We start from the raw sequence: 72,089 nt of genomic DNA, 5'->3' as shown, positions 1-72,089 counted from the left end.
TTGGACGGCTGAGTTGAGGCTCAGTGGTAGAACACTTGTCTAGCAGGTGCAAGACCCTGAGTTCGGTCCCCATCACTATCAACAATCAAATCAAAAATGAGAGGATAGTGGCTAGAAACTGCTGACTGGCCTCGAGGCTCCTGAAATGCAACTTGGGCAAGCATCTCTAGGAGCTGACACTCTTTCCACCCAGGCTGCAGGACAAGTGAGTTCCTCTGCTGCTGTATTCTCACACCCGACCCTCTTGAAAACTAATCAAATCTGCATTAATAAGTCTCCAGGTGTCTGGTGAGACACTGACTTATTCTAATGTCCAGAAGCTAACACAGTGCATTTTACCTGGTCCAGGCTTGAGGCAGTCAATGCTGGAGAACTCTGAAGATATTCACAAAGCCTCCAGGTGGCACAGAGAGTTCCTTATTTTTAGACTGCACTGTCTCGATGTCTCAGAGAAATTGCACATTAATTTTAACCCTCAAAACATGTCTTGAAAAGGAATCAACTGCCTCGTGACTTTGCTTGCCAGAACAAAGGCAAGTAAGGAAATCCAAGGACATTTAAACAAGGTATGGATATTGAGTTAGACCCGTCACTTCCATCTCCCTTATGACTCTCAAATAGATACCAGATCCAACCACCTGGGAGGGGGGCCCTGCTGAGGCGCCCCCACAATAATGAGGCAATAAGGAGACAAAGTAGGTGTAAATCACATCTGTGGGGTTTGCTCCCTGCTTCTGTTGATTTGTCAAAACACTTTATCATGGAAAAAGCACCAATGAAAACAACTTTTTTTTTTTTTTCCCTCTGTGTAACCGAGAGACAGCATGCTTCGGGGACCGTGCTGGCCTACACAGCCGGTGATCCTCCCACCGAAAAGCCCCGTTAGCATTTCTCCCGGAGCTTTGGGAGTCTGGTTCTTGCCCCCTTTTTATCATGTTTTACCCTGTTCCTGTGTGAGGCTCTCTTCCAGTTAAGGATTTAAAGCTTGCTCTCATGTACACAGGAAATCAGATTTATATCTTTGTACCGCAAAACGAAGCAATTATTTTGTCTGCCGATAGATTCCACTCTTCCTGTGCACTGGGCCCCCGCACTGCCCACTGTTGTCGGCGAGGCAGAGACACTATGGTAAGCTTCATTAAGGAGAGCCCTGCTGATACTGACCATTGATCCAGCAGCCAGCTCAGGTGCATTTGGACGCAGCATTTTCTCCCTCTTCTCTACTTCTCTCCAGGGATAGCCAATCAGTAGAAACGACCCTTACGCCTAACATTTTGAGAGAGAGGGAGCAGTTTGATTTCAATTGTCAACCTGTCCACTAGCTGGGTAAATCAAATTCCAACCTCCTACGGGGAAAACTAGCAGGCAACCTTCCTGGGTACCCTGTGCATGTTTGGATATGTGGAAGTGTCTGAGATCTGGTCTTTCCATACATTTGATGGCACAGATCATTATGGGGACTTAAAAAAATATGCAATTCAAATGCATTCACTCTCTAGAAGAAGGAAAATTGTGAACTTTAAACATACCATTGTTTCCAGGAACGTATTATACAGCCATCAGATACGTAAAATGAGCAGGCTTAAATGTGGTCCACATTAAGAGAAACCATGCCCTCTTTCTATTTGTTGGCAAATATGGAAAAGTATATTTTAGAAAGGTTGAGCTCCCCTAGTCATAAACCTATGATATTGATTTCTTTAAAATATGAAAGTTTCCCATAAAAGAGCATTTTCTTCAGCTAATGCTAACAGCAAAGCAGTACAAATGGTCACAGACCTGAACGCTAACCCTATTGCCAACCCCCGTGGTCATGCAGGTGTGAAATGGGCATGCTTTGCCAGCTTTCTCATACCCGCCATTCTCTAAGTGTGTCCACCTGCTCAAAGAGCCGTTCCAGGGACACAACACAGTTTAACTCCAGAGATCCAACATCTCTGCCTTCTCTGTTTGTTCACTTATGCTACATGGCTTTGGAGATTTAAACCAGTTTTGAATTTCATATGTTGGTATTTTCATTTTTTTAAAAAATTTTATATGATGGAATTTTCTTTTTTTTTAATGTATTTTTTTTTAAATTTACAATACTATTCAGTTCCACATAACAGCCACAGATTTCCCGGTTCTCCCCTCTCCCGCCCCCCTCCCCTTCCCCCTAGCACACCCCCCCCTCCCACCACCTCCAGATCAAGGCCAACCCCGAGGACTGAGATCGACCTGATAGACTCAGTCCAGGCAGGTCCAGTCCCTTCCTCCCAGATTGAGCCAAGCATCCCTGTATAAGTCCCAGGTTTCAAATAGCTATCTCATGCAGCGAGCCCAGGACCTGGTACCACTGCCTAGATGCCTCCCAAACAGATCAAGCCAATCCACTGTCTCACCTATTCAGAGGGCCTGATCCAGTTGGGGGCCCCTCAGCCTTTGGTTCATAGTTCATGTGTTTCCATTCGTTTGGCTATTTGTCCCTGTGCCTTATCCAACCTTGGTTTCAATAATTCTCGCTCATATAAACCCTCCTCTTTCTTGCCAATTAGACTCCCAGTGCTCCACCCAGCGGGGCCTAGCCATGGATGTCTGCATCCAGATTCCTCAGTACTTGGATGGGGTTTCTGGCACAAATATTAGGGTGTTTGGCCATCCCATCACCAGAGTAGGTCAGTTCCAGCTGTCTCTCGGCCATTGCCAGCAGTCTTTTGTGGGGGTATCTTTGTGGATTTCTGTGGGCCTCTTTAGCACTTTGTTTCTTCCTTTTCTCATGTGGTCTTCATTTACCATGGTCTCGCATTCCTTGTTCTCCCTCTCTTTTCTTGATCCAGCTAGGATCTCCCGCTCTCTTTCCCTCGACCCTCGCCGTTCATTGCTCCCACTCATGTCCAGGCTGTTCATGTAGATCTCATCCATTTCTCTGTCACTGGGCGATCCCCGTGTCTTTCCTGGGGTCCTGCCTTCCAGGTAGCCTCACTGGTGATGTGAGTAGCAGTCCAGCCATCCCTGTTCCACATCTAGTATCCTCCTATGAGTGAGTACATTTTCAGGTATGTTACTCGATGTAAAATAACCCCAGAGATTTAAAAGATTTCTTTTAAAACATCTAACAGAAGTCATTGTTCAAAACCACTACCATTATGTGTTACATGTAAAAGCTACTTTGGTTCCAGAAATAAAAGTGATCTGTAACTCAGCAGGCTGTCTTTAATTACCCCTATCCCCGCTTCCTCTCCTCGAATAGTTCCCTCTATTGGAATTAAGCGTTTTCCAAGAAAACTTATTAATGTCGAGTGTTATTTATTTTCAAAATCTTACCCCCCAGGAATTTATCCATCATCAGTTCTTCGTGTTCAGGAGTTAAGTTTGTTGTCTTTCTAAGTTGCTCTGCACCTACTGTAATGTGAATTTTTCAACTCTCACTCCTGATGATGTACTAAAATAATTTCAGAGTTTCTATTAGATTTGCCTGCTTTTACTCACACATGGCTGTTCTTTGATTTAATTAGATCACAGTCTATGGGATTATTTGGGGGGAGTGATTGATAAAATTATATATATATATATATATATTATAGAAGTGACAAGCACTTTTTAAGTTTTTGACTTTAATTCTAGCTATGAAATTGGAAGCGTTGGTTATTGCAGTGAGAGTTTCGTGTTTATCACATTGCAGTCAGTACTGGGAGCAGATTCCCTGTGCTCTGAAAAAGTTCATGTGTACAGAGCTAGATATATTTTTATGATTTTAATTTACATGAATCACGAGTCACTTAAGCAGCAATTTTCCATCAGTAAAGGTCCACAACCCTCCTTCCACCATTGGCAATATTTGGAAGCGTGTCTATTTGGCAAAATTAGAGGCAGGGATGGGTATTAGGAGGCAAAAGGGGCCTCCAAGAAAGAATAGCCGCCCCCCCAAAAAAAAGATGTAGAAATTAAGAAGTCTTGGACAATAGAGAGGCATAATATTGAGAACTAAGTTGACTTCAAACATGAAAATGGTGTCTATGGAGATGATCAGAGAAGGCTATACATTCCATACCAAAGGATGTTTCTATAGCTGTCCTTGAGAGTAAAGTCCCCTTTCCTAGAGTCAGGTAGAAGGGTGATACTTTAAGTCAGCTATCTATAATGACATGTGCTCACTTCCTAACTTATTTTTAACATTAGGATACATTTCTACAAAGAGACAGATTATGGTTGGGGAACGCTTCACCCAAAAGTCAGCTCAATTATTAAAAACAATCATTTCAGCTATATCACCATGGTCCCACTAGTGACAACTTACAGACATGGAATTTTATGTCTTATGAAATGACAACCATCTTAGTGTTTTGTAAAAATTTCAAATATAAATTACACCTTTTAAGTTAGCTCATGAAATTACATGCTCCATTTCTTGATTTTTGTGACCTAAGGTCAGCTAACATATTTTCTAAGTCTATGTACCTATTTATATTTCTGTGTAGTAGTTCACAAACAACCAATTTTCCAAAACTGTCAGCCTTCAGAATTTAATCCCTTGTGCTGGGGATGTCTTTCTGTATGCTGTAAATGTGTCATTTTGATTGATTGATTGATTGATAAATAAAACACTGATTGGCCAGTAGCCAGACAGGAAGTATAGTATAGGCAGGATAAGGAGAGAGGAGAATTCTGGGAAGTGCAAGGCTGAGTCAGGAGATGCTGCCAGCTGCCGCTGCCGCTGCCATGAGAAGTAAGATGTAAAGATACCGGTAAGCCATGAGCCACTTGGCAAGGTGTGGATTTATAGAAATGGGTTAATTTAAGATATAAGAACTAGATAGCAAGAAGCCTGCCACGGCCATATAGTTTATAAGTAATATAAGTCTCTGTGTGTTTAATTGGGTCTGAGCAGCTGCAGGAGCTGGGTGGACACAGGAAAACTCTAGCTGCTAGCTACACCCTTGTGTCACTTACTTCTATTATCTTCACATAGTGTTTTTTTTTTTTTTTTTTTTTTGTCTCAGTCATTCCCTTTGGAAGTTTTCCTGAAGCAATGCTACCGGAACTCAACCTTTCAAAACTAAGTCTTGAGTGCTATTTTATTTCAGTAGTAAAAGGTTCTGCAGTTACACAAAACACATGCTACTTTTGTGCAAGGTATGTTTTGTAGCTACAGAACTTGTCTACCTTGATGATACAGAAGGTAAGTGCCTTGGCAAGAGGCTCAGTTTAGATCTTGAGCTTTCACCAGCTTAGGAACCTCTGATTCCTAGACTGTTCACCTCAAGACGATAAGAACTAGGTCTACAGAATGTACTGTTGTAACTGTAGTATTAGCTCAGTGCTGGCCCTGGATGACACAGTAGTCCCCTTTATTTTCCCTTGCTGCCGGAGTAAATGAAATATATAAAGGTATTACCTTGATGGTTTAAGATCAGAATTTTCACAAGAATCTTGCAGGGTAAGCCTGCTTTCAAAATGGAGCTGCTTCAGGAAACTGCAGGAAGAAATGTTTCCTTGTTCTTGGAGGCTTTCTATGGCTGCTGGCCCCTTCCTCCATTTTGAAAGCCAGAGAAAATAGGAGGAGTCCAACTCACCCCAAAGTTTCTCGTACTCTTTCCAGCTTCACAAGAATTATGCTTTTAAAGGCTCCTGTGTTTAGACAGGGCACACGTGGATAATCCAGGCCACTTCTCCCCAGCCCAATGTCCTCAATCTTCATTCTATTGGCAAGTAAGGTAATATTGATAGGATAAAAGGATTTGGAAATGGGCATCTTGGGGGATTTACCAAATATTAACTAAGTAGAAAAGATTTTAGGAAATGTCTCATTAATTTTTTTTTACAAAGAATTTATTTGTATTTTATTTATTTATTTATTTTTTTTTTTGGTTTTTCGAGACAGGGTTTCTCTGTGTAGCTTTGCATCTTTCCTGGAACTCACTTGGTAGCCCAGGCTGGCCTTGAACTCACAGAGATCTGCCTGCCTCTGCCTCCCGAGTGCTGGGATTAAAGGTGTGCTATATTGTTTTAAATTATGTGTGTTTGTGTGTATTTTGGAGTATGCATGTGAGTGCAGGTGCCCTTGGATGACAAAGGCATTGAATCCCCTGGAACTAGAGTTACAGGGAGGGTTGTGAGCCTCCTAATGTGGGTTCTGGGAACTGAATTCTGAATGAGCAGTCCTCTGAAAGAGCAGCAAGCACACTAAACTACGGAACTATCTCTCTAGTCCCACATCTCATTAATTTTCTTCACCAAAACTAGTCAGCTACTCCTAAATACATGTTGGGCTCCACTGCCATCTCCAAAGGAGTGAGAGCCATTTTCCTCAGAATCCCTTGCTTTGTTGGATGCATTTCTATTTCTGTTCATTGTCACTCCACCATGTCTTTGGCTTGCAGGTAGGAACCACTGTCACTATGAATGAGAAGAGATAGCTTTGTAAATCGTCCTCAGCCCCCGAAACAACAGCACTTCAAAGGTTAATGCCTTCTGAACCATTAACAAAGTTGACTGGCTTCCCAGGTATAACCTAGAGTTCCTCTTTCTCCTAGCTTCTACCTTATTAATTCACCATGCTAGCATATAATCCTGAGAAATATGAATTTGCTGTGTGATCTGTGGGTAGACCTAAGAGCAGTGATTTCTCATTTACAGTCATCAGAACAGTGTCTACATTTGGCTTGCACTAGAGTAATGAATTTGAGAATTGTCTGGTGGAGCTATTAAAAGCCACACAACACTTTGCTCTGTGATAATTAAAACTCCTTTATAAACATTTACGCTAATTTTACATTTTAGTACCCATAATTCACTAATAACCAAACTCTTAAGAATTTCAATGAGAAGGAAATGGTCGCAAAAGAAGAAGAAGGAGGAGAAGGAAAAGGAAGAGAAGAAGAGGAAGAAGAAGAAGAAGAAGAAGAAGAAGAAGAAGAAGAAGAAGAAGAAGAAGAAGAAGAAGAAGAAGAAGAAGAACAAGAAGAAGAACAAGAAGAACAAGAACAAGAACAAGAACAAGAACAAGAACAAGAACAAGAACAAGAACAAGAACAAGAAACAAGTCAGGAGGGCCCATTGCTGACAAAATTGACCAAGAAAAAATGACACTGGTTTTGGGAAAACTTGCATGGGGCTGTTTTCTATCTTTGTCATCAAGCTACTCTCTAACCTTTGGAAATCTAGTGCAATTAATGGAGTTATGGAACTGATATGATCCAGACTGCCTGCACATTGAACTGAAGCTAGGTACCTCTGCCTTGTCATATGAGAAGGGAGAGCTCCAGATTAACTCTCCCTAGATTCAGGGGCTTCCACTGATATGTAGCATCCCAAGAGCTCTGAGTTCTAGACTTGGTGGGAAGATAAGCAGCTGAAACATCTCTAGACTGCTGGGAACCACTAATAAGGCACATCCTTGGACTTACCTTATGAAAGGAAGTTCATTAAGGATGAGGGTACCATCTCATCACAGGAAGAGAGACCTTCACCGACAGAGTGAGGGATGATGATGAAACATGTGCCTCCTTTTGCTGACTTTAGTTTTAGAGTCTTTCTTCTCCTATCAGTCCTCTTCCTCACCCATACAAGTATGGATTTTATTCTAAATTCTGGTGTGCAATATTTGGTGACTAATCTGGCACCGCCTCACATGGATGTAAATTAGTTAAGTCTCTAAGTTTCTACTGCTGGGCTCCTTAATATCTTGAGGCTACCCAGTCTCTTGAGGCTCAACTTCCCCATCCATAAAGTTGTCAAGATTCTAATCTTTCATGGGATGTATTGGATTGGGGATTTAGATATGAGTAAAGTACCTGCCAGAAAGCTTTTGCACAGAAGCACTCCATAAAAGGACATCATATGGCTATTGAGACGATGGCAAGGGAGAAGAGAAGGGGAACATAAAACCCTGCTTAGGGTAAGTCAACATGTATTGTAGATGATGTCTGTTTCTAATGTAGGTCCCAGAGGTCCTTGGGAAGAAGACAGAGAAGCAGAAGCAGAAACTGGGGACAGACAGAGGCAGCACACATTTCTGTCCCTGGATGTAAAGACTGAAGGGTGGAGACATGGTTTTAGAGCATGCTTTCCATGTTTCATGATTGTCGTCACTAATACTCATGTTATTTGCATTTCATAAAGTTATGCACATTCACTGTCCCATTTGACCCTTCCCTAACCATGTGAGGTAGTTCACATTGTCTTCTTTAAAAAAAAAAGAAAAGAAAGAAAAAAAAGTGGCAGACAGCCGCTGAAAGGAAGTTAATCTTTTCCCAGGTTAGTCATTGCTGAATAGTAGAATAGAATGGGAGTGCGGGTCCTTATCTATACATAACAGAAGTTCTGACATGGACACACTTAGCTAGAAGAAGAGGTACCTTTTGATGGAGCCATGAGTTAGAGCAAGAAACATTCGCTTTCCACTTGGGCAAGTGAGTGAAAGAAAAGTGTGATTTTTTTTGTATCATTAGTTATGGTTATGGGTTGACATTGTTGCACATACCTGTGACCCCAGTGCTCAAGAGATAAAGGCAGGAGACTCACAAGTTTAAGACCAATCTTAGTCATGAAGTAAGTTTTGGGTCAGCCAGGGCTACATGAAAACCTGTCTAAAGCAAAACAAAACAAAGTCATGGCTCAAGTGAATAATGGTTTTCATATTCCTATGATAGTTTCATTAGTACTAGGTGTGTTTAGTGTGCTCCCTCATATCCTTCATAGCCCTTAGTCTTAGCCATGAAAATATTAATGTAGAACTGGTGAAATAGCTACAGTTCTATCACACTGTACAAGATTATAATGAACATATTTTACATTATCAGAACAAACAATCTCAAAATTAATTAAACATTTCTTGGGCTGTAGAGATAACTTAGTTTGTTGCTTACAACACTGGCGTGAGGACCTGAGCTTGATCCCCAGTACCAATGTAAAAGCTGGGCACAGAGGTGTGTGCCTGTAATCCCAGCACAAGGGAAGAAGACTCGGGACTATCCCTGAGGCTGACTGTCTATACGTTGTAGCCAAATCCATGAGCTCCAGGTTCAGTCAGAGAATTTGTTTCAAAAAATACAGTGGAGAGAGATAGAGAAAGACACTTAGTGTTGCTCTCTGGCCTCTCCACACACACACACACACACACACACACACACACACACACACACGCACACGCACACGCACACGCACACGGACACACACACACATGTTTGTGGATATACATGGATACATGCACAAAGTATTTCTATATCTGCTTCACAGTGGAATTTTTTTAAATTTAATTTATTTATTATGTATACAGTGTTCTGTCTGCGTGTATGCCTGCAGACCAGAAGAGGGTGCTGGATCTCATTACAGATGGTTGTGAGCCACAATGTGGTTGCTGGGAATTGAACTCAGGACCTCTGGAAGAACAGCCAGATGCTCTTAACTGCTGAGCCATCTCTCCAGCCCCGTGGAAGATATTTGTAATATTTATTTACTTTTAGAACTATAACTCTTTGAAATACATGACTTACAGAAAAAGAAACTTTGTGTGGATTATGGAGTGCAGGGCAAAGTGAGCGTGCTACCACTGTGTGGTGCCAGGGCTTCCTGCAGAGATGGCTGCAGTGCAAGGCTCAAGAACAGTCTGGCCTTACAGAGGCCATGAAAAATGCTGGAGGATTTGGCCTGGCCCAGAAACCTGCTAACATAGCAGTCCTCAAGCAAGTATTGCTATAATGAGCACATATTTGTAAAAGTCAATATGTATGATGCAAGAACTTTCCCAATAGATAATTATAAACACTGACTTAAAGTCACTAATCAATGTTTTCTCAGAACACCACAGAAAATCCTGGTGTAGCATGAATCTTAAAAGTTCTTATTAATAAAATCAAACCTGAGCCCAGTTATTGGGGTGAACACTGGAAGATCAGAGAGCCAGAACAAGCCACAGCTACCTCACCTCGCCGGATTCTCAGCTGATCTTGTTTCCTCAGACTGGAGCCTTCTGAGTTCTCATCCAGAATGGCTCTCAGCTGAACTGTGCTGCTCAAAAGCCTGAATGCTTAACCAGTTTAAATGCTTCTAGTTTATGGTCCTCATGCCTTATATACCTTTCTGCTTTCTACCACCACTCCCTGGGATTAAAGGCTCGCTTCCTGGGATTAAAGGTGTGAGTCAGCATGCTTGGCTGTATCCTTGAACACATGGATTTCTGCCTCTGGAATGCTAGGACTAAAGGCGTGTGCTACCACTGCCTATCCTCTATGTTTAATATTGTGGCTGCTCTGTCTCTGACCCCAGATAAGTTTATTAGGGTGCACAATATTTCAGGGAACACAATACCACCACAATCCTGGTCTCTCTGTTCTCTCAGACCCAATACCGCAGTGTCGTCCCTAGTGCAACAGAACACCAGCTGCAGCCTTCCCTCACCCCTCCACACATCTCCTGGGGATCTGACAGCCCATCCCTTCCTAACCTTCTTCCTCTCACTTTTTGCTTTGTCCCAGACCACAACTCTGGCAGATACCCCCTGATAACCCAGGGGAAGATTTTCCCAGGGCAACAAGTAGGCTAAAGAAAGACCCACGCTTCCACTGCTCTTGAGATCCAGTCCCTCCAGGCTCACCCCCGGCTGGCTCTGTGGCTGCAAACATGCTGTGGTCTTTCTTTCCTCTCTGGCCCCATTTAATCTTTGTTCTCCCGACTCATCCCAGTTACTCAGTCTCCAATACCAGCAGACATTACCTGTGAAGACACCAGCTTAAAAAGCCAGGAGAATAGGTGACACAGAGCCATCAGACTCTGTGAAGACCCAGAGAGGAAACAAAGACCATGGAACAACACACCCATCCAACAAAGAAGTTCAGAAATCAACACCTAGACCATCCATCATCCAAAGCCCAGATGCGAAGAAAGCAGCTTAAAAATGCAATCAACACCAGTCAGGGCAGTGTGTCTCCACTAGAGCCCACCTATCCTACCACAGCAGGCTCTGAACATTGCTACATAGCTGAAGCAGAAGAAGACCTTAAAACCAACTATATGACGGTGATTGAGGTCCGTAAAAAGGAAATGAATAAATCTCTTAAAGAAATCCAGGAAAACACAAACAAACAATTGGAGGAAATGAATCAGTCCCTTTAAAAAAGTCAAGGACACACACACACACACACACACACACACACACACACACACACACTAAATAAATAAATAAATAAATAAATAAATAAATAAATAAATAAATAAAATAAAAAACAGCTGAAGGAAACAAGTAAAAGTGTTCAAGAACAGAAAATGGAAATAGATGCAATAGAGAAAACATAAACGGAGGGAATTCTGGAAGTGAAAAATGTAGGAAAATGAACAAGAACTACTGAAGCAAGCTTCAACAACAGAATACAAGAGATGGAAGGCAGAATCAAAGACGTTGATGATATGATAGAAGAAATGGATACATAAGTCAAAGAAAATGTTAAATCTAAAAAATTCCTAACACAAAACAACCAGAATATACAGGACACTATAAAAAGACCAAGCCCAAGAATAATAGGTATAGGATGGCCAAACACCCTAATTGTCGAGCTAGAAATCTCATCCAATGACCGAGGGAACCGGATGCAGAGATCCACAGCCAGGCCCCAGGTGTTGCTCCAGGAGTCCAATTGGTGAGAAACAGGAGGGTTTGTATGAGTGAGAATTGTTGAGACCAAGATTGGAAAAAGTACAGGGACAAATAGCCAAACAAATGGAAACACATGAACTACGAACCAATAGCTGAGAAGCCCCCAACTGGATCAGGCCCTCTGGATAAGTGAGACAGTTGATTAGTTTGATCTGTTTGGGAGGCATCCAGGCAGTGGGACCGGGACCTGTCCTCAGTGCATGAGCTGGCTGTTTGGAACCTGGGGCTTATACAGAGACACTTGGCTCAGCCTGGGAGGAGGGGACTGGACCAGCCTGAACTGACACTACCATGTTGAACTCAATCCCCAGGGGAGTCTTTGCCCTGGAGGAGATGGGAATGGGGGGTGGGCTCGGGGGGAAGGTAGGGAGGGGAATCCGTGGCTGACATGTAAAATTAAATTATAAAATAAATTTTTAAAAAAGAATAATAGGTATAGAGGAAGGAGAAGAAACACAGCTAACGGGCCCAGAAAATGTTTTCAACAAAACATAGAAGAAAAATTTCCTAACCTAAAGAAGGAGATGCCTATAAAGGTACAAGAAGCTTACAGAACATCAAGTAGATTGGATTAGAAAATAAAACCCCTTCACCACACAATAATCAAAAGACTAAACTTACAGAACAAAGAAAAAATATTAAAAACTTCAAGGGAAAAAGAGCAAGTAGCATATAAAAGCAGACCTATTAGAACTACACCTGACTTTTCAATGAAGACTCGAAAAGCCAGAAGGTCGTGGGCAAATGTACTGCAGACTTTAAGAGACCACAGATGCCAGATCAGACTACTATACCCAGTAAAACTTTCAATCACCATAGACGGAGAAAATAAGGAACTTCATGATAAAGCCAAGTTTAAACAATATCTATCTACAAATGCAGCCCCACAGAAGGTGCTAGAAGGAAAACTCCAATCTAAGGAGTTTATAGCCAAGCAAGGTTTCCAAATGGTGGTACTAGGGTGCATTCAATTGAGTTGTTGGCTAAGGGAGTCCCATGGAAATTCCCAAACAACACCGACTGTTGCTAAGACAAAAGAATACCCTCTGAAACCTGACATTGGGGGGCATTGCCAAGGACAACACCCACACAACTCGTTGTACATGAAGTAGTCAAAATGGTGTCCTGATCCCTAAGTTCTAGTCTCTTTGGTACAGGAAGGTACTCTGCAGGCTATGGAAAGAGAAACATAAACACCAACGCAGCCACAAAAATTTTGGCCTACAACCTGTCCTGCCTGCAAAACATGCATGTGGGAGCAGCCAATGTCTGGACCCACTCCATGAAAAGAATTCACACCTAACACTTTGGGTAACCAAGAACCAGAGACTAGATAGCCCAGAGATCTAGGATAAAACCAAATACTACTCATTTAAAAAAAATAACTCCTATTGATATTCTGCTCTACTCATATATCAGTTCCTTATCCACTTATCATTAGAGGGGCATCCTCTGGCAGCAGATGGGAATGGATGCAGAGACCCACAGCCAGACATTACATGGAGATGTTACATCCTTCAAATGCCTCCCTGCCGAACATAAGGAATCCTATGGAAGAGGAGGTGGAAAGATTGTAAGAGCCAGATGGGATGGAGCACACCAGGAGAACAAGGCCCTCTGAATCAACTAAGCAGGGTGCATATGAGCTCACAGAGACTGGAGCAGCAAGCACAGGGCCCGCATGGGTCTAGACCAGATCCTCTATGTATATATTTATTATGGCTATTAGCTTAGTGTTTTTATGGGGCCCCTGACTGTGAGAATGAGTGGGTCTCAGATTCTTGTGCCTACTCTTGGGACTCTTTTCCTCATTTTGTGTTGCTGTGTCCAACTTTGATATAATAGTTTTTACTTCATCCTATCATATTTTATCTTGTCATGCTTGGTTGTTAATCTCTTAGAAACCTGTTCTTTTCTAATGAGAGACAGAAAGGGAGTGGATCCAGAGAGGAAAGGAGGAGCAGAGAGGAGTAGAGAGAGTGGAAACTATAATCAGAATATATTGTATGAGAAAAGAATCTATTTTCAATAAATGAAAAAATGAAAGAAAAAACAAAAGAAAGAAAGGAAGAGAGAGAGAGAGAGAGAGAGAGAGAGAGAGAGAGAGAGAGAGAGAGAGAGAGAGAGAGAAATTTTTTTTTAACTCTGCCTACAACCCCATGATGGTCTGGGAAGTAGATGTACTAATTTCTCTCCCTCTTATTTTCTCACCAGATTACTGCAGATTGTCTGTTTGACCAATTTACATCTCTGTGATCATTGTCATGGCTCTCTGCTAAATCCACCTTGGCTGTTACATAATTTTTGCTGTATGGAATTAAAAATTTTCAACACTGCAGTAAGAATTATGATAATGAGCTCTGTATTGGATATCTTCATGCTTGGTTAGTTGATGATGGATGTATAATATTTGTATCTTCAGGCTGCCTACCTACCAGTTAATTCTGGCTTTTCTTTTCCCTTCTCTAACCCTGATAGTTTTTGTCTTATGTTGGCACTGAGAGCTATTTTCTCCTCTCTTCCTTCCTCTTTGGATTTACTCCTTGAGCAGGCAACATGTAGACACTCCTTGCCCCTTTGACCCACTGAGTTTGTTATCATGAGCCTTAGGAAAGAGCACAAAGAACAGTGCTCTGTCTCCCCACCCCATCCTTGGGCAGTGTTAAACTTCATATCTGCTTTGCTGTTGCCTCCCAGTCTGAGCAAAAGCAACTACAATTTTCCCCCAAAGAGCCATGTGTTCTAGAACAGTATGGTTCTCAGTTTAAAATAGGACAAGAATAATAACTAAGTCTTCGTTAAGAGCTGTATACTAGCTACCAACCTTGAATATACCAGCAGATGTTTTATGTGCTATGCCTGCACCCCAAAAAGAAAATCTTCTTTGTGAAGATTTTCTAGGGCAGAGATATCGGTGCTTCACTTTTATGTATGTTTATTTTTGTATATGAAGCTGTGTTCAGGTTAGTCAATTATTCAGAGGTCCACCTTTAATATTTCTTGTTAAAATCCCAAATAGGACTTAAGCTAAGGCATAATCCACTAGAGAAAGTCGGTCAGTTTTGTAAGCACACTGCCTTGGTGGGTGGCTTTATTCACAGAAACACTTCTGATACCCATAGGCTCGGAGACACTTCAGCAATAGTCAAAACTGATGGTTTATTTGTTTGACTAACCTGACAACACATAAACATCACTTCTAGAATTGTTATCTCTAAATTTAAAGAGCCAAAGATTTGCTGGCAAACAAGTCCTGTTGTTGAGACGCCTGTCTGCCTTCTCTCCGGCATGATCAGCGATCACGGTGATTCTGGCCCTTGCTTCATCCCAGGCAGGCGATGTCAGAGCCCATCATGACATCCCTCTCACTGTGCTGTGTTGCTAAATCATCCTGTACGCAGCCACAGGGAATAGGGAAGACATAATGAAGCTCCCAGAGAAAGAAATGCTTTTCTACCTGTCTGCCCTCCCTCTGCTGTTACTGCCCACATGGAGAGGATTTGAAGGGACTATATGCCAAGTGGCAGTAAGCAAACAGAAGAAACGTTATTGATTTCCTCATTCTTTGAAGGGCTAAGAAGTCATATAGGAAATTGTGCAACAGCAATATTGCAGAGCTCAATAGGATGCTCTCAGAACAGATCCAGACAGACAGGGAATTTAGGGATCACCTGCTGCCCAGAGACCACTGAGCTCTGTCTATGTATTTCTGAACACAGAGAAGTTGAGCAAGCATTGCTAGGCAGGAAGCTGGACTGGCCCTGATTTCTTCTTTGATTCTTTCACCTATTTACATCTGAAGTACCACGCTGGCTGCTGACATTCTAAAAACTACCCATGAGCCAAAGTCAACCTCACTTTATTGATAATTACATTATTTTCAGCATTGGTATCTCTAAAGAGTCCTTTTATTTCAAGACGAGATCAAGCAGTTTGCAAAATGGTCCACTAAAGATTATACTCCTTTCCACAGCACAGAGTATTTCACACTCAGGAAGCTTATTGCTATAAATTCTTTGGTTCACAGACACAATCTGATTGCTTGGGACATCATCAGAAGGTGACAGGATATGGTATATAATCCACTGCAGGAAGCCAAGTTATGCATTTAAAAATTGTTAATAAAAATTAATGGAGCCTTAGAACTGAAGGATCATAAATTTCACTTCACAGATCTCTCAATTATTGTCCCCATTTTTTTCTCCAAAGCTTATGAAGTTGAGATGCAATATTTCATTTCTGACACGTAATCAATAAGGGTGTCTTTGGAGATCTATTATGCCTTTAAAGTAATTTACTTGCATTCTATAATGACTGTGAGAGGCTGAAGGTACTATCAAAACACTTTGAACTTTATATACTGGTTCAATTGGAAAGTTAGAGAAAAACTTTGGTATTTCAGAGTCACTGTAGGACTCTGAATAATTAACGACAAGCAGTTAATTTATGATGATACATTTTTCTGAAAACACCTCTTGACTCCAAAGAGACTGAATTTTTTTTTCAGGATTTCACAGCCAAGTGAAAACATGCCTTCAGATCATCTAAGACTATGTACTTAACCTATTACCCTACTGAGAACTCTTAAGTTTAATCTCCATTAAGAGAATGATAGAACCAATCTTACTATCCCTTGGTTTTCCTGTGTTATCAGATTTTACAACCTGAACTTAATACCTCATGCACTCTTCCATGCCTTTAACCCAGAATAATGTATGTGTGTGTTGTGGTAACCATGTCTGCTTAAAGCAGACAACATGTTGAAATCAGCCTTGAACAAAACAAATGCCCACCATAAATGTTGGATGCAACATATTAATATAGGCTGATAACATCTATTTGTGGGTTTGAGTATTATTCTGGGTCAGTAAAGTAACTTCTTCCATTGTAGAACTATATTACAGATTTCTGTAAAGAACCCTTTCCTGCACATATTTTCTGTGCTGTTCAAGAAATACAGCAAAAAGCCCTTTGTTAGGAAGAGCAACAGAAGAGACCCAGGCATAACAGGCAGCAGGGGCAGGCAGGTCAGAAACCTACAACAGACAGTAGACGTCCCAGGAACCACAGACCCAGACAAAAAATACGCAGGGAGAAAAGGAGAATTCGAATTTGGGATAGTCCTTGGTCAAACTAATCCAAGAGGAAGTTGCTCTTATTCTTTTCTTAATGTGGCATTGACACATTTTTGTGCCTTCTCTGAGGTTATCTTTAATGTATTAACTGACACACTAATTCAAGTAGTTAATAGCACTTCTAAAATATTATTGGATGTTACTCTGTAATCATCAGCTACACATTTCTGATGTGATGTCAGGAAAAGTATGGGTTTTATAGTCAGAAAAAAAAAAGGTTCCTATTTTAGTCTTTGCTGTCTAGAAGTTACTTGTCTTGTGTCAGTTCTTTAAGCCTTTGGTCATTTCTTAGAGGGGAATAAAAATATTTCAGTTTGGTTTTGAGGGCAAAATACAGCCCAATAATTGTACTAGCTATGTGACTGACAAAGTTAGAAACCTGCTACCTTTTAAAATAGGTCACATAAGCTGGGCAGTGGTGGCACACACCTTAATCTCTGCACTTGGGAGGCAGGAGCACTCAGATCTCTGAGTTTGAGGCCGGCCTGGTCTGCAAAGTAAGTTCCAGGACAGCCAGGGCTACACAGAAAAACCTTGCCTCAAAAAACACACAAAAAAGGTCATATAAATAAGAGCCACCTTTTTACTCTCTTAGACTCTTTACTATGTAACATTAGATTTATGAAAGATCTAAGTTAACAATATAACCATATGTAACTCTTGGGAGTCAGTGTGGACATGATTCTTGCTATACAGAAAGACTCTTACCTGGAGTTACACCATGGTAATCTTATCCCTCAAGGTGTTCTTATCTGCCTCTTGGTAGTAATCTCAGAAGATGTACACAAGAATATCTAGAATAAGTGGGACCCACAACAAACAAGAGGATGAATAATGGTTGCATCAAGGAGAAGATAATATTGCCATGTGGATATTTTGGGATCCCAATACCCTTAACAAACTGGCAAAATGTCTCTTTTGTGAAGTGGAGACTCATTTTAGAACATAATAATGGTATATTTTATTTTATTTTTTAGGAAGTCCAGTGTATTAGTCACAGTTCTCTAGAGGAATAGGAAAGATAGAATGAATATATATATTATATAATATATATTTATAAAATATAATGTAATAAAATACATAATATATACAAGGATATAATTTAAAAAGACTTACCTGACTGGCTTATGCAATGTGAGCTGGGTAGTTCTACAGTGGATGTATGCACACTGGAGAGGCTGAGAAACTGAGAGCTGCTAAACCTCCAGGTCTTGATGCCTCTCAGTCCTGACACTGAAGACCTGGGGGATCTCTAGAGAGCCACTGGCCTCCAGTCCATGGTGGAATGCTGAAGAAACCGAGTTGTAATTGGTGAAGGATGGCAGAAGTAACACCCAAGCAGATGCTCTCTCCAGCAAGAAGCTAAGGTACTCCAGGGCAAGGCATTCCCTCCTGAACTGGTCCTTTCAAGAAGTACCTTCTCAGACTCACCCAGAGGCATGTCTCTGGGTTGATCCAATCAAGTTGGCAAACAGGGTTAGCCATCTAGACTCCCAGTCCCACTACTCCAGTCAACACTACCCAGAAAATTAATTGCAAATGATATCAGGTTTAATTGAATTATATGATGCCAACTAAAAATAGCTGATTCTTATTTGCTTGAACAATTAGAATTTGAGATATATTTGAACTTAAAGTTTGAAATGATATCAACAATGAGTCTGCAATGAATAATCTTTTAATTAATCCTTATTGATTTGTGTAATGAGCATCTCTGTCTTTATATATATCGTGCTTTGCCTTAATCCATGTTCCCTAACAATGACCTGTATCATATTAGAGCAAGGGTATTGTCATGGTTAATTTTAATGTGTCAGTTTAACTGAATTTTAAGCCATTTCCAGATTGCTGATGAGACATTACTTCTGGACATGTTTGTGGAAATGTTTCTGCAAGAAACTGGCACTTAAACTAAGGTAATCTATCTTCACTAATGAAGACAGCATCATTCAGATCAACAAAGGCCTGACTAGAATGAAGAGGAAGGAGAAGATGGCGTTCTCTTTCCTGGTTTGAGCTGTAGCAATGTTCTCTCTTGTCCTCGGACATCAGAATCTCAATAATAAAGCTGATGTCTTTTCTGTGTGAGATTCCCCTCCCATCCTGTGTGTGTGTGTGTGTGTGTGTGTGTGTGTGTGTGTGTGTGCATGTCCCTCCAGTTCTCTTTCATTGGAGAATGTTGATCAATACAGTTAAAATACAAAGTCTTTGTAGAGCCCTTAAGTCAATGTCCCTTGACTTAATTTTTAGGGAGAAAGCATCTTGGCTATAAGAAATTTCTCAAGCTGCAGAGATATTAGAGTTCCATTCTGAGAAAAATGAGAGAAGAGCAGACACTGAACAGAACACCAGGATAAAACCTTGGTGGGGCTGGTATGAATTTCCAGATGAATAGAAAAAAAACGGCCTTTTAGGTTATGCCAAGGCATCACACCCTACTTTAGGAGGTTGGCTAAATACTATTCATCATAGAATCTTTTCCTGCCCTTTGCATCTATGAATGTGGCTAAATTTCCAATTACTTACTGGAACAGAGTAGTCCCTTTGTCAGCCCCTGCCAATGTGCTGTAGAATTTGAGTGGTACAAAGGATGCAGTTGTGGATTTGAGGTTTAACAACTGCCCAAATGATTGTACTCTTCCCTTCTAGGAGGGCATGGACACAGGTGTCCTCAAACCATGGAACTAACTACTTGGGAGAATCCTCAAGTACTCCCATAGAACTTCCCTGCCTCAGCAAGTCTATCTGGTGTCTATGAGTCCTACAGCTCCATATGGCCATTTCATTATTAGTTTGTAGGTGTGAATTACTGAGGTTTATGCTTAATAAACAAAGATTAATCATGGGAGGTGATAAAGAACTAATAATACAGACAAGCTTGCAAAACTCATCAATGAAAGTGAGTTGAGATGAAAGGGAGTCCCAGGTATAACCTACTTCCCATGCACATTCTTTGTCTGCACAGCACTTGAAAATGCTAACATTCTTACTGTCTTCATAGCTAGAAATGTCATGGCCTCAACTAGCCTCTCTTCTGAACCCTTATCCCTATCTCATTCATATAATTTTAATTTTCCTTCAGAAATCTCATCCATATCTTTCTAATCCAGCTGTTCCATTATTGCGGGTTATAGCCTAATTAATTGCAAAGACAAGCTGTATAATTTGCTAGACTCCACCAAGGGTCAGTCTGGAGACAGCAAAGACATAAAGGAGGGAAGATAAGCAGATTCTCTCTGTTCTGTCCCCACACCTATTCCTAATAGAAGTAAGGGAAGGTCAGGCTGGTTTAAGGATGTATCCTTCTTAGATAGCCTGACCTTCAGGATGTGTGATTCTGGGAAATAGAACAGGGTGGAGAAGCAGCGTCAATGTATCCAGTGACTCATGGTGCTGACCTTCCTGGGTGATGCTTATGTCTCCTCGACAATAATTGGTCACCACCAAGGCTTTTAGAAGACATGCAAGTGGCATTCACATTTAATGAAGCAACAAGCTGAAATAATTTGGGAGAACTTCTCTAAGGAAATGAAGAAAACAGGTAAGAAAGTAAATACTCATTCAAAATAGAAAAGATCACAAATTATAATATAAAAAGAAGGTAAAAACTGGGTATGGAATCACCAGCCTGAAACTTCAATGCTTGGGAGGCTGAAGTAGGAGAATGTCCAGTTTAAGACCATCTTGGGTTCCAGTGTGTTAAACAGTCTGACTTCCCAGTGAAATCCTTTCTAGGAAACACGCATGCACGCGCGCGCGCACACACACACACACACACATGCACACACATGCACGAAAGCAAATGAACAAAACTCACCATTCCAACAAATAGCCAATGTAAAGTAGGGTTAGAAGACATTAGAAAGACAGTTACATTGACACACATTTAGATGTGTCATATGGAGATGTTTTCCCTAAATTTTTGGCTTCCTATTCGTTTTCATTCTCTACAGAAAACAAGTTCTCTTTTTATTTTTGACAGTACAGAAAAACTTTCTTTAGAGTTATAAGTTACTTTTAGTAATACTGAGTAAAACTTAGGCTAGTTATTTATTTCCTTCAAATATAGGCTGTATTTGTTTCTCTCATGTTGCTTAGGTGTGTCCAAGAGGAGGGTGTTGAACTCATTTATCCTGTAATACACTCTTCAGCCTGAGCCTTCATGCCACAGCACTGGCTGAATCCATGCACTGCGTGTTATGAACATCCAGAAAATTATCCCCTCTGTTCTAACTGGATAGGACGGAGACCCACATAACTACATTCCATTCACCCCAAACTTAATATTATCACCAGGTCCGTGTTCTACTAACCAGATCCTAGTGTACCTCTAATTGGAGGAAATGTGACAGAGAAAAATTAAAGTGGGCAGACTGGAGACAGAGAGCTGGCTCAGCTGGTAAAGGTGCTTGCCACCAAGGTGCAGGACATGAGTTTGATCCCCAGAGCTGACACAGTGGGAAGAGGAAACTCAATTCCTCAAGTTTTCTTCTGACTTCTGCTGGCATGTGCACATGCACTGATGTGTGTGTGTGAAATAAATAAACAAGACATAGTGTGATCTTTAGGGATTATGTTTGCAATAGCAGAGCTGTCAGTTTGGGCTGCTATAACGAATATATCATATGTGGGTAGAAAAACATGCATTCATTTATTTCTCATACTCTGGGGACTGCAATATCTAAGAGCAGCACTGGCAGATGAAGGGTGTAGAAGAAGCTCACTTCTGATCACACCTTCAAATGGTTGAAAGAAAGGAGCTAAGGTACATGACCTAGTCACTTTCTCTTCTTACAGACACTAAGTCTCCTCCTGAGAGTGCCTCGGGGCCTCATTACCCCCAAAGGCTCCATCTTCTAATCACAACTGTATTCAGAATAAGGCTGCCACTTATGAACTCTGCAGGGACACAAACTTTTACCTTAGAGCAATATTCCACCTTACACAATTCAAAAACAAAAACAAACAAAACGGTGTAAGCCAAAGTATTGTTTAGTCTCCTTCTCAGACCTTGAAGGTTTAAGTTTCAGTGGCTTTATGGAAAAATATACCTCTGGGACAAGCATTCAAATACAGACTTTCTTTAAGGTCCCTAGGGAAGCAAGCTGACTGCATGTTTCACCGTGTTGGAGATTTGACTCCGGCTTCATCTCTGCCATTCCCTACTCTCTACTCATAGTCTTTGCTGCAGAGATCTCTTTGCAGTTTTCTCTGGTAGACTTCCTGCAAGACCATGAAGCCTTTTCTACTGTCCACCTGGCTCACCTAACGGAACAGCAGAAGTGTTCCGCCGCCGTATTCCATGTGACTGACCTCTTCCTTGCCTCCAACGACCTCTCTCTTTCTCTCACCACACTTTTTCTTTCTTCTTTGACCAAATAGAACAAACAAAAAAATGGAAACAGAGTAATGAGATAATTACAAAGGAGATGTCTAGCCAGCAAAGTGGATATTAAGCTCTTTTTGTAGTCTCTCAGGCTCCATCAGTCAATTTTTTGGTCTTCTGTGTTTTGAGGGGAAGAGAAACACCTACCTGAATCACATACTGCTAGGTGGAGATCCCACAGCTTGGGGGCTTCTCTTCTTTCTTCAAGCCTCTACTTAGGAGCCCAAGAGTCTTAGGTAGAGTGGCAGACAGGATTGACATGGTGACCTTGCACTCAGCATATCCTCAAAATACTTCCTGTTTCCAGTTGCTGATACATACTTTAGAATATGTCCTTTAGTTGGGGGTCTTAGTTGCCACTGTAGTATAATAAAAGAAGACAGGGCAGGTGATATGGACCAGCAGTAAAGGCACTTGCTTCCCGGCTTGATGACCTGAGTTCCATCTTCAGATCACACATAGTTGAGAGAGAGAAGCAACTCTCCAGAGTTGTCCATGGATCTAAACATGCATACCATGGCACAGCACATGGAAAGGCACTCTTCATCTCCCCAAATATAATGTTTAAAAAATGTGAAGTTTTTCTTTAAGAAGATAATTGATAAGTTTGTTCTGTTTATACATCCAATGCAGCAGATGGTTCAGTAATTTCTAGGCCTCTTACTTTTGGGGTCTTCTCTTAGCTTCATTATTTGTTCCATTTCAGCCCAAGTTACAGATCTCCTCCCTTTTCTCCCCTCTGCTCTCCTCTCCTTGTATGTTTCTCTTGCGTTCTAGTTCCTTCCTTTAGGTTAGGTCATGCTGCATTGCAAGTAGTCCCCTGGGAGAAAAGGAACTTTAAATGTCCCCTGGTCCTGAAGAATGAATACCTTAGAAAGAACCGTTTCCGGACCTGTGCTCTGTGGAGTAACCCCTTGTTTTTAATCCTTTCCTATCTGCTTTTAACAAGAAGCCTCTCATTAAATCACTTTCCCTTTATTCCAAAGGTTTTTTTTCTTAATATTTTCATTTTCTTCTTTTATCTTTGACACTTCCCTGTCCACTGGCTTACAACGATGGCCCTAGCATTTATGTTTTGAAAGGTACTGTCCCTTTGGTTGTTGAATGTTCATGAACTAAGAGTTTCTAAGGCACAGGTACATTGAATAACCTTTTATTTGTGAGTAAATGTGGCAAACACTTTAATGGGAAAGTGTGTTTAATCACAACCATAAAACCGGCCAGATTTGCTCAAGTCTCACTTGCTTCAGATCAAAGCCTGAGACAAATCAGCCCTCTCTAAAACAAGGCTGTAGTTTACTCACTGAGGAAATAAACAAAACATGTTTTATATTTAGCCTGTGTGGAACAGAATCACAAAACAAGAAGGAGAGAAGGAAGAAAGGAAGGAAGGAAGGAAGGAAGGAAGGAAGGAAGGAAGGAAGGAAGGAAGGAAGGAAGGAAGAGTCTACTTTATTTACTGGCGGCTTGGAACAATGATAGATATGTTGTTTTGCTTATATTACAAATACTCCATAAATAAGAACAGTTGTCAATTAATAACTATATTTAAAAAAGAGGGTGCAAACAGACAAAAATTGTTTAAACATTGGAAGTTTTCCAGCCAAAAATGAAAATTAATTACAAGTGACTCAATTATACTCCTTTTATAATTTAAGACTTAAGAAAATGGCTTAAGGAGGCTTCCCCTGCCTCACATCTTAAAGTACATTATAGTGATTTTTAGTACAGAATGAGACTTTTTAATTAGATCCATCACATATTACATGCCAACAGAAGGTTTATCAGCAATGTGGGCATTTTACACAGTTAAAATGGTGGAACAACTTCATCATTCCTCAATTAAAATAATGACTGACCTGGCTCATCCTCTCAAGGTGCTTTGGCTAAGTTTGAAGTCTAAGCCACATAGCTTTGTCGGTTGTCAGACTCATAGTGTTACACATTTTCTATCAAGTTTTAATTTTAAGTTTTTATATAACCAAAGCATTCCAGCAGGATGAGAATCTCACATAGAGCCTTTATACACAACAGAAAAAAAAGCCCCTATCTTCAAAACATTTTATTTTTCTTCTGTCAGAAAACATATGATTACCAACTGATTTAGAACATGATACTTTATGCCAGCTTTTGGGAAAAATTTTATAATTGATATGCAAATCTTTTATTGAAGATTGTAAAAAATTGCCGGTGGGCTTTGAGGTCAGCCTTGAGTAAGCAAAAGTTGTAGACTTTTTGCTTCAATTTTAATAAAGTTTAAAACAACTTACAGAAACTTACCACTATACGAATTTTAACAAAAGCTAAGACCTTTGCTTAATGTATTTGTATATATGCTTGTACCTGTGTGTGTGTGTGTGTGTGTGTGTGTGTGTGTGTGTGTGTAGTGAAGGACATTTGCTATTGGAAAATTTCCATTATAGCTAGGAATCTTAGATTTGCTTTTATTGCCTCAGGATAAAAAAACAGCCTAAGTCCAAGATTGATATGTAAGTATGGATATGAATAATGTTTGATATTAAATGTGACTCTGTATTTAAACAAATTTATTTTGTAAGTTATAAAGCCAGTCTCTGTGTGTTTTATCTAGATAGGTTAGATTCTAGTTGATGAAGCTAATTTTGGAAACTTCTTAAAGAAAATATGGAAAATGGTTAGCATTAAATATGTATTGAAAGAAAATTATAAAAACATAAGCTCTGAAATTTTTTTAAATGTGTGACAAATACCACACATATCTCAAAATACAAAAAAAAACCATCATTTTGCACATTCTTGGTTTGCTTCAAATGAAACAAAGTTATAGTTTTAACAAAGAAAATGGATAATTGTCTCTTTTTACATGACTGATATGTTTTTAAATTATTGTAAGATGGACACATGAATCATCATAGATGGTGTTGCTATTTGTAGGACTTCCATGGCAGGTTTGCTGCCTAGAAACACAATAATTCTTGTTGAATGTTTTCTGTGTATTTTTCACAAAATAAAAACACTTATGAGGCTTTCTCAATTATGTGTGTGGTTTTTTTTTTTTATCCAATAGGAGATTCACTTGGCTAAGTGACTTTTGAGCTGAGTTCACCACTTGCACATGTGTATGTACTTAACAACTATAAGAAATTTCCCAAGGCTGGCCTTCACTTTTGCATGTTTTATGATGTTCTTTGTTCACCAAGTAGACAGTGAGACTTGGAAGTTATTCCTGCATAAGAATGACTGGTTCTATGTCCAATATACATAGAAGTCACTGAAAAACCACACAGACTTATCTCAATATTCCACAAAACACCACCCAGGTGGCTACACTGACATTATGTAGGCTGACTTTTTGTCTTGTTTTGTTTTTCGAGACAGGGTTTCTCTGTGTAGCTTTGCGCCTTTCCTGGAACTCACTTGGTAGCTCAGGCTGGCCCCAAACTCACAGAGATCTGCCTGACTCTACCTCCCGAGTGCTGGGATTAAAGGTGTGCACCACCACTGCCTGGCAATAGGCTGACTTTTATGAGTAGCAAGTAGCAAGGGTGTAGTATGTCATGGTAGGACTCCTGGGGAAGATGGGATGGAGTCCCACAAATCGTTGGGAGCCTGATGCCTTAGCAGGATTTCTCAGAGTTGAATAGTCTGAAACTACTGAGATGTCCTTTTCAGAGTGGAATAAAGTTTTCTGTCTTTTGCATCTACAGAGTGTTGGTTTGGATTTTTTTTTTTTAAAGATTTATTTATTATGTATACAATATTCTGTTTGTATGTATCCCTGCAGGCCAGAAGAGGGAGCCAGATCTCATTACAGATGGTTTTCAGCCACCATGTGGGTGCTGGGAATTGAACTCAGGACCTCTGGAGGAACAGCCAGTGTTCTTAACCTCTGAGCCATCTCTCCAGCCCCGGTTTGGATTTTTAAGATGTGTTGATTATCATCATCGTGTGTGTGTGTGTGTGTGTGTGTGTGTGTGTGTGTGTGTGTGTGTGTGTGTGTAAAAGTCTGCACCCATGTAGAAGTCAGGACAAGTTGTGGAAATTAGTTCTCTCCTTCTACAGTGAGTTCTGAGGATAAAACTCAGGTTGTCAGGGTTGAAGAACAAGAGCTTTTACCTGCTGAACCAAGTTACTGGGCCCCTTTTGTGAGCTCTGAAGATAGCAAACACTACACTGAATGAACTATTCCAAACTATGTAAAAAGTTTCTCATAAAGCTTCCATTAGTTGCCTGGAAGATGAAAGTATGTTCTAGTTGTGCTGATAGAGTTCATAGCCTTCAAGCTTTAATGTTTCTACTAGGAGATACATCAGTTATTCCATGGAGTTGGAAAATGATCACCTGGACATTTGGAGATCTTAGCACTCTAAACCACTAAGCAAACAAAGGCAAGTCCAGGAGATTCCACATCACCAGCAAGGACAGGCTGAGCTGCCTTACAGAATGAACTCCAAGAGGATCATGTTTTGAGCTCATGAGACTCTTTAGGGATCTCTCAGTAACTCCATTCTTCATAATGAGTGCTAATGGAAAACCACAGTAATCACCACACGGCTGGAAAAGGAAGGAATGGCACTTTGTAATGGTCTGACTCACTCCATCAGGCAAAGACTCTACTGACTTTTACTTGAGAACAAGGAAAGAGCGGAACAGACTTCAAAGAAAGAAGCTATAGACAGCAACCAAAAACTCAGGGCCAACTGCAAGAACACACTAACTTGTAGACTTTCTTTTTCTGACACATCTGTCACTCACATTTGTTTGTATGTTTTTCTCCTCTTTCCTACATATTTTCATTTTATGTAAAAAAAATGGCGAATGTGGGTTCCATAATTTAGTCTATATGCATTATAATTTTCAGTGTGATTGTAAGTGAATACAGGGAACAATTACTAAAAGTAGTGATGATACAATGACTGGGTTGTGGTTCTCATTTTGGGGAAAGGTGAAGTGCTGTAAAAAAAAAAAGACAGATATCTTCTTTAAGACAGAAACAGGAAGCCATTTAGTTGACAAACTGTTAAGTTGGATGTGCATGCAATTACAGATGTGTGGAGAATCTGAACAAAGGAGTTAACTATGCCAGTTCTGAAGTTACTACTTCTCAGCTGTAAAGTCATTGCTTGCTTGAAAGGATATTGGTCCATTATGCTATTATTTTGCCACCTGTCACAACATCAGACTTTGAGGACAGAGGGGCACTGGGGAGACACAGCAGGAAGAAGGGGATTTGCTTCCTGATTCTCATGTTGATAAAACACATAGCTATCTCTGTGTAGACATATTATGATCCCAAGTGCTGCGGCTCTGCCAACTCTTCCAACACCAACCCAACTTGCAATTGGGGGGCCTCATAAGGGAGTGTATTTCTAAGGTGTATTCTTGGGACAACCATCCTTGGCACCCTAGAGGGTTGATTGTTTGCATATTTCCACCAACAGAACACCATGGTGACTTCTCTGTCATTTAGAAAACCATGACCACACCTCCTCCAGCTGAGTCTGGATCATAATCTTAGGGGATTCTTCCTTAGGCACACTATCTGTGCCTAATGTTCACAGTTCTTCTATATATCGTCCATTTCTGTATTTTTCCAGAGTCATAGGTCCTCCAGTCTTGGCTTGAGACAAGATCCTATGCTGTGGCTTAAGCTTGTCTGCACCTCACTGTATTCCAGATTGGCCTTGAAGCAATGGCCGTACTCCTGTGTCAGCTTCCCCTGTGCTGGGTGACATAAGCCACCACTCCTCGCTGCCTTGCTCTGATGGCTCAGAGTCCTTTTTTTTTTTTTTTTTTAATTATCCAATTTCTTATTACTCCAATCCATTTGTGGAGGAATTATTATTTTTAAAAAATTTCCCTCCATATGTGACAGTATGATTTGTTCCAGATTGCTGGCACTCCAAGTTAAATGAAACTCTAGCTCAGTTCTCCTCAATTATAGCATATATATGTACACACACACACACACAGGCTCACACAGACCCACAGACACACACACAGAGCTACCTCATAATACCCAGAATGCAGGCAAAAGGCCAAAGAAGCAAAACCCAAGTGGAAGAAGACCTTAATCACGATGGGATCCAGTTATAATAGTTAATTTTGCAAACTTCAAAAAGTTGCAGCACCATAGGAGTGCTTTTTTTTTTTTTTTGGTTACTTGTGTTACGATTTGGATCTGAAATGTCCCTGAAAGAACATATATTGAAGGCTTGGTTGCCAAACTGTGTCACAATTGAGAGGTGCTGTAATTCTGAGGAAATGGGACTGAGTTGGAAGCAGGGCATTGTGGGTATTCCTTTGAAGGGCACTTTTGTCACTGCTCCCTTCCTCCCTTTCCGTCTGTGTCTCTGTCTTCCTGTCTCTCTTTTCTCCCTCTTTGCTTCCTAGAGTTCCACAAGGTGAGCTGCTTTCCTTTGCCATTCCCAGCTACCTACCACACCGCCTTGCGTTAGCAGAGTCCCAGAAGCAGAGTCCCAGAAACCACGGAGCCAAATGACCATGGATAAAACCCCTGAAACTGGACCAAATTAAACCTTTCCTCCTGCTGAGCTGTTTACACGTCAGATGTTTTCTCTCAGAATATGAAAGCTGACTAAATACACTAGCCAAAATTCAAAGGGGCCCCACAAGTTAAGGGGCCTTCAGCTAAACCTTCCTGGTAAATGCAATACTGTGATGATGTATTTTTACTCTTTAATAGCTAATCATCTCCTTGGAAAACATATATTCCTAGTTTTCCACATTAAAAACCATGCCTATCTCATTCCATCTCTCTGATGTCCTCTCTTTTTATTATTTGAATGATGTTTGAGTTTTTTTGTTTTTTTTTTTCATCCTTTCCATCATCTCATGAAACTGGCAGCTTGGTGTAGGATACTGTTTCATATCCTGTTAATAGCAACTGGACTTGTCGTTGGAGAACATCCTGGGAACTGATGTCATCTCACCAAATCTCATCAAAAAGTAAGGACTGTCTTGCACCCCCTACTCCATCCTCGATGTCATCTATTTATTTCTTACTAAAAAAAAAAATTCCCATGTAAAAACAGTATTTTTTTAACTTTCATATTAAATATCCCAGTTTTTATTTGTCCCAACCCCCACCAATCAAAACCTCTGTTTGATTCTTCAGGTTTATATGCCTTAGGGATAATCTTGATAGGAATGTATTTCACCCTCGTCTGTTTGTGAGGAAATAGAACGCAAGGAGCCTCCCTTGAATGGAAAGCATACCAGTTGCTTAATTAAACCTGGATTGCCATTAATGGCTTGCCTGTTTTCTCAGGTAAATGAGGAAGACAATTATCATCCACTCTATTTGGATGTGACTCTGTTGTCAGAGCTCTCCTCATGTTGGACAGTAGAGAATTTGTTAGTAAAATCCAGAGCTCAGTGGGAGTTGCTAGAAGCTCTGGCTCCTCTTTGTGTTTCCCATTTCTTTTTTTTTCTTCCAACTGACACTGTTACCTTAACACTTTCTCATCAGTAACCGCCCCAAACACATACTCCACCTTTCATCAGGTCAGCCTAAATTCAATTTTTTTTTTCTTTCCATCCACTGTAGCCAGGTCACCTGACAGAAAGAGAAAACAAAACAACAACAACAAAATAAGTTTCTTTGGTGTCACTGATCAGCTAGTAATAATAGAGGGGAACTAATGCTGGTGTAGGAAAACCACCCTTACCCCCAGTTACAACCACTTGATTGGACGCCGTGGATGTTGGAGTCCAGTAAAACACTTTGCTCGTGCAAAGTATCTTTAAACATTTTGTGTGCTTTCTTTAAAGGCAGTGCAGGCTCTCTGGTTTCTGTTCTTGTGCTTTGTACTACAAGCCATATATCTTTAAGTGATAACCCCCGGAATGAGCAGTTTGGAAAATGGATGTGTGCTTAGTTTGGCTACATAAATATTTTCCCACCCTTTACCCTCCATCTAATTTCAAAGGACTTGACTGTCAAAAATTCAGAAATTCAGGGCAGATCAGAATAGAAAACAAGAAATGCCACCCCTTTAAATGGTGATGTCATGAAACAGAAGAGGGAAAAATACTTAGTTGATTACATAATGCTTAGGGTCTGGCTTTTGTTACCTTGCAGTTTGGAAAAAAACTACATCTATTTGACTAATGTAAATTTATCAGTGGCAACTTAAGAGAGTGCTGAGGTGGATGTACACTGAGTGAGTAGTCCAACCATGTATAATTCCAGGCCATAGTACCAGCTGCTTGAAATGAATAGTGCTACTTGTATGCGTAGAAATGACCATAAGGTTGTTCATCCGGGAAAATTCCACCTTTTTTTGGTAATGTTTTTACAAACTTTAATAAATCTCACTCCACCCTCACCTTTGAGTTAAACAAACCCAAATAATCCTAGATTGGAGTAAAGAAGATAAAGATTAGTTATTTCACCATTATGTTTAATCCTGGACGAATTTATCCAGAAGTGTTAGGACACTTCTTTTCTTTACAACCCTAGCAGAGCTATTTCTGGGTTTGGGGGAGGCATAGATTATCTGACAGTGCAAGCTCAACAAATGTGTGTGGTTACAATGTCAGACAAGATGAAAGCTGTAGAAATGAGAAAGGTTTGGACAATCCTATAGCAAAGAAAATATTACATGACTTTTATATCAGTATGAAATAGTCCATTTATGAACAAAATAGAAAAGATAAGCTTAAACGTAATATTAAATGCTGGATCCAGAGAGACAATATTCATGGAACGTTTGTTTCCTGATCTTTGATAGAACATCATGACCAAAATAACTTGTTTGTTTCAGCCTACAGCATTAAGGTCACGGTCCATCACTGAGGGAAGTCGGCACAGAAACTCAAGCAGGAACCTGGAGACAGGAACTGGAGCAGAGGCCATGGAGGAATCTGCTCAATTGGCTTTCTCTTTATCGCTTGCTCAGTTTGCTTTCTCATACTTAACAGGTGCCTTGGGGCAGCACCGCCCACAGTAAGCTGGGTCCTCCTACACTGATCATTAATCAAGAAAATGCTCCAGAGGTTCACCTACAGGCAATCTGATGGAGGCAATCATCAATTAAGTTTTCCTTTTCCCAGACGACACTATCTTGTGTCAAACTGACCAAATAAAAACAAACAAACAAACAAACAAAAACCCCCAACCCCCCAAACAACAACAATGAAACCCAGCACAACTGGGGTTCATCACTCAAAGGAAACTGGATTGCATTATGTATCACTGAGGCTTCGATAGGCATGGGAAGGTTCGGACAGTGGATCAGTTAGGTCAAGGGACCCTCATTTTCTGCAGGAAACTTGTGTGTGTGCGTGGATGTTTCTGGGAAGTACTGCGGTATTTGAAAGGGATTTTGGTATGCATTAGCCCGTGGACTCAACTTTTCTTTTTCTGGAATCCTTCATCTCTGAGTCAGTTGTCAAATTGGTGGGATAATTTTACCTGGTAAGTGGGGCAGGAGGCAGAAGTGGAAAGAATATCAAGGCCATAACTCAGTGATTGCTTTCTTTTTTGTATCCAAATGTGGGGCTGTGTGCTGGGAATAAGGAGCACTGGGGAGCAGAGGGCTGAAAGTCTTCAGACAGCCCACCTTTTATTTTTGAAACAGGGTCTCTCCATACAGCTCTGACTGGCCTGCAACCCACTATGTAGAGCAGGCTGGTCTTGAACTCACAGAGATCTGCTTGCCACCACCTCCAGGAGTGCTGGGATTAAAGGTAGGAGCCATCACACTGGGCTAGAAAGTACACTTTTACTAGAGGTTGCTACTTTTCTTTGTGAAGCAAGCATGTGTGATGGGATGAGCAGATCAATTTGCATGGAGTTGGACCTGAGTTCAAATCCACAGCCACATCATAGTTGCAATCTCAGTAAAACTTATCGGTATTTCTAGCATTAATTTCAGTGGCATAATAAAGATGGCAGTATTTACCTTTGAAAAGTGTTAAGTGTAAAAAGCAGATGCATAAAATTCCCATGTACTAAAGTATATCCTAGAAATTGCTTACCTCCAGGAGACATAAATATATGCTCTAGCAATTGAAGTCTCCATGGCCAAATAAAAGCGGGAAAGCCACTTTGCTAAATCCCTTCTTGGAGAGGCACGACATACACACTGGCAGCAATATTAATAGCTCTGAGAAATTCTGCAGTAAAAAAAATGGAAACCTGGTCAACAGCTAAATGTACCAACTTACTCATTTGTTGAGGTCTTTCTTCTGGGCATATCCAGTTGCAGCACTCGGAACATTTTTATATCATCACAACTTGAGAAGCCTTGGACTTGTGTGCAGTGTGGGATGTGATAGATTTCAATGCATGATAGCTATTATCCATGGACTTCCAAATATGTTTCATAAGGATAAATAAGCATAGACAGGGTTGTCTATAGCCCAATGAGAAGCTAATAATTAAGATGGAAAATTTCTGCAGGGAACAAAGTAACGTAATTAGGTTATGTTTAATCCATGTGGTTATTTTCTTTGCTTCTGTTTATAGTGATATAAATCAATATTGAAAATGCAGGAGTTTGAATATGTATTTTGGACTCAAATTAATGGTCTCTGAAAAATTAAACTCACGCGCAAACATTCCTTTTGAGTTAAAGACACTATAAGATGTTGTCTCCGTGTTGATTAATTTAAAAATCCACTTCGTTCGGAACTCATTTGATGTTTATCATTAGCCAGTTCCCACAGTGCTGTAATGATGAGATTTCCTTCCTGTGTTCAGGGGAGCTGTCGGAAGGGTTCTAATTAAGAAGAGGCCTTCTGGAGCCAGATGGCCCAGGTCACGTCTCAGTTCCACAGTGTATCAGCAACGTGACCTTGGGGGAGTGATTTAATTTCTCTAACCTTAGTTTTCTCACCTGGTATGCAGCACCAAAATTTATTGAAAGTATTAAATAAACTCATTCAGGCAAAGGAATTTATTTCATCACTTGGCATATGGTAGCCAGCCAAATATGTTTCAATTATCATCTGTAATACAAACATTTTCACTTAAATATGTAACTAAAAAGACTTATTTAACAAAAAGCTAATCTGAGCTGAGTAATGCTCTGAGTTCCAAGTCGTGGAATCTTTGCCGGGTTAGACAGCTCACTCAGAGTAGTACATCCGCTGAAGAAGGCCGGGCTGCGGCTGGGTGACTTCCTTTCTTGCGTAAGACAGAATTACTGAGATAATACAGGTGGGCTGGGGAAATAGCTCAGTGGGTAGCGCCTGCCTGGCAAATAGGAGGGCTTGAGGTTAATTTCCAGAAACCACAGGCAGACCCCTGAGGCTCGAATAACTATATAAAACAGACACATAAATGTCCCACATACTAAAGTGTACTAGAAACTGCTTACCTCCAGAGACATAGATGTGTGCTCTAACAATTGAAGATGTTAGATGCTAGCCAGCCTGGCAAATTTGGCAAGCTATGGGACAGCGAGAAACTGTCTTTAAGACAAAAAGCTGCGGGGCGGGGGGAGGGGGGTGATGGGGGGGGCGGGGGATGGGGACTATGATTGAAGAATAATACCTAAGGTTGTCCTCTGGGCTCCATGTGTGCATGCATCTTCACACACACACACACACACACACACACACCAAAAATAAAAAAAAAAATTTTATCCTTTTCTCCCTGCTCAAGACTTGAAAGACAAATACTTTCTATCTTATATTGTGGAATCAGTAAGTGAAATTTTATTCCTGTTAATGTGACATGGAAGGGATTTGTCATCATAGATTTCTGGGTTTGATAAAGCTTTAGGCTCCATATTAGTTTCATTATGGCATCCCAAAGGAAAATAAAACTTTATTCTCAGTTTTCGCCTTAGTGATGTGTTCCTGAAGTGACTGTTTCATCCTTGTTACTATGGTCTTCTGTATTTCCAGACATAAGTGCATCTTCAGGCTTTTTGTTTTATTTAGAATGCATCTTTGACCATGGTGCATAACCTTGTGGCAATGCACATGTGCTGTTGACGGGGAAATTCAGATAAATTTTCATTAAAATAAACCTAGTATTTTTGTAGATGTCTTAGTTGCTTAGTTTTATAGAGCCTTACAGAAAAGATTTTGGAAGTACACCTTTGACTCAGAAGGTATCTTCTTACTACTCAGTCAAGCCTGCCAGAGGCTCATAGCGTAGGGTGAATTGGGGTACGTTTCTCCTCCTGTCTTAGCTTCTGGAATTGTGAAGCTTGAATAGCACGACACACAAAGCACACCGTGAATATGCCAGACACACAGGAGGTTCAAACAATTTGAGAAACTGTGTTGTTTTAACAGCAATGGAATGAAAAGCTTTCTCTGATGGTCCTCAGGCTCATGTGAGTCTCCTGCTCTCTTTTCATGCGTGACCTACAGGAAGCACGCCGATGGTAAGGGATGCCGCTTGCTTTCCGTATTCAAGACTTTAATAGTTTCCTTTCTGTTGAGTTTCCTTTGGAAAGGATGCCAGTTCTCTTGTTTGTTTGTTTTAACCTGTAAGTCATTTCTAGAACACAGCTGATGAGTCAGGTCTAGCTGCAGCTCTTTACTCACATCACTGAGCGGGCCTGACCTCCTTGGCCTCAGAGAAGTAACCTGTGCTTCTATGTCTCTGATAAATAATTTATTTGTACTCAGAGGCTTCTGAAAGCCAAGGAGACTCATTTGTTTTTGCTTTTATATTATATACCCATGGTCAAATATTAACTTATTTTACGTGTGTATATCTACCATCTTTTTGCTCAAAATCTATAAGAAGGCTGAACTTGTACATGTGTGTGCATGTGTGTGTGTGTGTGTGTGTGTGTGTGTGTGTGTGTGTGTGTGTGTTGTGGATGGCTTATATATTTTTATTATGTGTGTACATATGTGTGTGGGGGTATACATGCATGTGTATGTGTGTTTGTGTGTGTGTGTGTGTGTGTGTGTGTGTGTCTACAACTTCACATCAGGTGTCTTTCTTCTATCCTTCTCCACCCTTATTTTTTGAGACAGGGTTTATTAATGGTCCTGAAGCATCAATTGGCCGATGCTGGCTGACCAATGAATTTCAGTAGCGACTGTCTTAAATTCCTCACTGCTAGAGTTACAGACAGGTTTTTGTCACTGTGCCCAGCTCCCCTACCCCCACCCCAATGTGGGTTCTGGGGATTTGAACCTGGATCCTAATGCTTTCATAGCAGGCACTTTAACTACTGAACCTTCTTCCTATCCCAGGAGGTTGGTATTTTCAATATCCTACCACTTGAAACTTTATACAGTGCCACCTACAGGAACAACTATTGATTGAACCTCAGTGTGCTAATTGCTTTCCATAGTTATCTAGTCTTCACATCTCTATTGCCCAGTTTTACCAATGAAAACACAAAGAGATGTGCGTTCAGAGGACCTGAGTAGATCCACGACTTGTAAGTGCCAGAAAGAGAAGATAAATCAAGGTTGCCACACCCAGAACTGGACTTCCTGTGCCACACTGCTTGGTGCCTGGCTCTGCTTCTTTTAAAGCATTTCTGCTCCTCAGAATAATGCTGACTGAGCCCCGGGAGTGAGCTTGACTCGATGGTCCTAGGAGAGTTTCATTTTCCATATTAAAAGCTTACTGATAGTATTTACTGTGATTGTCCTTGACTCTCACATAGTAATAAAAATTAGCATTGCTTGAAAATTAAGTCAATGAATGATAAATGTGGTCCATTAAAAGACTGATGTAATTGAATAAGAGTGCAAAGCTATTCCAGAAAAGTAGCAGCGCCCATAAAGTCTTTCAATAACCAAAACATTAAAACAGCAGATTTCATTCTCTGCATTAACACAGTGGATGGGAATAGTTATACTCCATTCTTTGCCATTAACTTCTCCCTAAATTAATTCCTGGAGAAATTACAAGCAAATAGCACCTTCCCTGCGGTGACTTTTTTATGCTGTAAGATAAGGATTAAGAAACCCCGTGGCCCAGTAAGAAACCTATTTTGTAGTCTCTTTGTACTGATAAAATTTCTCCTGGCACTGAACCTCCCACTGTCAAAAATACTATAACATTTTACTAGTTTGCAAAAGATGAAAATGTTACCAGATGTTAAATCCAAGGAGCAGGCTAACAACTTCTGTTTTCAGATGAGTAGTTTATACCTTAAAAAAAAAAAAATTTTTTTTAAAAGGAAACAGACTCTTTACCGATTCTGATACAAAAAATAAAATTAAAATAAAATAAAATAAAATAAAACAAATTGTTGAGACATTTTGGACGTGAATTTTATAATTATTTAGTCTCACGGAATTGAGCTTTAGAATAACGGGCTATGTGCTAATTACCTTAATTCCCACTAGGCTTTATAAATGTCTTCTTTTGAACCAAAATGGCTTGGGTTTCCAGAACAAAGTAATTAAATAACTTTCACCCAGTGACATTGTGGCTGCAGATAGCACACGCCGTAATCTGGGAAACCTCATCATTATTTGTGTGTAATGTACCTTTAGCTCTTCTGTGAGGATGCCTTTCACACACTGGCCTGGCTCCTTAGCATAAAAGGCTTATTGAAATGAAAGCATTTCGGGGGTCATTTTCTCACCTGACTCATTAATCAGGCCTTGGCAGTTTTCCTTAGTCCAGCTATACTCGGAGTGAGTAAGACCAGCGACCACACAGAAAATGCAGGAAAATAATCGGAGAAATGAATACGCCTAGCAAGTGAGTGCGGGCCTGTGTTTTCATTAGTCTTTTGATGGATGGCACCGGGAACGTGGGGGAAACACACTCGGCATTTTCCATCTGCCTCCCAGAAGGATTTTTCCATGTTTCACCTTAGGTTCTTCAAAGAATAGTTCTTTGATTCGGTAATAGCTATAGAAACCTTTGCCTTTGATATCCAAAGGTGGTGCAGAACTCGTCTTTTGATTAAGAAATGCTCAGGCAATTGAAGAATATAACAATAGATGAAATAGGGAGAGACTATGTCAATCATCTTGCATTAAGTCAGGCCCCTGTTAAAGACAAATTGTGTTAAGTGTTAAATGACATTTGACATTGCATATTAAAGCATACAGTGACTTTTAAAAAAACTCATCTTTTTTTCTTCTTTCTCCATTTCTTCCTGTAATATTCTAGATGCCAGTAATTTTATTGTTTTTTTTAATCAGCTCATAATGTTAGTATCAAAATGATGAGGGATAAATCATTTTGATAGTATTCATCGGTGAGTTGACAAATGAACAGTTACTGCTTGAATGTAGTGTGCATGCTTTTGTTGTAAGTTCTAAAATTTCAGTTCTGGGGAATCATTTCTCCATCTGTCATCCTGTCTGCAGTCTTCTGAATGCTTGTGTCTTACCCCCACGAAATGGCACACTACAAATGTGCTATTTAAGATGTTATAGTGCTCTCTATAGGAATCCAAGTAAGGAACTATTAGTTTGCTATTAAGCTTTGAGATGTTCCAAAACGAACATAGAATAATACTTCAATTACAGATATAACCTTAGACATCAATAATGCAGATGTATAATCACTGGAAACAGATATAAGTTTATGCTAAAATCTACCCTTTAATCAAGAAGCAATTTATTGATAGAAAAACCCTCTATGTTGGCATGGAAGGGTTAAAGCTGTAGTTACAAAACACTGCTGATTATGTAATTTGCAAATCAAATTCGTGGGCCATGCTAATGATTCTATTTGCAGACCTATAGACATCTCTGCCAAACTGGATACCCTTTAGTTTTCCTTCCTTCCTTCCTTCCTTCCTTCCTTCCTTCCTTCCTTCCTTCCTTCCTTCCTTCCTTCCTTCCTTCCTTCACCCTCCCTCTGTCTCTTATTTCCTTTCTACCCCGTCTTTTCCTCTTTGTGTCTTTAAATACAAATGTAGTCTATGCCAATAATTATGCCATAGACTCTAACACGATACACACAGACCCATAGAATCAAAAATAAAAGTGATACATAATTTCATAAGTGTATTTGTAGGTAAGGGGTAAGCAATACATGTAGTTTTCTAATAGAAATTCAGCCTTCTCTCATCTTCCTTGTGCCTGTGATCCATTCCACCATCAGTCAAGTCACACACAGTCATCAAAGGTAGGAATTCTAGACTCTTCTTTTTTCCTGCGCAGCCAACTTCTAAACTAGTTAATTACACTGGTCAATGTATGTTGGGACAACTATATCTCACTAATTGTGAATCTGCTTTCCTTTTTATTCTCAAGTCTTTCCTCCAATGCAAATATCACTTTCGTGTCCCATTGTCAAGTAGACACTGAACACTCACTCATAGTGACAGGGATTGTGCAAGAGTCCCTTTTGACACACGTGTGAGATCTGCTCTGTTTTCCAGGCTAACAATTTTCTCTCTCTCTTTTTTTTCTTTCTACCTCTTTGCTCATTCATTGGCCTTCAGCACAATTTTTCACATCATTAGCCCAGGCTAGCCTGGAATTCCCTATATAACCCAGGTTACCCTCAAGCTAATGGCAACCTTTCTGCCCTAGCTTTCCAGACATTGCAGGCATAGCCACTAGGCCTGGCTTCAAGTATCAGGCTCTGTGATCCTTGTTTGTTGTCCTTCTGACAGCTCTGCTTATCCTTATTGAGCTGCCTCATTCTTCCACCTGCATGGAAACTTATCCTGATGGTGACTGTTTCATTTTATGCCTCTGTTTTCCTCCATCCTCTTCTCCTTACACATACTCTGCTTATATTCGACGTCAGACTCAAGGAGAGACCACAGCCTGTGTCTTCTCTGTTCTTGGGTTCCAGTATCCATCTTATTACTAGAACTCACTCTTGGCCCAATAACAACCAAGCATGTGGCTGAGTGACTTAATGAACAGTTTTATCAGTCAGCTGCCAAGTGTTTTATTCTCACAGTCAACATATACGTGGGCAAAATAAATTATTTTATTATTTTTTAAAATAACTATGTTCTGAAAATGGACACAGAGAATAAAATGTGTCACACGTAAGTAAACCTTGGATTATGAAGTTTGATCTGGAAAGAGTCTTTGTTTGTTCCTGTCTTGGGAGAGCAGGTTAAATAACCTTGCTGTATAGTTTGTGCCCGGGGTTTTTCTTTACTAAGACATCTTATTTCCACTGTATCATTCGAGCCTGGCAGCTGTGCTTCCTTCTTGTAGTGTGTGTGTGTGTGTGTGTGTGTGTGTGTGTGTGTGTGTGTGTGTGTGTGTAAATTAGCTACTGCGCATGTGTGTATGACCAGATGTCAGTCTTGAGGGGTTTTTCTTGAGCCACTCACCTTGACTTTCCCCGCCTTGAATTGTATTTCATTCATGCCAACAAAGCAGTTACTATTTTACACACATACACACAAATGTTAGCTATACCTTAACGAGACGGGCAGGTATACAGTTTTTCACTGGGATTTTGGGTTCACCAACTAGGCTACTCTGGCTGACCAGTGGACTCCAGGATTCCTCCTGCCCTACTTTCCCCAGCCTTGGGACTATAAGAGGATGTCTCCACACCTAGACTTGTACATAGGTGTTGGGGATCCAGCTAGGTCCTCACGATTGCAGGACAAACACTTGCTTTCCTGGCTGGGCTGTCTCCCCAGCCCTAACGATGTTTTCCATTGCTCTGGCTTCACTGCATTGTCATTTGTCAGCGAAAATTACAATTACTTAACGTTTTCTAGAATGAAAAACGTAATTCGGTTTCACTTAAAAAAAAAAAAAGTAAGTGTGGAGACTGCAGGATTATATTGTTATGGCGCAGACCTATCCTGCAGAGTTTGGTTGGGGCATTGCACACATCTTTTTCTCTCAAGGCTAGGTGATTGGCAAGAGTCAGGATAAATAATGTGGCTGAAGCACAAATACTCAGAGCCAGAACAATCTGTCTATCCTAGAGGATTGCTCTCTAAGGTCAATACTGCATTTGAAAGCAGCTTTGCTTTGAATATGACAGATAGGTTACACAGAGGACCACAGGGAATCAGTTGGTTCCTGGAATAAGTAATAGGAAGGGAAGCAGTAATCTTTTCCTCAAGTGCAAATTTGACAACTGAGCTATGTCTGACTAATATCGAACATCCATATCGAGCTGTTGAGGTCAATAGTTGGTCTTAGTTATGTTCTGTATTGACCGCTTACATTTTCTAAATGAGAAAGAAATGGCCAAATGGGAAAATTCTGTTGCATCTGGAGATAACAGTTACTTTCTCTTTTTTTAAAGTTGAATTTAATTTCATATGGTAAGCGAAGAGTGTATTTTGAAAATTTGGTCTTTGTTATATCTGGATCACATGAGTTAATCGTACAGAGATTAACGTGGCATTAGAGGAATTAGGGATGAAACACTTATTTTCATGCAACTGGAAAACTTGGCCCAAGTGATTTTTCTAAACCGAGAGACAGAACTTCACAGTGGCGACAAGCCTAGAGCATCAGCAAGCCTGGAGCATGGCGAATGGTAGCCAGGCCCTGGCTCTATTTGCTGGAGACGACATGTTTGAAAGTGTTCTAGGCTATTTGATTCTCATTTTCTCGGCTAACAGTGAAATGCCCACTCTATGCGGCTGGGCTGGAGGGATGGCTCAGTGGTGAAGAGCTCTTCCTTCTCTTGCAATGGACCTTAGTTCAGTGTCCAGCACCCACACTGGGCAGCTTACGACCACCTATAACTCCACCTCCAGAGGATCCAACGCCTTCTGGTCTCCAGAGGCACCTGCAATCTCATCTGCACCTGGGTGCACATGCATGTGTATACACACACACACATACACACTATATATATATATATATATATATATATATATATATATATATATATATACATAAACACATATATACACACAGACACACATATAAATACACACATACAGACACAAATGTACACACAAGTAATATGAAATTTATCTTTTGTTTGGAAAAATAACACTAATTCACTACAATTGAGACAATTGAGGCTAATTGTTCAAGAGACAATAATTTAAGTAAGAGGGAAGCTATACTAATTTCCTACAATGTCTAATAGCGTATCAGCCAATAATCTTCCAATGCAAGGCCCATACCAATTCCCCGTGTAGGATTTGCTGATTAGCATGAAATGAGTCCTGTAAGTCAAAACTGTAGTATAGTTCATAGACGTCTAGTTTTTATCTGTGCAAATGGAAATAATAAAGACTTTAGCAAAAGAAACTCAATATAATGGCCTTTAAGATTTTTTAAGGTCGGGCGGTGGTGGTGCACACCTTTAATCCCAGCACTCAGAGGCAGGGCCAGGCGGATCTCGGTGAGTTTGAGGCCAGCCTGGGCTACAGAGTGAGTTCCAGGACAGGCGCCAAAGCTACACAGAGAAACCCTGTCTCAAAAAAAAAGTGTTTTTTTTTTAACAAATGATGTCATTTTTATATTTGTGACATCTACATCTACGCCTAATTTAATACTGATTTAGCAACTAGTTTTTAAAAAAGCTTTTCTAGAGAGGATAGATCCATTTTTATCTCATATTTTATTATTTAAGCAAGCTATGTAATGCTAACAACAAGTACGGACCAATAAGGACCCTGTGGAGAACAGTGGCCTATCATCACTGAGCATGTCCACAGCTGCTGGGCACAGGTGCCTCTCCAAAACAGTGCTGCGTTTAGCTGACAATGTGAGCAAAAAAAGGAATTTCACTTTTCTAGAAACTGCATTAAAACAAAAGTAGAAAGGCATGACTAATTTTTAACATACTCAACTCACATATTATTTAAACAGGTAATATAAAAAATGGAAACATTTACATCCGTTCTAGAGATGAGGATTCAAACCCTGACTTGTGTTTTACACTTGCGATCCATTTCCCTCTGACCTACGCAGGACAAGTGCTTGATGGTCACACATGCCCAGCGTCTTCCACACTGGGGAGGGTAGCCTCCTTCATCCTCACGGCAACAATTAGAAATGGTGATTGGGCCGGGCGGTGGTGGCGCACGCCTTTAATCCCAGCACTCGGGAGGCAGAGCCAGGTGGATCTCTGTGAGTTCGAGGCCAGCCTGGGCTACCAAGTGAGTTCCAGGAAAGGCGCAAAGCTACACAGAGAAACCCTGTCTCGAAAAACCAAAAAAAAAAAAAAAAAAAAGAAATGGTGATTGGTCTTATCCAGGGTCATAGCAGGCTGGGAGAGGGCGAGTGGATACCAGGACCATTTGAGACTAAGATTTCTTCTCGCTCTACAAGCAGGCTGGTGATACTCAATGGCTGTAATGATGCAGTGTGCCTGGCCTGTCATCCTTGAATTCTCCAACTGGCCTACGTTGTCTTCAATGGCCTAAGCCAACTGCTCTTAGCACTCTACAGGCACAGAGCTGAGGGAACTCTAGGTGTTTGATGGGTGGAACTTGCCTCTCCTCTTAGCATCTCTGCTAATTGTCCCCCAGCCCAGAAGGCCTGGTGGTGTCCCCTCAAGGCTTTCCTGAATTGATGGTTTCCTGATCGCAGCCTCCCCAAATTATCACAATCTTGCTGACTTCTACCAATATGGATCTATATTCTTAGACTGCCGTAGATCTGCCGAGTCAAATGTAGCTAAATCAAGGTGTCAGCAAGGCTGCTTTCCGAGAAGAGGCATCAGAGGAGAATCTGTGTCCGTCAGCATCTGGTAACCACTGCAGTTCCTTGACTTATGACCATGAAGCTCTATTCTCCGGTCCCTTTGTTATAGCCTTTCTTCTCCTTGGTCTGTAAGCAAATGTCTGTCTTTCTTCTTTTATTAAGATTTTAAGTCCCAGATTACAGTTAGTACCCTTCCAGTTAATTGGGGACCATGGTCCCGTCTCAAAACCTGTAACTTAACTGAGAGTTCACTCATCACAGTCATGATGAGAAAGGTGCTTTCTAGGCATGCACAACAGGAAAATGAATGTGATTTGCCACATACTAACACTCAGTATTCATTTTGTGAGATATTTAAAGTGAGGTTCTTCTGAAAATTATTTTGCAACTAAAACTTGTTTCTTGCATGCTAGCTCCTTCTCACAAAGCTCTGATTTTGGGTATGCTTTGAAAGAAAATATTGCTATGATGAATAAGACCTACCTAAATGTGGAAATTTGTACAAATTTGGGGTTTAGGATCGATTTCAGGAGACATTTATAGTTAGAGTGTTGGTGACTGTGATGCTGAACTCCTCACATGAATTAAATTCAAAGACTTCCCCACTCTCTTTCCTTCAGGTCACTAATGAATCCCCAGACCTCCCTGGTCCCCCTTCACATGAAGAACACTTCTGCTATGGCATGTTTATATCGATCCATTGTAAACTACTGGGTTTTTGATCCATTCATGTTCATTTCCTAATCACAGTGTTTTTCAGCATCTTGAGCTGGTCACTGTGGATGATCTGAGTAGTGAAGTTGGTGTCACTAACTTTAAGACTACAATCTAATAAAATCAGTTTCTATCTGGGGCATGGTGTTCTAAACACCACCTCATTGACCCTCCTCCTCTCCACACGCACACGAAGCAGGTACTTTTCAAGTCCTTGTTTCACAGTGATGAAACTGGGGTATGGAGAGATTAAATGACTCCCAGAAAAATCTCATAGCCGGGAACTGAACCGAGGTGCTCATGCTGCTATTGTCTTTATGACAATAGTTTTTCTTTAGTGGTTGTGATAAATCTTATGACACAGGCCTGAGCACTGATCTGGAAAAAAAAGGGTGGGAGTTGGGAAAAGGCTAAGCATTTTGTAAATGCGGAGTCCAACATGTCACTTTTGTTGTTATGAGTTTTAAAACTTAGTTCTTTCTTTTTCTTTTTTTTTCAGGGTGGTAGTATCCAAGAGATATACATATCCTAGGCAAGCACTCTTTCATTGAGCTACATTATAGCCCAAATATCATTTTTTATATGTCTGTGTATAGTAGAGAGAGGACATCCATTGGATCCAATACGGTTCTGAGAAGGCTAAAATAGTGTGTGTGTGTGTGTGTGTGTGTGTGTGTGTGTACTTCCAATGAAAACACAAATATCAAGGGGATGATAACAGCTAGTCAAAGGAGAGAGAGAGAGAGAGAGAGAGAGAGAGAGAGAGAGAGAGAGAGAGAGAGAGAGAGAGAGAGAGAGAGAACCAAGCAGCTGACATAGTGATACACCGAGTCTGAAGTATCTGCTGCTAGGGTTAGGAGAAGAGAGGAAGCCATCATTAGAGGAGAGAGTTGACGAAGATGAACTAAAGGTGATCATCAGATTTGATGCTTTTTGACCCAAGAGCACAGAATAACCACAAATAACCACTTTATTCACCAGAAAGCCAATCTACATTAAAAATAATAAACAAGCCATAATATTTTTTTGTTATTGACGTGTTTGGATTTTTATTCAAGTTCCTGGAAGTGTGGACAATGAGAGGACATGATGTTTTTACCTTATGCATCCAAGGAAAATCACTCTTCCAAGACTTAGGATGGTAGGTGAACTGGTACATGCCTGTAACTCTGCACTTGGGAGGAAGAGGTGAAAAAGCAAGGTTATTCTGTGTTAGTGTTACCTACACAGTGAGTTTGACACCAGTCTGGGCTGCATGAGACCCTGTCTCAAACAAACAGACAGCAACAACGACAAAACAAAACTCACCCTGCCCCACCGCTGCCGCCTCCCCAAACCTTTGTGAGGCTGTTTCCAATGCACCAATGCCTCTGGCCCCTCAGACAGCAGTCTGGGACCTTGCAGTGTCTCAGACCTATTATGATAATGGATTATCAGTGGACTGAGAAATGAGCGTGTACAGTTCTCAGTTCCTTATTCTCTTTAACAAAGATTCCTGGCTGATAGAATCTTGGGTGACAGTTCATTGTTTTTCTTTGTCTCTTGAATAACAGTTTCTATTTAATATCCACATTCTGAACTAACTCATAACCAAGGAATATTCTAAGAATCAAGTTCTAAATGCAAAACAGTGGATGGGTAAGATAAGACATGCTCCAGGCATTTTCAGTCATGGTGGGAGAGGGTTTTGTTGGTTCTCAGGGGAGAGAGGAGGTGAGATTGTGAAAGCTGGCTTTTTAATTTTTCCTGGAAGAGACTTAGAGATGTGATGGAATTGCTTCAGAAAACAATGGTTCTCTTCTAAAAAAAACATAAAAAAAGGTAAAAAGAGATCAAATCAAAGGGACAGAGAAGGGAAAACAATTATAATAAAAGGCCCCTACATTGAAGACTGACATTTAGGCTTAGGGGATGGAACATATAGATAGAGACGAAAGACGAAATGGAAGAATACAGAAGACCGCATAAAACAGATACAAAAGGCATCTGTAGAAGAGGTAGAAGAGGTTGACACCCTGAAGAGCTGGGGACTCTTCGCTTGTAAGGAGGTTTTTTGTTCTCTCATTTAGAACAGATGAGACCTTAAAGCATTCTTCCTACGGTGTTAATGCATCTAGATTTTTCCATAGCTCCAAACCTCTTTCTCTACCTGTTTGCAAAAGAGGCTCAGCCTTAAGCAGTAGTTTTGAAGATCACATGTGAATGTGACCTTGAACTCAGATTTTAGTACCGAGTTGCCAAGAGTCTCTGGAATGATAGACAGGTAAACTGTGTAATCACATGATATTTCCTTTATTTTAATTCATTTCTTCTCTGGGAAAAGGGACTTGCCTACATGCCTGGATTTAAAATGGAATTGAAGAGAAATAGGGGAACATTTTAAATATTTTGTAAATGAAGATTGGAAAACAACACTGCCTTCAATTCGGCAAAAGCTCTGCAGGAATGTTGAAATGTATAAACTAATGAAAAAGAATTAAATCATACATAAGTCACCACACCAGCATAGGAAACAAAGACAAAATAATTGAAATCGATAGAGTAAAGGCAATGGCCATTTCTTCTCTTTGTATTATTTCAGCATAATTTATAAATTTTTACAAAGGCAATAGAAGAAAATAACTTGACCATCCATGGTTTCTTCTTGCTCCAGTTGACGGAATTGTCCCTGTCTGGCATTGTGAAATCATTCAGGTAGCAGATTTCTTGTACTGAACCCTGTGTGAGAGGCAACCTGGGAAAGATGAGGCCCTTTGGGGAAGGTGGGAGGGTCAAGTTCATTTATTGCTGTGGCTTTCTTCTATTTGGACAGTTCCATAACCAGCCCCCAGTTTTGTTTTGTGAAGAATCCTTCTTAAAGGTCTTCTCTGAAGATGTGAATAACCATTATATTGACAATGTAGCAAGTCACTTGAACAAATTCTTCAGGCATTCTGGCAATTTGGTGTTCTGCCTTCTGTGTTTTCACTGTAGACCTTTTGCCTAGGCTGGTTCAGTCTCTATCTAACTCAGCCTCCTGCCTCTAACATTTCCACTTTCCAACTCACTGCACAGGGCAAATTTTCTTTCTAACCGAGTTCACAATTAATTTGATAATTAATTTGGTAACATAACATCTTAGAAATAAATCAGAATATTATGAATTAAAGAAGGCAGAAAATATTACTGTGTTGCAAATGAAAAGGATCATTTTGCTATGTGAAACTTGTAATTAGTGAATGTGAATTTGAACTGGGTTGCACCGATTAATCCTTTCAATTTATACATTGCTATTGAAATATGAGAAGACAGTGGGCTACAAGCCTCAGTGTGTGTTAAGGTTTGAAGTTCGAATGGCCCCTAGTGTTCATGTGTTGACAGCTTGCTTCTCAGATGATGGTGTTCCATGGGGAGGGGCATGTCATGGAAACTTCTGGAGGTGGGGCCTACCTGGAGGAAGTAGGTTACCCGGGAGTGTCTTGAGGGCTGTATCCTTCCCTGGCCCTTCTGCCCTTTTTCTTTCGCTTTCTGGCTGTCACAAGGCGAGAAGCTCTATACCACCACAGCCTTCATCTCTGATGCTCTCCTGCATTGCAGCCTCCCAAATGACAGAGCATCCAAGACAGCTGAAACCTTCCTCCTGACACTGTTACCTTAGATATTGTGTCAGATGGTCGAACAAAACTGAATACTGTGTGGTCTATGGGGCTTTTCATAATTGGCCCATTCTCTGCTATCTCAGACATATCTTCCCTGCTTCTCACTCACTGGTTGCTGTTAACTGGCTTAGGCTCCACACAGCCCCCGAACATATTATATATCTTAGTTCCATTGTCCACTACTCTATCCCATTCATTTTCTGGATGAACATTCAAGTGTCGAACAGGAAGGAAGTAGCAATTGTGGCTGAATTTTGGTTATATCTTTACGGGAATTTGACTGTACCCCATTATATTTCCTACATTTCCTCTCTGCAATTAGGAACTGCCCGGTGACCAGCCTTTTATGATGCTTTATTTCCATTGGGTAAATGAAAGAGAAATCACAGATACTACACTTGATCTTAGCCAAAAGGCCAAGAAGCGATGAGAAATCACAGATGAGGAGCTGGGAAGACGGCTCAGTTTAAAAAGCACTACTAGCTGCACAAACAGAAAGACTCAACTTTAGATCCCAGGGACACACGTAAAGGTTGGACATAATGGTGTGCCCACATAACCCCACTTCTAGGGCGGAGGGTTGAGGGTGAGAAACAGGAGGATTCCTGGAGCTCCACTCAGCCAGTTTAGAGAACTGGGGATCTTCAGGCTTAGTGGGAGACCTTGTCTCAAAAGATAAGATGGAAAGCAATCTGGAAGACTTGATTTTGACCTCTGGCCTCCACACACATACACACACAAATGTGTGCTCACCCCCACACACTCATTTACTATATGCACATATACTCAAAATGCAATTGAGACAACTTTTTGAAGTGATCAGAACATTATTATCAGAGCTAGAATTTGAAGGAATGAGGGGGCAGTAGATCGGGAGAGTTCTTAGACCCAGCTAATATCAGTTCAGAATTTCATGATGGAGTGAAGATGTCAGATAAATCATAGACTCTTAGCTTTAAGAATGGAAAAACTTTTATGGAAACTATTCATTGAGAAAGTAGTTGAAGACTAGTCTATCACTTTTCAGTATTTCCAAAGAGTAGTCAGATGGTTGTGGCATAATTGGTATTAATTACTACTATTAATGATAATCTGATGGAAAAATTACCCAATGAATTAAAGTACCTCACATATTCTGCCCAATTTTTCCTCAATTGTTTTGCTGATTTTCAGGTTTTTTTTTTCCTTCAAGTTGCACACAAATTTTTATTTTTTCAAGTTGTTTATTCTTTGGCATGATACTTTAATTTTTATTTCAAAAATATGATTTAAAAATTTCACAGTTAATTTCTCATGAGAGAAGAAGCTGTTAACAGGGGCCTAGCCAGTGGTCACTGCTGTGCCTGACAGATTTATTCCAAACTGGAACTTCGGTTCACTTGTATCTTGTCTTCATGTTCATTAACACAACTCAGTGGAGACTTATGTGTATAGGGCCTTTACTTTCACCAGGGGGGAAAATACTATTCTTTCTATTCCTTGCATATTGATAATCATCAGAACTGTAACTTACCTAATTTGAGTTTAATTGAGTCAAACTATATTGAGCCAATGAGAATTAGAATCAATAAAGGCACAGACATCCTCTTCAAATTTTATTTTAATAAAATCATGGCATAAATCAGAAAACAAGATGTCTAAGCTCCTCAGTCAAACCACTTTAAGGGAAAAACAAATAACTTTAGGTTATTAGTGGGGAAATTGCTCTTTCTCTTTCATGGCCTTGGAAGCATGTATAAAATATGGCTTGTCTTTTACCTCTAATTTCTTTCTCTATGGTTTCTTCTTCCCTTCATTTGTGGAGGTGGCTCTTAAGTTTTTATTTCTCATTCCTGCTTTTTGTTTATCTCTCGTTCTCTCTCCTCCTATTGCCTGTCCTGCTCTTCAGTTCTGTTTCGTTTCTGTCCTCCTACCTTGCAGTGTTGTTTAAGCATGCTGTAAACTCACTCAGTCCCCAAAGGCCAAGGCAGCTATTTGGGCAACACTTTGTCAGCATAATACATTTACAGAATGCATATTTATGAACCTTTGAGCTTTTATTGTTCCAGAGGGCAAATAAAAAACATGAAAAGTAGCAATATAGTGTTCCAAAGGTCCCTCAAGGAAAACAAAAGTAGCTGGAAATAAATTTTGAGAAAGGCTTCTCAGAAAAAAAAAAAAAAAAAAAAAACCAGAGCCTTGAGTTTGCTCATAGGGAAGGTTGACCAGTAGACGCTGGCCCTGCTCTTCCTCCTCAGCTAAGAACTTAGGAAATGTTAAAGTTTTTAATAGGTCTAGCCTCTTAAAGTCTGGAAAACAATAATTTTAAAAGAGGATTGCACATAAATGTTTATAATCCACAGAATCTTAAAACAGCATGCTGCATTTGGCTGTAATAAAAAACAGGGTGGAAGGAGACCTAAATTGAAAACTCCATCTTATTTCCAACCTACAAGTTTGGCTGCCAGCATGGAGTCTCATACTAAATTAGCCATATTAAAGAACTTGTGAGCAAGACCAAAAATCTTATAAACTGACTTTACTCTGATAGTTTTACATTAACTGAACATAGGACAAATAATTAAACTCTCATTGTATTTCCCAACTTTTTGAGATGAATGTATTTGCAATGTTTAATTCCCACTAAGGACATGTGGATAAAATGGACTTGATAAAGAATCTTAGAGGTGACAATTGTGAAAGATTCTGAGATGGACTCACAAGCTGTCATTCAGTTTTTCTAAGGAAGATCAGAGGGATGGACTTTTCAGTGTCAAGTCTGTCCTTCAACATATCCCAGGTAGTGAGTGACAATGTCAGGTTCTCAGCAAACTCAATGGCTCATTCTTAAAATCTGTGTCATGAAGTCAGTAGCTTTTCTGGATTTGTAGTCCTGCAGCTTGTGTAGTTAACAGTGGGAGATTCTCTGTGTTACAATTATACTGAATTCAGTCTTTAACAAATGGTCCTTAGTAATGCCATCTTCCTAAACCATGGCCTAAGTTGAAATAGACTGAAACTAGATTCTAAATCCTACCTACAGTAGAAAGAACTGAATTTTTTTGGCTTGTGACTTTCAATAGTACTTTTTTTAATTGAGGAATATGAGGGAGAGGATGGTATGCCGCTGATAACTTTTTCATCATTTACTTACACTTTACATGTAAATCCACAATAACATTCCTAGGGAAATCCACTTTTGGAGGACAGAGAGGAATCCCTCATCCATAGTTCATTCTGTACCTGTCTCCAACAACACAAATTTTCTGGTTTCTACTTCCATCCAATCAAGTTAGTGTCTTCTCTTCCAGAGAAAGACAATGTGACAGTCCTGGCTATCACTTAGCCAAGCCAAAGTTAAGGTGGAACTTTTGATTGATTCCTGATTCTCTAGGAAGAGTCCCATCACTTATCTCACACTTCATTCACATGAAAATCAACATTTAATGATGGCAAGAGGAGGGTTGCATCGGATAGCAAGTTTCAGAAGAATGGTAATCAGAAACTAATCAATCTCATCGATCACTAAATATCTAGTGTCTACTAATGTGTCCAGGAAGTAGCCAACAAGCATGGCTTAGTTAATTAGTAGAAATAGAAGCTCAGTGCAGTGCATTGCTCTACTGATTGCCTCTTGTCTGCCTGTCTTGCAGACTTCCTTCAGGCGGGGTAGCTACACAACTGTCTCTTTATTGCATTATGAAGAAATAAGGAATTTGATTTTGATGTTTTCTACATTTCCTTCTCTTTATTTTGTCTTCTTCTAATTTTTCTATTTCAACTTTACTGATCTTGGTTCTATGTGGGACGTTAATAGTACTAACAACTGTCACCAACAGAATACACACCCTCCTGACAATTAACACTGAGGACCATTTGAGGGGTCATATAGAAACTACTGCTACAGTACAAGCTTCTTAAAAGTTATACATGTATGAAAGAAATTTAAATGGAGCAATCAAATAACGGGGGGACAAAGCCTGAATTATGCATCTTTCACCACCAAGGAAAACTCCCAGTGCCAGAAATACATGAAATCTAATTAAATTGTTGGCCAAAGGGACCCCATGAAGACACCACCTCAAAAAAAAAAAAACCCTCAGATATTGCCAACACTATTGGTTGCTCTTCACAAATTGATGGTGAGGGCCTATTCCTGAAGACACCTCTTACATATCTCATTGAACACATAGAAGTCCAGCTGGTACCAACTAGAGGTTTCATTCCTCCTAACTAGTGTTCATGGTGCTGGAAGGTACTCTGCCTGCTACCAGAGGAGAAAGGTGAACACGAACCCATCTACAAACCCTTCCATCTACAACGATGACCTGCCTGCAGGATATGCTGATGCAGTATGGCACAAGGCTATGGAAATCACCAACAGCTATCTGATTGGATTCAAGGCTCACTCCATGAGCTGGAACTCCTGCCTGACACTGATCAAGTGGCCAGGAATCTGAGACTAGATAGGCCATGAACCTGCAAGAAAACCAAATACTATTTTTTCTGCTAACGTAGCCATTAAATGACTCCTAACACCTTCCTGCTATACCTATAGGTCAGTGCCTCGCTCAGCCATCATCTGATAATCATCCTCTGGCAGTAAACGGGAACTATCACAGAGACCCACACGGGACATTGTGCAGATAACGAGAGACCTTGGAATACTAATTCCTAAATGGGATGTCTTCATCAAACCCCTCCCCTCAGGGCTCAGGGGACCCTGTGGAAGAGGAGGCAGAAAGATTGTAAGAGACAGCGGGGATGGAGGACACCAAGAAAACTGTCTTCCGGACACAACAAGACAGACACACATTTGAACTCACAGAGACTGTGGCAGCATGCACGGGGCCTAGATAGCTTCAGGCCACATGGGATTCCTGTGCAGAAAGTGAGAAATGGACATAACTCCCATTCTCAGCCAAGAAGACACCTTTAATTGACTACTGCTTGCAAAGGAAAAATTGCTTTTCTTAATGTAGTCATACTAGGCATACAAACCACACTTAAAAGCAGGCCCTATGTCCAGCAGAAGATGACCAACATAAAACAAACTCAATGGTGTTTTTGAAGATTTTCATTTTTTGCCTCATATTGCTTTGTTTGAGTCTTTTTCCCCCTTCCTGGCCTTTTGCTTATATATTATGGTTCCCAATTTTTCATTTTATGAGTTTTGTGTGTGTTCATTTCTTGTATGTCTTTGTTTTTTGTTCGTTTATTGTTTGTTTTAATTCAGAGGCTCTTTGAGGAGATGGAGAGGAAACCATGACTAGAACATATTGTGTGAAAAAATAATTTTCTATATATTTATATCCTCACTAGAATTGTCTATGATATCCTACTTGTCTCGAGCGTTATTATTCATTTCTTTCCTACAGGTGCTATTTTCTCTGTTCATGATTAAGGAGCTTTTTTTTTTTTTTGCTGAGCATCTCTATTATTCCTAGCCTCCATAATTTTGGTATGTTCTGTGCACTCCTCTCTCAAGATTGCCTCATATCCTCTCTTAGAGTCTACTCTAACACCATACCTTCAACCCCAGAAGTTTAGAGCCTTATTGATCTCTGCTGCATCTTAAGCTTCTGTTGTAAATACAGAGCTGTGGGTTTCTTGGAGGAAACAACTGTTTCTTTTTGGAGGAAACATGATGTTCATGTCTGTATCATTATGTGAGTCACATGGTTTCTGTTATGTGAAAGATACTTAAGCCCTGGGTGATGAATAAATAGATTAATGGTAGGATTGATTTAATGAGTGATTAAGGACTCACTGAAATTTTGCTCCTAGGGTGTGAGATTACAATCTAATAACAATGATAACAAATATACAAGATGAACAAGTTTAGAGATGACTGTGAAGGTATATCTTCCAGCACACTTGACATATATGTAATTTTTTTAGGTCTCTCACATTCTGTCACCAACTCTCTGTGTGACATGTCTGTTCCTTCTGCTCACAAATGTTACTGGACTAAGTCTTGAGATCATCATCGAGCCAACATTTTAAAGCATTTTTTTTAATCATGAATGTTAACATCTTCATGGGATAACAAAGTACACTCTTTCCTTTAAGACATCACACAGTGCTTCATATGGCAGTGCACACCTGTAATCCCAGCATTCAGGAGGCTGAGGTAGTAGGATGGCAAGTTCAGTGCCTAAACAACTTAAACACTAACACACACACACACACACACACACACACACACACACACACACACACACACACACACCAAACCATCATGTGTTAAATTCAAGAGGACAACAATTTTCTTGCAGCTTTTCTCATCTGGTGCTCTCCCCCACCCTCGCTGTAGCTCCCGCCTTCTTTTTATCTGTGCTGTGTCTTAGACCTGCACTATCAACAGGAATGTGGTGATAATGAGTGAGTGTCTAGACCCTGGAGACCTGGAGACCCTAGTTATACTTCCTTGGAATTCTAAGCAACTTTGTAAAGGGCACTGCATGTCATCCTTGAGAGACTGTACAGATTATAGACTGAGAGAGGCAGTCAACACATTCCAGCTCTGTAGCCATCCCAGCTAAAGTGACTGACTTGTGAATGAAGCCATCTTTGACTGCTAGTCATAGTCCATGGTCATAGAAGACTGGAGAAAAATAGATGACATCAGAAGCATCTATCTTCGCTAGTCTAGATTTGCTGAATGATGATAAGATAAATCAGTATAGTCCTAAATGACTGAGCTCTAAGATGGTTTAGTATACATCTGCAAGTAGAACACACGAGAGTCACCTGGTAATTGTTTAAGTCAGCGTTGCAGTGATGACTTAAATGATGTTTCCTTAGCTGTGAGTCCACTAATGCATTGTGCATGTAAAATAGTCATTGTAGTTGACTTTCATACCTTGCTCTCACCTGTGTTTAGATGTGTTCCTTGTTTTCCCATTGCTCAACAGCTCTTTTAAACCCATGTCAATGCTCCAAAAATGATGTCTTTCTGGAATTTATAACTTGGCCGTAAGACTTCGACCTGGGGTGCACCTTGGCATCTAAAGTGTCAAAATGGGGCATTTTTTATCTTTATCCTGTTATAGACTCAGAAAAGTGAGTACAGACCTTATATCTTTGTCAATGTGCACCTTCTCAAGAGAGCAGCTTTCAGAGTCTCAGGGCATGTGGAAACATTTGAGTTTTATAGAATCATGGATCAATTTGTCATTCAACTCTTTCATCATGGTTCAGGTCATTCAGTCAGGTATATCAAGTGAGAGACATTGAGCAAATAATTTATAAGTGAGATGATTTTCCAAAGTGAGTATACATTGTCTTTTAAGAAACTGGCATAAAAATGGTTTCCCAATCAGTGGTCCACGCCAGCTCTTGGGAAAGGAAATGATTTCTGTTGCTGAGGAAAGATTTCATAGAGAGCTAGCTCAGAGGGAATATTGCAGTGAGCTGCTCTGACAAATGGAGGGCAACAGATCTTTGCTCCTAGACATGAAGTTTAGTGTGGGAAGGGCTAATTGGGACTCTTGGTTAATAATGGTTATGTTCTCTGCAGTCATGGAGCATGGGCTTGACTCACATGAAGAGCCTTTGACTACCAAGTAATGTGCACTACAAAACATCCACAGCAAGTTCAATATGAGAAGACTCTTTGTCTGATTCATATCAACTAAAAATATTTTGTAGCTACATAATATTTCTACATACTAATGGAATATTGTGTGACATTTCTGTGCATGCATACAATGGATGATGGCCAAAGCAGGATACCTAGCATATGTATTACCTGAAACACCTGGCATTTCTTGTGCTGGAAACATAGAAAATCCTTTATTCTGGCTATTTTGAAACATGCAGTAAATTATTGTAAGTGATAGTCACTTTATCATAGTATCGAATGCTAAAACTTACTCCTCTCATGTAATTCCATATCTATTAATCACCCTTTCCTTTCTCTGCCCACGAGGGAAGGTTTCAGGTATGGGACCTCGGAAGGGAGAATGATAGGCACCTGGGCAGGGAGTGAGACCCAGTGAATTTCTTTTTTTTTTAAATTTTATTTTATAATTTAATTTAATTTTACATATCAGCCACGGATTCCTTTGTTCGCCACCCCCCCCCCCCCGCCTTCCCCCCAGCCCACCTCCCATTCCCATCTCCTCCATGGAAAAGACTCCCCTGGGGATTGAGTTCAACTTGGTAGATTCAGTCCAGGCAGGTCCAATCCCCTCCTCCCAGGCTGAGCCAAGTTTCCCTGCATAAGCCCCAGGTTTCAAACAGCCAGCACATGCACTGAGGACAGGTCCTGGTCCCACTGCCTGGATGCCTCCCAAACAAGCTAATCAACTGTCTCACTTATCCAGAGGGCCTGATCCAGTTGGGGGCCCCTCAGCCATTGGTTCATAGTTCATGTGTTTCCATTCGTTTGGCTATTTGTCCCGGTGCTTTATCCAACCTTGGTCTCAACAATTCTCACTCATATAAACCCTCCTCTTTCTCACCAATTGGACTCCTGGAGCTCCACCTGGGGCCTGGCTGTGGATCTCTGCATCCAGTTCCCTCAGTCATTGGATGAGGTTTCTAGCATGACAATTAGGGTGTTTGGCCATCCCATCACCAGAGTAGGTCAGTTCGGGCTTTCTCTCACCCATTGCCAGTAGTCTATTGTGGGGGTATCTTTGTGGATTTCTGTGGACCTCTCTAGTACTTTGCTTCTTCCTATTCTCATGTGGTCTTCATTTATCATGGAGACCCAGTGAATTTCAGAAGAGCTGATCAGGCATCTCTCTGCACCCTGCTTACATGGCACCTGCCAGGAACTCCATGAGACTTAGGGAGGAAGCCGACTTTGACAACCGCATCCAGAGGGCACAGAGCGCTTTCCAGCAGCCCTGTCAGGTCAGAACTTTGTTTACTTTAATTCCTTTCATTTTCTCTGTTTTTGGCTGAGATTAAATAAAACAAGTGTCAGTGAATCTGAAGTGAGAAGAAAAAACCTGTTTCTACCCCTCATTCCCAAACAGAAGGCCCACTGCAGGCCCAGGCTGGGGAGAGGACAGTTTTTATTCTAATCAAAATGAAGTTCTGTTTAATGGTAGGACACAGGCCCTTCCATGTTGTTTGAGACCATGGTTTTCAATTTACAATGACTATAGAATGCCCTGTTACCTAGAACAAACTGGATGAGCTATGGGAGTATAAGAGTCAAGGAAGGAGTACTACCACTTAGCAAGTTCTAAAGGGGCAGAGTGTGAAAAAATCAAATGGCATTGTGATCAGATAATTGCAATTCAGCATAGCGTTTGCACCATCAGTTGGGGTCTTTTTATGAATGGCTCAAGTATTCATCACCCGAGAAAACAATTTTATTTCAGAGTAATACAACTTCATTTATTCCTTACATTCCAAAAATGTAAGATATACAAGGAGTGGGGCATTTTAATGTTATTTGGGCGGTAGATTTACAAATAACCCCCAAATTTATTAATATTATATTATCATTTTTCCTATTCAAAGACTACCATGATCTTTTATCCACTTCTTGGTGGTTGGTTGGTTTATTGTGATCAGTGATGAGTTCTATCTGGTTTTATGCATTTTATACCATAGAGAGGCAAATAACATGTAGATCACATACCCAAGAGGAACATAATATTTTCAGAATATTTTATAGGGTCCATCCACTCATCTTAGTACTTGAATATGATTGTGTCATAATGATAATAGTCCATAAATTCATTATCTGTATACATACTAAATACTATAACCAAAAAGGATATGGCATGAAGAAATCATTTTATCTTTTATATGATACTATAAATAATATAGTTTGACAATAATTTTTCTTTGCACATTTCTCTATTCTTGCCCAGGACATTTTATTCTTATTTACAGGAAGTGGAAAAGAGTAACATCAAGGCTAATTGACTTGCCCAAGGTTAGATACTAAATCAATGAAAGGCAATGCAGAAATGCCACATCCAAGTATTAAGTCACTAGATTAATCATAAGGTCTGGGTAAGACAAGAGAGATGAACACAAATTTTTTTTTTTTTTTTTTGGTTTTTCGAGACAGGGTTTCTCTGTGTAGCTTTGCGCCTTTCCTGGAACTCACTTGGTAGCCCAGGCTGGCCTCGAACTCACAGAGATCCGCCTGCCTCTGCCTCCCGAGTGCTGGGATTAAAGGCGTGCGCCACCACCGCCCGGCCAATGAACACAAATTTAATGGAAAACGGGAAGGGAGGTATGGACCACAGGGGTAAACTTTTAGACCTTTCAATTTCTTGGCTTTCAGCTTATTTTTTTCTTCTGGAGCTCTAGAAATAGATATATCTGATATATATCTAATAAATAGTCGCTGGATACATGTTTTGTCTTGCTTACATTGTCTTTTATTGAGAGACCAGAACCTATTCTGAACTTTGCCAATAGAGGTAAAAGACAAAGTTCTCTTGGGATAGAATGTATAAGCTGTCCCCATGAGGAGGATGTCTTAGAGTAAATCGGGAAAGGCAGAAAAATGGAAGCAATGATGAGAATAGTCCTCAGGGAATAGTATTTAAAGCATCCTTAGTAGAATTATCAGTGAGACAGAAGAACACTCAGGACATGATACACTGTGCCGCTGTGGCTGAGTAACAAATTTAACTAAAATTTAATGGTTTGGTAAATTTTTAATTCCATGGTCTCTGCAAGTCAAGAATTCCTGTATTGCTTAAGCAGAGCTTTTGATCTCATGGTGTTTTACTAAATTGTAAGCAAATTGTTGAGCAGGTCTGTGGTCTCCCTGAGGACCTGCTTAAGGGTCTGTCTCCAGACTCATTTGTGTGATGTTAGCAAGGTTCAGTTCCTTGAGCTGTTGAATTGGAGGCCTCAGCTTCTTACCAGTTGCTGGTAAGAGTCTTCTCAGTTCCTCTGCTCATCGCTCTTTCTAGAGAGACCTCATAACACAATAACAGGCTTTCACCAAAGTCAGGTGAGAGAACAAGAGAGGATGAGTAAGAGAGTATGAATAAAACAGAAGTCAGATCCCTTCATAGCCTATGTCAATACCGACATAGATCATTTTTGCAATGTTTTATTAATTAGATGTGAAGTACTGGGTCCAGCCCACTGGGAGGAGACTCAAGGCCATGAACACCAGAAGGCAAGAGGAATTGTTACCATATTTAGCTCTGCAAGCTGATGAGCTATGAGTTGGGTAAGTCACATGAAAGAAATTTTAGCTTCTTGAGAGATTTGGAGATGATTTCTACATTTCTATTCTGTTGTGTTTTTTTTATATAAATAATTTAAATAAACAGCTACATTTTGAATACATGGCAGGTGGTGTATTGGTTCCTGTAGAACAGTCATTGTTGTGGTCCTTGTGGACCTCGGCATCATATGACATTAAAACCGATCTTACTGTGCTTAGGACTCTAATAGCAAACATAGACCTGAACTTAAACACAAGCTCCTGGTTCAGCACATGCCCTGGCACAGGTGAGTAGAAATATTTTGCTGAAGAAGTTCAAATTAGATTTCATAACTAATAGATGGTTATCTTCCTTATCTGGAATCATGTCAACCTACCTTTGAAAATTCTTTTACTGAATGACACTTTTACCATTCTTTTATAGAGAGTATTGGCAAAACAGGGCTTTTGTAACATTGTGACTATTATCATGTTGCATAAGGTCATCTTTGTGAAGTGCCAAGGAAGGAATTTTTCTCAGAACTTAGAAAAGACCTCCTTATGAATGGCTAAATAATTTTGGAGGAGACCAGGAAGCTCCAAGTTCAAGTCATAGCAGTGTGCTGCAAGCATATGGAGCCTACACGCATATAGCCTTTCATTTCCTTTTATTCTTCTAGTTTAATTGTATCTGCATTCAACATTTTAAAATTATTTAATTTTCTTAGCCTGATTGCATTTTAAAATAGACATTTCATATCTTATTTGGAAAAATGTGAATCAATTTATGAGAAATCTTGAACATTTAAGTTTTTAGAACAATACATAATTTAATAATATATAAAAATTTGAAATGCCACATTTATTATCTGTGCTGCTAATGCTATTTTTACTGTAGAAAAATATAATTTCCCATAGTAATAGAGAGGAAGGCCACACAGATTATCCTAAATTGCAAGATGCCCGTAAATAATTCATTTGTATTTGGCTAGAAATGAAATTTGACGTTTACTTAGGAAAATGAGTTCATCTGGACTCTCTTTCAACCTTTTTCCAGAAAATAATCTTTAAGTTAATATACTTTCCTGACCTAGGAAAACCTAAAGAATTACCCCCAAATTCCTGTGGCCCCCTTCTCAGCATTTATTCATAGTTTCTACGAAGAAGGGATATGGCCCATTATTTCAATCTGAAAAGCAACCTGAACAAGATGCTCTCTGCTCTCTCTCTCTCTCTCTCTCTCTCTCTCTCTCTCTCTCTCTCTCTCTCTCTCTCTCTCTCTCTCTCCTTCCCTTCCTCCCTCCCTCCCTCCCTCCCTCCCTCTTCTCCTCCTTAATGTTTATAAATCTTTTCCTGATTTTACACAGAACATACTGCCTGCAGTCCTTGATGAACTTCAAATTGCTTATAATAGTCAAAGTTAAAAATGAAGAATAACAACAAAAAAATCCCACATCAATTACACCAATGAAAACTTGGAAACATCAAGTTGATTTTCAAATGCACATGAGCAAATGAAATTAGTTTTCAAGTATGGTTGTGTTCTATTTGACATGTGTACAGCAATGTGCTGTTAACATATATTAAGGATAGTTTAAAATGGAATTAGAATAAAATATCATGGTGTATGAGCAATAAATTGTGTACACAGCATGTTTTCCCTCGATTTTCAAATTGCTTTAATATATTTACTTCTTTCACCAAGAGTTCATGTATTATAAATCACAAGGATGTTTCAGGGCATGACAGACCCCATTCCTGAACAGAATGGGCTCTCATGCATAACTTTCTTTGATCAACAACTCAAGCCAAATGAGTTTAAGGTGAAAAGAACATAGAATGTATTTAATCAAAGGAAGGCCACAGCGTATGAACTGTGGTCCAGTGCAGGAGACAGCTACTGTTAATGTGGTGCCTTGCTTTTACTGTTCATGGTAACAAAGAGTTGTTCATGGATTTTTTAAATTACATTTTTATTTATTTATTTTGTTGGTGTGTATGTCAGTGTGGGGATGCCACAGTGTGCGTGGAGAGGCCAGAGGACAACTTGTGGGAGCCAATTATCTCCCTCCATGGTGTGATTCCCTGGAATGGATCTCAGGTCTTCAGACTGGGCATCAGACACTTTTAAGTGCTGTGCCAACTCACCAGCCCCTGGAATAGCTGGTGAAGCTTGGGAGACTTAGACATTCTTTTAGTGACTTATGCAAGTAAAATTTTAGTGTGATTTTAAAAACAATAAGTATAAAGACTCCGAACTGCTTTTAAATATAGTTTCTGACTCCAAGAATTGTTTTGAAGGGAACATCTTTGGTAGCATAAAATGAGTCTTAATCTGCAAAGTAATGTTTGCTTGGAGAGGCCATAAATTTTTACACAACTGTGATGGGTTTGTGGGGGAAAATAAAAGGCATGAGGGGGAACTGAATACTGTTGTTTAGCTAAATTGACATAGCATCAAGCTGCTCTCTAAATGTTTGTGTTTATACCCACAGATAAATGCTACTGTCTGCCTTAATCAGAAAAGTCCCTATGTCCAGAAAATGATGGTAAATTCAGCGAATCATGGCTGCACGGTGAATGCTTGGCCCTGAGCAAGTATTGTCTATCTTTCCTAAGGCTCAGGAAACACAGCAGAAGAGGGTGCAGGAGAATGTACAAGCAGGAAAATAAGGAGAAGGGCAGTGAAATCGCACCTTCTGGACCAGACTCGGTCACTGCAGAAAACTCCACTAACTCTGCACCAAAATGGGCCTATTAGCAATCCGATGAATGAGAGACTCAGGAATGAGAGACCTAGGATTAACTGCTTGCCACTAATAGATTGGCACCAAGGAGAAATCGCTGCCTTCAGTTCTGTGTCCACATCCCCACCAGGCTCCAGTGGATAGTTCCAAACTAATCATCATACAAATGGCCCTGGTACAAATTAAATGGGTAACAAAACAGACGAACTAAGGATAAGAGAGGTATGATTGGTTGGGAGCGTAGTCAGTAAACATTCCTTACTTGTATGAAATTGTCAATGGATTTAAATAAAAATATGGATAATTCACAATGTTTTGCTTGGAATGAATTCTCCGGTGCTAGTTTGAGATTGAGAACTATTTGATGCCTTTCATGTTAGGTTGTGACCCTGAGTCAGATCTTACTATTTAACAAATTAAATACATAAAATAAATTCAGTGTTTTCGTTTGATTTGGTTTCTGAGAAGAGATTGAGTTTTACTTAATGACTGACATAATCTACTTGACTTATTCAATATTAAGTGAGTCTGTGAGCTAGTAAAGTTAGTTGATGTAATGTTTACCAAGTTCCCACTAGCCTAAACCTAAATGTCATCTCTTGTGTGTTTCAGTACTTTTATATGAGCTTTGGCTAGAGTTTTATTGGCATGTCTGCAGTTTGGTTATATATTGGCATGATAAACAGACATTTTCTGTTTGAGTACACGATCCTCATTTAAAGAAACTGCCTAATTATTCAATGCAAGGGAGTTTTGGAATAGTTCCAACTTCTCAGGTAAATAATCTAGTATACATGTGAAACAAGGGTGGAGAAGCTAATTGCATATTTGTTGGAGAGGCAATGTTTTATTTACAATTAATATGCTTGGCACCTAGAAAAATATTTTCGGTAAATAAGCTCTAAGAGCTGAAAAGGAAGATAAATCTTAACTTGAATAATAAGTAACAAATCCATGCTGTGTCATGCTGGAACACTAAGGTTAGTTCTCTCAGAAATAGAAGGGTACAATTGCTTAATCTTTTAAATAGCCCTCTTAACCTGAATTATAAAAGATGTAGAAATATTTTCAATGCTTCATTGTCATTAAGCTAAATTTTTAGTTTTAGTTATGAATTCTACTTCATAACAAAATAATTTCATCATAATTTTAACAATATGTTATTTAAAATACAGAGATTTTAATTAATGTATGAAAACCATGATATATTTAATTTTTTAAAAATGTATGTAGTTATAAAAGGAAGATTTTTTTTAACAAGCCCTTTGGCTTGAGATGAATTTTTATTGCCATGTGGGTTTAAGTGTATTTTCTTTTTTAACATAATTTCCTTCTTGATTCTTTAGGAATTGCACATCATGCACCCCAATTCCACTCATTTCCCAATCCCTCCGTATCTGCTCTTCACCGTTGCAGCATCCTCCCCTCTTCCCCCCCCAAAAAAAAGAAAAAAACAAAGCAAAGCAAAGCAAGTAAGCAAACAAACACTTTGCTCCTCTGTCTTTCCAAACTCTCGAATATCTTTTCATTTGTCTTAGTGGCATTGGGGGCTATGGTGTGTCATGCAGTATATTATTTTTTCTAATCAGCATTACTTGCAAATGTTCTTTGCAGTTGAGTCACTGGTCTGATTCAAGGCCTCTGGTTTTGGCCCTCAGCCCTGAGTCATGGAGATCCTGCTGGCATTGTTCTGCAGGACCAGTCTCTTCATGTACTCTAGCAGGTCATGGATGTGGTAGATGTTAGAGTAGGCCAACCCAAGGATGTTGGCCTGAGTGGCAGCTCGGCCACAGGGCAGAGCCAGCTCTCCTAAACTGGCTTCGTCAGAGACAGCTATCCCAAGCCTTAGTGGAGGGGTGGAGTCATCTCTCCAGAGTGCAGGGGGCCAACTCTCCTGTGCCTGGGTCATTAGAACCAGCTCTCTCTTGACTGTTCAGGCCAGCTCTCATGTTACAGTGTCTAGCGAGAGGAAGGGCCAGCTTTCCCAGGGCCAGTAAAGGGCAGAGGCCAGGCTGCTGGCCCTCAGATTTCATCATGTATGGATCTTATGGCCCCAGTGGTAACACAGGCCACAGACATTAACACAGGCCCAGCTGCTGCAGGACCATGGACCCAGACATGACCCTTGGCAGCATCTCAGCCAGGACATCACCATGGCCTCTGTGGCAGCTCAGGTCACTCAGATCAGTATGGCTCTTGGACACCAACATGGTCTCAGGTGACTGACCAGATCCCAGGCCTCCTCATGGTCCTTGGTGCTAACAGGAACCATGGACATCAACTCAGACCCTGGATGCACTAGTTATTGGGACCCAGACATGCACTTCGGAAGCAGCTTGGACCTGGATGACACCATGGCCCTGGGTGTCAGCACAGACCGCTCAGATCATGGGCCATGAACCTTAACACAGACCCTGCAAGCAAGATCTTTTTTAATTACTCATGATTCATTTATATATTAGTTAGTTCTGAATGTCCTTGTGCACATACTTCCATCAAAATATTTTTAGCTTGTTAGCTAATTTTTAATTATGGAGATATTGATTGTTCAATTTAGGAATTATTTAGGTCCTTTGTTCTATTTATTCATCTCTGTGGATGTCTGCTCCATAGCTATCCGTATAACCATGCACCCATCTGATCATTCATTCTACAGTATTTACAATACACTTATATACTAGCAACTATACCCGTGGGTACATTGCTATTCAAGGAAGACATATTTCCTCTCCCATGGTTCTTTTAACCTAGAATGATAAATTAAATAAGCAATTAGAGCACACTGTTTCAATCACAATATGATAGCTGGGGAATAAGAGGGAGAAAATATTAAATGAGAGAATGGATCACCTTGAGGGAAATGGAGGAGAGGAGATGGAGTAACAGAGCATCCAGAAGGCTAGCTTAGACCTGCCCTCTGTAGTGGTTGGCCAAGAGAACAGAAACAGCAAAGGATCCGCAGAATGCATTCTTAGCAGAGGGAAGAAAAAGTACACAGGTCCAGGAGCTGAATGAGGATTTGTACGTGATGCTCAAAATCCGGAGCTGGTCGGAGATGAAGAGCCCCAGATGCTCACAGCTTCTGCTGGACAGGCAGGAAAGCACAATGATGCCGGATGCAGCCTGCTCTACATTTCAAAACAGTGCTTCCAAAAGATTTGGAGAACAGAAAAAGGAAGGACATGGTAGGGACATACTAATTCTGCTCATAAATGTTCAGACTGTTTTTGATGGTTCTGCTCTGCCCTCCTCTGCTGTGGGATTTCAGCACCCCTAGTCGAATTCACCTCTCCATTCCACTTTTTTTTTTTTTAATTAGACTGTCTTTGTTACTGAGGAAGTACAAAGAATGGAATGGCTCTATGAGGTCATGTGCTTGCTAACGTGCCGCGGTTGTCTTGCTTGCTTCCATGTTTGCCTCAGCTTCTCCCTTCTTTCAGTACCCAGGCCTCTGATGTCACCCACCCCTATGGTCTGCATTGATGACTTCACTGTCTCTCCTTCTCTCTATGTTTTCAGATGTGATGTTTTCAGAGTCTATTTCCAAATGGCCACTAGTGGCTTAAAATGTTTACCAACTAATGTCTGCTTCCAGGACACATATCCCACATGGTGGTTGGATGAATGAAATATACTTATGGAGATATTATTGGGTACATATTTTTATAGTACAGCTTTTTAGCACAAGTCACAAACAAAAGAAATTTCCATTGATGGAGAACTGAGTACATGTCATAAAGATGATCTCATACTTGAACTAGAGAACATTTGTGATCCTTTAACAATGTTTATCTCAGGAAATATCTTCATTTGAGGTGAAGAGATGGCAGTGGAGATATTCATTGTCTGATTTATAGATTTCTATATTTGACCATTTTCAGGAACCATGCAATGCTTTTATAATAGCTGCCAATGAAAGATTCATTTGTGTTTCTGAAGTGGTTGAATTTTCAGGGCTGAGATGAACTGGCAAGAAAGGCAGTTTTTAAATCAGACCTCTGGTTGAAAGCATTTGTTCTGCATTACAGAGACAGCTACCTACTTCAGGGCTAGACCTGGCCAGAGATGTGATATGAGAGAGAATACGGGAAGGGAGAGAAAACAGCATCAAGAGTGATTTGCACTCTGGATGATAAGGCCATCCGCACAGAAACTCCTTGCCTCCATTTAGAAGAGAAGAATTCCCATGGAGCTAAGAAAAGGCTTTACAGAGTTAACTTGGTTATTTGGAATGAGGCTTGTTCTAGCTAGACTGGGTTGGCCTTATTTTAACCTGGGAAAAGAAGAATTTCAATTTAAAACATAGTGAATGGATATGGTTTTCCTTGACTTTCAGTAGACTGGTGTGAACTCGCTTGAGGAGAGCATTCAAATCTTACCTGGAGCCCCAGGATGTTGAGGTTTTCAGTTTTGTTTTATTTTCTGTCTGTCCTATCACTCCATAGTGTCTCACAAACTGAAATGTTATCTGCTTCTCTAGCCAAAACACAAGGCAGCACGTGGGAAGAATGAGATTCTGCTAAGAGCTGGAAATTCTACTCTAATTTAGTCTACAGCAGATAGAAAACATGGCAAAAAATACCATACAGATCTTGCCAGTGTGTTTAAGTTGGCAGGGTACCTGCTTTGCCATAAACCAGGGTTGACATAGAACATATTGCAGATATCCACTACTTGTACGTCCTTGGCAAACTCATAGTTTAGTTTTCAGCAATATAAGATGGGTAACTAATGCTAACTCAGAGAGCTTGAATGACTATTGGAATGACTGTAGATATGTATAAAGGATCCAAGACTTGGTAGAGTCTGAGTACATGGAATTGTCATGGGTTGGTGAGTTATGGGGTAGAATGACAACAGACTGTGAGGTTTCAGGTGATGTTCCTAGCCCAGAGTTTAATACTTCTCCCCCCACCCTCCACCACCATGTTTGGTGGAGCAATGCATTATTCAATTCAGTCATTATGAGACTATGAAAATTCTAGTTTGTTGAAGGATGTACTCAGTTGGATGGTGGATGCATGCTTGATGTGGCTGAGGGATTATTAAGCCTCAGGAGATGACAAAATGGCACCTTGAAGGGGTTCTTCACATCCAGGGTCTGATCCCCCTTACAGGCATCCCCTGTCTGCCAGGCTTTAGATCTCCAAGGGACCTCAAACTAATTTCCATTTCATGAACATCTGAATTGAGATGACCTTTTGATGCCACAGAAACATTAAAGGAGATTACAGGACCAAATCCTCAGAGCAGATATGCTCTCAAGTCCCTGTTCTCGAAAATGGCAAAGCTGCTGGAGTTTTGCCAGGAGAACCCCCTGAAGCAAAGGGCATGAATAAATAATAATTATGGGCATCTCAGCTGCCTCTGTTTGAGCTCTGAGGGGCAAAGGTAGTACCATTGATTAAACAGATTCTTATATTTTCTCCTGCTCTAAAATAGTTTTGCTGTCGTCGTTTACCTCTTTGCCTTTGTTTACTACCCACTACCCATCATGCCGCGGCTCTATTGTTTTCCATTTCCCCACTTCTATCTTTCCTGTTCATCATCTCTTGATCTTGATCTTAAATTAATCATCACCATGTTCCATGGAATATTCTCTCACTTCTTGGTTTTTATCTTCTTTCACATTCATTTTGTCAGAAAATGTTCCTTGTGGTCATGCCAACTTTTCCTTCCCATGCCTCTTCTTGTTTCCTCTTTCTTGTGCTGATGTGTCTGGATTGAGACACAATTCATGTAGCAAGTTGAAGAGATCTAAGTGAATAATCCTACTCCTTGCTTTCGGAGCCTAGGCTTCGCTACTGTCTCCTTTAGTTGAAGATATCAGTCCTGTTCCCATAAACGGCATTTGAGCTTGAATATTAAGGGCATAATGAGCCTCAAGAGCAAGAAGATCCTATAAATGCTGGAGCTGTAAAACTATTTCAGGGTGGTCTGAAACTCCTGTGTAGCTCTACCACAGGGGGTTTCCCTCCTATTTGGGAGTCAGAAAAAGTTGACAAAACATCTAGTTCTGTGTTGTCTTTAACATTTTAGGTTTTGTGTAATTTTCTTAAAATCTTGGCAGAATTGCTATTGATTTAATTTGCTTGTGAGAATTCAAGCCATGGTTTTTTTACATCAAAAATTGAAGTAGACTTGGTCTGCAGACAGCTCCTAAGCTTCAAGAATGCCCTGGGAGATGCCAGTGTTTATTGCCTTGTTCCCAATTAACCTTGAGATTCTATGGCATCTCTCATGCCTGCCAAGCAGATTATGGCTTAGTGGTGGTATGAAACTCTGCCAATGCCAATGTGTTGCCCAGTAAGCTTGTGCTGGCTCAGTGGGAGGACCTCTCTCATAGTAACACATTCAACAGAGCATGTGTTGCTGGGTCCATGGGCACATGTGCCTGTACACTTGCAGCCTGTCCTGTGAGGATGCTCTGCACACCCATAGCAGTGATACCAAAATGCTGCTGCTCACTTGGGTATGATTCAGGCAGATGTTAAGGCTTTCATAAATGAGTGAGGGTAATGAAAATAAGTTCTTTTTGCTTAATAGAACAATAAAAAAATTGTAGATAAGATAGACCTGGGGATGAAGAATATAAACATAACAGCTACCAGAACAGAGGACATTTTAAACTCACCCTCAGAATTATGAAAAAGCCTAAAAAATGCTCAGTTAGCCCCATGTAATGTGGGTGTCCCCTGCCCTCAAAAGTTTCCCATGTAGCCTGATCAGTGCTTAGAATATAGCCAGTATATGTGAACTCACTTTTTTTTTTTTTAAATTTGAACAAAATCTTACTCGAGCAGTCCTGGCTCTTGGATGTCTTTGGCACACTCACTTTTCATTCTGAGGCTGACCCAGGACATTGAAAGCTGAGGCATGCTGCTGCTAAAAGCATATTGCCTTGTTTCTGCTTCTTCTGCATGTTCCTATACAGAATTCCAAGTGTGCAGTGGAGATGAAGGGAAGGCATGATATCCGGATACCGAGATCCTCCGTGGGTAGGAGTAGGGTATGGAGATGGCTATAAGGTTTTGCATGAAGGCTTATAATGGCCTTGGCTTATTGGGGCCACAGCCCTCCCCTCCTACTTTTCTGTTTCTCCATGCAGCATCACAGAAAGCTTTCTTTCAGGCACTAGCTCATGTCTCCACTTACACTCTATCTCCAGAGTAGTTATATCTAATGGCCTTCCTAATTCTAGTTTTCAAAGGAAGATTTAGTGCTGAGAGATGGTCTGTATGTCAAATTACTCTGATTTGTCAATAAATAAAACACTGATTGGCCAGTGGCTAGGCAGGAAGTATAGGCAGGACTAACAGAGAGGAGAAAAGAAAGAACAGGAAGGCGGAAGGAGTCACTGCCAGCTGCCCCCATGACAAGCAGCATGTGAAGATGCCGGTAAGCCACAAACCATGTGGTAAGGTATAGATTTATGGAAATGGATTAATTTAAGCTATAAGAACAGTTAGCAAGAAGCCTGCCAAGGCCATACAGTTTGTATGCAATATAAGTCTCTGTGTTTAATTGGTTGGGTCTGAGCATCTGTGGGACTGGCGGGTGACAAAGATTTGTCCTGACTGTGGGCAAGGCAGGAAAACTTTAGCTACAATTTAGAGAGATGAAATTTCCAGATATTTGAAAGTATGTATTTAGAATAATACAAATAATTTATTAATATATGTACTGTTAAGCAAAACATACACTCAAAAACAAAATCTCCAGAACATTTTTTTTCAAAACAAAGGGAGAGTTGCTATGCTATGTAATCAGTAGTGGAAAGGTTGGAAGAGAGAGCAACTGGCATCTTAGGGGGGTTCTTTGCTTTCCTCTCCCATTCACAATTCCTCAAGAGTGTCTACAGATCTATAAACCACAGATTTAGCTATCTGGCTCTCGAGATCTTTATTCAGATCATTAAGGTGACATGTAAACAGTCTAGGGACTCATTTGTACCATTGGAGATGCACCTAAAGATTTATATTAGCATGTTGAACATGAATGTCCTTTGGATATGATAGTTTAGCAGGCTAGCTTCTTAACTAGTACTTCTCCCAGTGAATCTGTCTCACTTTATCTTTTCACTAAGGGTGCTGCCTCAACCATAACTAATGACCTGCTCCAATAATAAATATTTATCAAGTTGTAAAGTTCTTGAAGGTAAGGGTACCAACAATTCATCTTTATAGCATAGGAACCAGCATGTGGTCTGACATCAAGTAGATGCTGAATTAATTATTATCCAATAAGCATTTGGGGAAAATCTGCTATATTCTATGAAGACATAAAAAACACAAGACTCAGTTCCTGTCTGGAAAAATTTTAAGAAGATAAATTTGAGTATTGAGTTATCCAGACTATAATTTAAATACCAAATGAATGGAACAGGCAATATTATCAATGAAGCTGGGTAGAGATAGGAGAACATCATAAATACTTGGTGTGGTTGAAATGTCGAGCAGGATTTTTTTTTCTCCCAGGGAAAAGGTTAATTTGAGGAGATTAAAATTTGGGTGCCTCACCCTAATTGTCGTGCTAGAAACCCCATCCAATGACTGAGGGAACTGGATGCAGAGATCCACGGCCAGGCCCCAGGTGGAGCTCCAGAAGTCCAATTGGCGAGAAAGAGGAGTGATTGTATGAGCGAGAATTGTTGAGACCAAGGTTGGAAAAAGCACAGGGACAAATAGCCAAACGAAAGGAAACACATGAACTATGAGCCAATGGCTGAGGAGCCCCCAACTGGATCAGGCCCTCTGAATAGGTGAGACAGTTGATTGGCTTGATCTGTTTGGGAGGCATCCAGGCAGTGGGACCGGGTCCTGTACTAAGTGCATGAATTGGCAGTTTGAAACCTGGGGCTTATTCCGGGACACTTGGCTCACCCTGGGAGGAGGGGACTGGACCTGCCTAGACTGAATCTACCAGGTTGAACTCAATCTTCAGGGGAGTCTTTGCCCTGGAAGAGATGGGAATGGGAGGTGGGCTGGGGGGAAGGGCCAGCAGGTGGATGTGGGAGGGGGGAACAAGGGAATCCGTGGCTGATATGTAAAAATTAAATTAAATTAAATATAAAAAATTTTAAATGGAAAAAAATTTGGGTGCCTCAAACTCTCTTCCATTCTAAAACATTGCATAACTTTAAGCCATAAATAATGTCTAAGAATTAAGGAAGTAATCATTCTATCTAGATTCCATCTAGGAAAGGGTTGAGGGAAAGAACACTAAGAGGCAAATACAAGTTTCTGGGGTACCAAGCTTTAGATGCCTTTATTTGAGAATTCCCATTCCCTGAAAAAACCAGGGAGCATTTTTTTTCCTGATACCAAGAGCAGAGGAGGGCTTGCTTAGGATTTGCTTTGGAACCTATTTTGGGTTGTGAATTCCTCCTATTCATGGCTACAGCAGTGGTTCCAAGAGTTTTTAACTGTGTTCTTAGAATTGCCTTTTCAGATGAGTCTTAAGACACCACCCAAAGATGAAACAGCTGTGTATGAGAGAGGTCGAGAGGGTGTTTCAGAATACACAGTCAGTGAAGAGCCAGAGCCAGACCACATATAGGGAGTTTTGTCCTTATCAGTGGAAGAGGATCTATGCGTATGCACACTCCTCAGAGCTCTGAACTGAGCTTCAGGTTATCATTGTGGCAACGCCATACCTTTAAATTTTTCTTTTGAAAAATTCCCAGTATTCAAAAAGGGCAGGATGGGGTTGAATTTGATGGGTCCTGGTACCAGAGTTTGTAGTAAAAAAGTAAAGTAGCAACTGTCTGCTCTGGTCATTGGCCCTTAGAATCTGAGAAGATTCAGCTGTTAAACCAACCCATCGATGGCTTGTTAGCTCCCTCAAACACTGGTTTCCAGCCCTGCACCCTTAGGTGACTTTGATTTTTTTTTTTTTAATAAGCTTGGGTATCCTTCTAGAACCAGTATGTCCTGAAATGGTTCCAAAGTGCCATCTGAGGGGTGAATGATGTCTGCCTTGGATCTGGTTCTGCTGTGGTGTGTGTGTGTGTGTGTGTGTGTGTGTGTGTGTGTGTGTGGTGTGCTCTAATTCTCACAGGTACAGAAAGTGGCTTCCTTTAGGATGGGGCCAGGACATGCTGTTCCCTCAGTGTGGTGAGTGCTGCTTTTAGCTCCTCTCTCGTCTTCAAGCTACTTTTGTTGCTGTGCTCATACATCTGTGGGAATTACACCTGAGGAGCCACATTTAGAAAAGGGGTTGAATTCATCCCACTAAATCCCCATGCCCTCATCATGAAAGACACCGTATTTATGCCTTAGAAATTTCTTGCATGTTTAGATGCCCACAGCCAACTATCACTGTAGGGTGACAGTGAAAGAGATGATTGACATGAATATTCTCTCTCTGTGTCTCTCTGTCTCTGTCTCTGTCTCTGTCTCTCTCTCTTTTAATGAAGGGAACCTAACTTCTATTTGGTCCACTTTTGCTGGCACAGATGCACACGGCTTCATCCTTGGTTCTTTAATACTACCCACAGGCTAAAACTCGGGCTGTAGAGCAAAGCTTGATCTGTAATTAAAGGAGGACCTTGCTTCAGTCCCAGATTCGCAGAGGCTGTGCTGGGCAGGCCCACCAGCTGTGGATCTGCTTGCCCGGCGCGCGACTGTGATTGTACGGCCCCGAATTTCTCCCAGTCATTCCCATCTTATTAATGCTTCAGTGTAGCATAAAGCTTCATTCATTATTCATAATAATCCAGTCAGAGGGCACTTGGAGACCTGATAAATTCTCACCTAAGTGACAACGGCTGACAGGGCCTAGGGTTTTATAGCCCTTCCCCTGCCATAGCAAGGAGCTGTGGGCAAAGGTCCAGAATGATCCTCCACTAATGACCAGTGTGATATACGAGCAGCTGCTGATTTTCTGACACAAAGCTCCTTGGCTGAGGCTCCCACCTGCAAGCCGAGAGGCGGAGATGAATATCTGTCAGACTATAAAATGCGGGAACCTGACCACATATTCTTGGGCATTAACAGGTTAACTCTGAGAACACAAGCAGTAAGTCGGAGGAGGAAAGAAGAAAACCCACCAGCCCCAATCCCACAGCGGAATGAGTGTAAATTTGGGATTGTGTCAATGGGCCGATTGATGGGTTTCTTGATTCCGTAGGCTCTACTCTGTGGCACGCAAGGGGGTGGACACTCATGATGCTTTTGGATCTGGTCAACTGATTCATAAAAATCAGTGATCGG

General features: G+C 40.5%; 1 pseudogene; it reads right to left on the bottom strand.

The window, feature by feature from the left end:
• Window positions 1-47,369: 47,369 nt before the first annotated feature.
• LOC121821466 (U2 spliceosomal RNA) lies at window positions 47,370-47,435 on the bottom strand (annotated as a pseudogene).
• Between the last annotated feature and the right edge of the window lie 24,654 nt (window positions 47,436-72,089).

Source organism: Peromyscus maniculatus, chromosome 11 (assembly GCF_049852395.1).
Source record: "Peromyscus maniculatus bairdii isolate BWxNUB_F1_BW_parent chromosome 11, HU_Pman_BW_mat_3.1, whole genome shotgun sequence".
In the NCBI taxonomy this organism is placed as follows: Eukaryota; Metazoa; Chordata; class Mammalia; order Rodentia; family Cricetidae; genus Peromyscus; species Peromyscus maniculatus.
This window is presented reverse-complemented; position numbering and strand designations above follow the sequence as displayed.